This window comes from Bos indicus, chromosome 17, assembly GCF_029378745.1.
Source record: "Bos indicus isolate NIAB-ARS_2022 breed Sahiwal x Tharparkar chromosome 17, NIAB-ARS_B.indTharparkar_mat_pri_1.0, whole genome shotgun sequence".
Lineage (NCBI taxonomy): Eukaryota > Metazoa > Chordata > Mammalia > Artiodactyla > Bovidae > Bos > Bos indicus.
In genome coordinates this window covers 24,617,741-24,689,829 of record NC_091776.1, presented here as the reverse complement: position 1 = coordinate 24,689,829, position 72,089 = coordinate 24,617,741, and positions in this window count along the sequence as shown.

Below are 72,089 nucleotides of genomic sequence, written 5' to 3'. Positions count from 1 at the left end.
TACTGTTGAAGCCTAGCTTGGAGAATTTTCAGCATTACTTTGCTAGCCTATGAGATGAGTGCAATTGTGCGGTAGTTTGAACATTTATTTGGCATTGCTTTTCTTTAGGGGTTGGAATGAAAACTGACCTTTTCCAGTCCTGTGGTCACTGTTGAGTTTCCCAAATTTGTTGGCATATTGAGTGCAGCACATTAAGGGTATCATCTTTTAGGAATTGAAATAGCTCTGCTGAAACTCCATCACCTCCACTAGCTTTGTTCTTAGTGATGCTTCCTAAGGCCCACTGGACTTCACATACCAGGATGTCTGGCTCTAGGTGAGTGATCACACCATAGTGGTTATCTGGGTCTTAAAGATCTTTCCTGTATAGTTTTTCTGTGTATTCTTGCCACCTCCTCTTAATATCTTCATACAGTTTCTGTTCTTTATTGTGCTCATCTTTGAATGAAATGTTCCCTTGTTATCTCTAGTTTTCTTGAAAAAATCTCTAGTCTTTCTTATTCTATTGTTTTCCTTTATTTATTGCATTGATCACCTACGAAGGCTTTCTTATCTCTCTTTGTTGTCTTTGGAACTCTGCATTCAGATGAATACATATTTCCTTTAATCCTTTGCCTTTCACTTCTCTTCTTTCTTCAGCTATTTTTAAGGCCTCCTCAAACAATCATTTTGCCTTTTTGCATTTCTATTTCTTGGGGATGATTTTGATCACCGCCTCCTGTACAATGTTACAAACTTCTGTCCATAGTCCTTCGGGTCCTCTATCAGATCTAGTCCCTTGAATATGTTTGCCACTTCCACTGTATAATCATAAGGGATTTGATTTAGTTCATGCCTGAGAGTCCCATGGACTGCAAGGAATCCAACCAATTCATTCTAAAGGAGATCAGTCCTGGGTGTTCTTTGGAAGGAATGATGCTAAAGCTGAAACTCCAGTACTTTGGCCACCTCATGTGAAGAGTTGACTCACTGGAAAAGACTTTGATGCTGGGAGGGATTGGGGGCAGGAGGAGAAGGGGATGACAGAGGATGAGATGGCTGGATGGCATCACCGACTCGATGGACGTGAGTTTGAGTGAACTCTGGGAGTTGGTGATGGACAGGGAGGCCTGGCGTGCTGCAATTCATGGGGTCACAAAGTGTCGGACACAAGTGAGTGACTGAACTGAATGGTTGTTTCCCAACTTTCTTTAAGTCTGAATTTTGCTATAATGAGTTCATGATCTGAGCCACAGTCATCTGGTCTTATTTTGGCTGACTGTATAGAACTTCTCCAACTTCAACTGCAAAGAATATAATCTGATTTTGGTATTAACCGTCTGGTGATGTCCATGTGGAGACTCTGGAGAGTCATCTCTTGTGTTTTTGGAAGAGGGTTTTGCTATGACCAGTGCATTCTCTTGGCAAAACTCTGTTACCCTTCGCCCTGCTTCACTTTGTACTCCGAGGCCAAATTTGCCTGTTACTCAAGGTATCTACTGACTTCCTCCTTTTGTATTCCAGTCCCCTATTATGAAACAGACATTTATTTTTTGGTGTTAGTTCTAGAAGGTCTTGTAGGTCTTCATAGAACCATTCAATTTCCACTTCCTTGGCATTAGTGATTGGAGCATAGACTTGGATTACTATATTATTGAATGGTTTGCCTTGGAAATGAACAGGGATCATCCTCTTGTTTTTGAGATTGCACCCAAGTACTGCATTTCAGACTCTTTTGTTGACTAGGAGTGTATGAAATTATCCAGCCCTAAGAGCTAATCACACCACATTTCAAGGTTGTACTCACTCTCTACAATGGCCTACACTCTGTCTGTGGAGTGTGTCTCTCTGAGTAAATTCACTTCTCACCACTTTGACTATCATTGAATTTTTTCTGTGATGAGACATCAAGAGCCTGAGCTTCATTAGGTCCTGACACCAGGTGTGATCTCATTTGGAAGACCATGGGTTTTGGTGAGGTTTGATCTCCTGGAGTCAGTGACAGACAGGGAAGCCTGGCATGCTGTAGTCCATGGGGTCACAGAGTCGGACATTACTGAGCGACTGAACGGAACTGAGTCCTCGCCCTGTGGATTCCAGTCTGAAACTAGGTTTTGGCTGAGTTAAGTACTAGAATATGGATTCAACTCCCAATCTGAGGTAAATGGTTTCAATTTTACTGTATCATTCAGTTTTAAAATACTCATAGCTAACATTTATAGCTACTATGTGCTGGGCTTTGAGGAAAGTACATACTAGGTTTTATATAATTTATTTTAAATATTATAATAATGTTATGAGGAAGCAATTACACTTCTTTAAAATTTATTAGTTTTCTTTACTTTTGACTACTTAATTTTATTTATTTATATAGATTAGGCTCTTTTAAAATACTGGCTATATTTCCTGTGCTATAAAATATTTCCTTATAGCTTATTTATTTTATACATAGTAATTTGTACCTCTTAATCCTTGACCCTTATCTTGCCCTTCCCCACTTCCCTCTTCCCACTTGTAACCACTAGTTTGGTCTCTATATATGAGTCTGCTTCTGTTTTGTTTTATTCATTTATTTTACTTTTTAGATTTCACATATAGATGATAAATACAGTATTTGTCTTTATCTTTCTGACTTATTTCACTATTAAAGTTATTAATCTTATTGAGTGCACTTATTAATCAGATTGATTAATCAAGCTATCAAAATTAATGGATAGGTCTATAACCCACTTCCTCCATGCCTGTGAAACTAAATCTCTCCTCCTAATACACTAATGACATACCTCAGAATTCCTTGTAAATTTATTAGCTTTAAAATAGCAAAGTCCTATGTGTATATACCTGTAAATCAAGCTGGGATTTATAGACTTATGGGGCAAGGCTGGCTGGAAAATGGTCTTAGTCACGTAAGCATTTTTCCTGTCTGAATACTTAGGGAGTAAAAACGGAGACATTAAACAGCTTAAAAAGCTCTTTGTGATCAATGTTTCCACACATATTACTCCACAAAACCAAGGGCAGTGTAATATGGAAAATAAGAGACATGTTTTGAGAGCAGTATTCCCTGAGTTTCTAGTGCCTCAAAGAAAATAAAGGCTTCTGTGGTATCATTTCAATCAATGGCAAAGTTTGGTGGTAGGTAAGATCACATGGGTCTGCAGCGAATATCAGCCTTATATATTCATGTTAACACAACGGAACACTATATTCTTTATAGTGCTCACGAATAAAGAGAAACATAACCAACTATATGCTTAAACATGGATCAGAAGGTGTTAACTTATATCAACAAGTTATATTCAATAATCATTTATTTGTATATACACTAATTTATTGGTAATCTCCACAAGAAGTAAGATGGTTAAATGCATGTGGGTTTATTTGCTGTTTATCAGAGAACTATGGATGGAGGTTCATGACATTGTACAGGAGGCAGGGATCAAGACCATCCTCCAAAAGAGAAATGCAAAAAGGCAAAATGGTTGTCTCAGGAGGCCTTACAAGTAGCTCTGAAAAGAAGAGAAGCAAAAGGCAAAGGAGAAAAGGAAATATATACCCATTTGAATGAAGAATCCCAAAGAATAACAAGGACATATAAGAACGTCTTCCTCAGTGATCAATGCAAAGAAATAGATGAAAACAATAGAACAGGAAAGACTAGAGATCTCTTCAAGAAAGTTAGATATACCAAAAGAATATTTCATGCAAAAATGGGCTCAGTAAAGGACAGAAATGGTATGGACATAACAGAAGCAGAAGATATTAAGAAGAGGTGGCAAGAATACACAGAAGAACTATACAAAAAAAGATCTTCATGACCCAGATAATCATGAAGGTGTGATCACTCACCTAGAGTCAGATATCCCAGAAAGTGAAGTCAAGTGGGCCGTAGGAAGCATCACTCTGAACAAAGCTAGTGGAAGTGATGGAATTCCAGTTGAGCTATTTCAAATCCTAAAAGATGATGCTGTGAAAGCGCTACACTCAATATGCCAGTAAATTTGGAAACTTCAGCAGTGGCCACAGGACTGGAAAAGGTCTGTTTTCATTCCAATCCCAAAGAAAGGCAATGCCGAAGCATGCTCAAACTACAGCAAATTGCACTCATGTCACATGCTAGCAAAGTAATGCTGAAAACCCTCCAAGCCAGGCTTCAACAGTTAACTTCCAGATATTTAAGCTGGATTTAGAAAAGGCAGAGGAACCAGAGATCAAATTGCCAACATCTGCTGGATCATAAAAAAGTGAGAGAGTTCCAAAAGATCATCTACTTCTGCTTTATTGACTATGCCAAAGCCTTTGACTGTGTGGATCACAACAACATTCTTGAAATTTCTTCAAGATATGAAAATTCTTGAAAATTCTTCAAGAGATGGGAATACCAGACCACCTAACCTGCCTCCTGAGAAATCTGTATGCAGGTCAAGAAGCAACAGTTAGAACTGAACATGGAACAACAGATTGGTTCCAAATAGGGAAAGGAGTCAATCAAGGCTATATCTTGTCACCCTGCTTATTTAACTTATATGCAGAGTACATCCTGAGAAATGCTGGACTGGATGAAGCACAAGCTGGAATCAAGATTGTGGAGAGAAGTATCAATAATCTCAAATAGGCAGGTGACACCACACTTATGGCAGAAAGTGAAGAAGAACTAAAGAGACTCTTGATGAAAGTGAAAGAGGAGAGTGAAAAAGTTGGCTTAAAACTCAACATTCAGAAAACGAAGATCATGGCATATGGTCCCATCACTTCATGGCAAATAGATGGGGAAATAATGGAAACAGTAACAGACTTTATTTTTGGGGCTCCAAAATCACTGCAGATGGTGACTGCAGCCATGAAACCAAAAGACATTTGCTCCTTGGAAGAAAAGCTATGACCAACCTAGACAGCATACTAAAAAGCAGAGACATTAATTTGCCAACAGATCCATCTAGTCAAAGCTATAGTTTTTGCAGTAGTCATGTATGGATGTGAGAATTGGACTATAAAGAAAGCTGAGCACCAAAGAATCGATGCTTTTGAACTGTGGTTTTGGAGAAGACTCTTGAGAGTCCCTTGGGCTGCAAGTAGACCCAAATAGTCCATCCTAAAGGAAATCAGTCCTGAATAGTCATTGGAAGCACTGATGCTGAAGCTGAAGCTCCAATACTTTGGCCACCTCATGCGAAGATTTGACTCATTGGAAAAAACCCTGATGCTGGGAAAGACTGAAGGCAGGAGGAGAAGGGGATGACAGAGGATGAGATGGTTGGATGGCATCACCGACTCAATGGACATGAATTTGAGTAAACTCCTGGAGTTTGTGATGGACAGAGAAGCCTGGCGTGCTGCAGTCCATAGAGTCACAAAGAGTCAGACACGACTGAGCGACTGAACTGAACTGATCAGAGAAGTCAAATTCATCAATTTATATAGTTACCAAAAGGGCTGAATCTTGCCTCTTTTTTCACCTTTTTATCCCCAGAATTTAATACAGGTGTTTACTAAATCCACATTCAACAAATATTTATTAACTGAAGTACTGCAAATTTTAAAAATTATTTATATTTGAAATTAGACAATTTAATATAAAATCATGCTATGCATTGTTTACTTTTCAAAACTATTTCCAAAATAACAAGAATAAAGTTAATATCATACATATTACTTATGAAAGCAGCTCTTTTGCCCTTTTCTTGTTTGCTCTTTTCTGTTCCCAACTTACCTTGAAATAATCTGATTACAGAAATGAGATCTCTAGGCAGTTTAGCCTAATTCCTTACTTATGCTCTTCTGAATGCACACCTTGCCTTGCCTAACCCATTGGCTGTTTTCCCAGATAAAAAGAAATAAGAATTAAGTAGTTAAAGAATGACTAGTTCATTACCCCCAAAAGCCCATGTAGCAATCCTGCAGACAGAACACATGGGCAAGATAACATCTAAAGACAGAGTCAGCCAGTCTGCAGGCAGTGGAGAATGAGGCAGACCCCAACCTCCAGGCTTAATGATTCACTGAGATTCTTCCCCCAGCCCTTTTCCCTTTAAAAGTTGTCTTGATTGAGCAGAATCTTTGGAGTTGGTTTCAGGACATGAGTCCATCTTCTCTCCAGAGGTCCAGCATTTCTGATTACAGCGTCCTTCCTTTCTACTGACACTTGACTCTCAATTATTGGCTTCTGAGCAGTGGGCAGCCAAATGTGAGTTTGGTAACATTATGTCTAGGATACAATGATCCCTCCATATAAGGGCTTTAAAAAATTATAGAAAAATACATACTGAAGGGTGAATATTTGATTATAAATATTAACTTTATTAAATATATTAGAATAAAAAATCCTAAAGCATCAAATTACATACTTGTAGTTTAATATTAAGTATGTTAAAAATGGTAAAATTTTAGTGATCTGAGTAAGAAGATATTGCAACTGAAACTGCTTCTTAGAATGAATGAAACACAGTGTTATTTTCTGAGAAAAATATTAGCACTAGCAAAATTTTAAAAATTAGGTAATGAATATTTATTAGAATTAATGATTAAGAAGAAAGAAAATAATAATTCATAATTTTCCATTTTAAATGTCACAATTCACTTCTTGCATTTTTTCTCTTCTTAAATTCTTACTATGCGTCTTATTTCAACTCTGTGAACTTTAGAGACCATCACTCCTCTGTGAGAAAAACGTTGTCTAACAATTATAACTATTTATCTTCTTTTGTATAAACCTTTAAATATTAATTTTAAATTTTAATTAAAACTCATACATGGCCTCAATGGAAGAACAAAACATCTATCTAAAATCATTTAAGTGAAAGTTGTTCTTTTATTTGTATCTTACTTGTCTCTTTGCTGCCATTCCCTATTCATTACAGAATAGCTAATACTGGCCACATTCCAATATGTGAATAGTAGGAAGAAATTTTCTTTTCCTAAATTTGTTTTTGTCTTTCTTCTCTACGTTCCCAACAAATGAAGTGCCACAGATAAATTTATAGTAGTTATGTTCTATCTGGCTAAAACATAATTTGTTGACATTTATTATTTTTCTCCTCACATGGGCAAGTATCTCTTCTAGATAGAGAGCAGTCATTAATTTTTCATGTTGCCTCTACTAATCTAGATCTATTCTGGGCAACAGTTTTCTAACGGGCAGATTCTTTCAAATGTAATAAGAGAGGTCACTGTTTTTTTGCCACATCCAATCACCTTATTTACATTAGGAAACATTCATTCTTCCTTGAATCTGAAACTTGCTCTGTTCTTTTTTGTGCTACTCACATCAATCATTCAACCTAAATTCAGATGACTACTTCATGAAATGCATGTCTTTTAAACAGAATTGATATTAACTTTTGATATTATATATGTACCTGTGGGCTAAGTTGCTTCAGTCGTGTCTGACTCTTTGCAACACTATGGACTATAGCCCCCCAGGCTCCTCTGTCGATGGGATTCTCCAGGCAAGACTACTGGAGTGGGTTGCCGTGCCCTCCTCCAGGGGATTTTCCTGACCCAGGGATCCACCCATGTCTCTTATGTCTCTTGCATTGGGGTCTTACAGGCTTCCCAGATGGTGCTACTGGTAAAGAACCTGCCTGCTAATGGAGGAGGACATGGCAATCCACTCCAGTATTCTTGTCTTGAGAATCACATGGATAGAGAAACCTAGCATCAATATATGTATGTATGTATGTGTAAAAAAAAAAATAAAATATATATATATATATACACATGTATATGTGTGTGTGTGTGTATATATATATCAAAGTTCTTTGCTCTAAGTAAAATTTAAGATGTGTTCACTCTACTTATCTAATGTGGAACAAGGAGGGCCTGGAGACAACCAAATATATTTGACATGTGTAAATTACAACTGGGAAATAGCCACACAAAGAAGTATTTCTACTCTACTTTTGCTTCATTTTGTAACTGTGTGGGGGTCTTTAAAACAATGAAAGAGTGACATAGACTTCAAATAACAAAAAAGATTTATACTGTAAGGCAAGTACAACAAGAAACTGTGCTCCCCCCTCTCAGTATTGTTCACTCTGAGGGACCTGCAAGCATGCAAAGCCCTTCTCCCACAATGCATAGGGTCTAATGGCCAGCCCAGACTTTTGGAGAGGGGAGAGATTCTGGGGAGAGATCATAAGGGAAAAAAAGGAATTCTTGATGACCTTGTGAGGTGATATTATAACCAATGGTTGACGAAAAACTTGATGAAAAATAAAATAATTATTTATAACAATTGCTGGACTCAGTTTGTATATATATTTTGAAAGTGAATTATGAATTTTGATAATTAACTGTATCTTATATGGGAGCCCACTAATTCAGCAGTAAGAAATAGCTCCTAAACCTGGCTATCCATCAGGATTATCTAAAAAGCTTTTCAAAATGAAGATTAAAATTTGGCCCCAAATTATGTTGAATCAAAACCAGATAGGGTCCAAGAATATGAATTGTTAAACTGTTCCACAGATTATTCTCATACAATAGCTTAACTATAGTCCAAAGTTTAGTCCAAAAGGTTATTAAAAAACAATGTTAATGTTGTTGACATTCTTGAAAAGTAAATACCCAAAATATATTATAAAATATCAATATAAATAAAAGAATTGTTGTAAACACAAACACAACAACTAAAACACACCAACTGATATTAACACTATAAAGGAAGGAAATAAGAAGAGGTTAAATATAGTTTCTATTTGAACTAATAAGATGCTAGTGCTTAGTCACTTAGTCGTGTTCGAATCTTTCTGACCCGATGGACTATAGCCCGCCAAGGTCCTCTGCTCATGGAATTTTCCAGACAAGAATACTGGAGTGTGTGCCATTGCCAGCAGACATTCATTTTTAGTTCTTACAATAATTTGATAAATCCACATTTTAAAAAAGACATTTGATATGCTAATATAAACTTGCTGGTCTAGCATAACACATGGGGCCAAACTGATTTGGGATCAGATTTTCTTTTTTTTCCTCACAAAAATTTTTTCAGTACAAATATTCCTTGAACACACTTAGAAAAGCTGTACCTTGCTCTGATATCCAATAACTATTGTAATATATGCTGTCAGACTTCTAACCAAGTGCCTTTTTCCTACCTACTCTGCTTTCTTTTAGTTTTAGTTGAAGAATAGAATATGTCACACCAAAATATGCCATGTTGGTATATTGATTATTTTGAAATATAAGCACCTGAAGAACAGCAAGAGCAGGATGAAGCTTTCTCTTGTTAAAGTGATTGAACAAGGAGACCATTAGTCTCTAATGACCTGGCAGCCTGCGGGAGCAAATGGAAACCTTAGCCAGAGTAAATTTCTATAAATGCCTCAAGGTTAAGAATGGTCCTGTACACACTGTGTTTAAAATGGATCACCAACAAGGACCTATTGTGTAGCACGTGGAACTCCACTCAATGTTACGTGGCAGCCTGATGGGAGCAGTGTTGGGAGAGAATGGATACACATATATGCATGGCTGTGTTCCTTCTCTGTATACCCGAAACTATCACAACACTGTTAATTGGTTATACCCTAATACAAAATAAATAAGTTCAAAAGAAAAAAAAAAAGTCATACCTAAAAACAATCAATCATAGAGACAGCTAGGCATCCCCAAATAAGGCAACCACTTAAGCTATAGCCAATCAAATAATCTTTGTGCTTTTCTTCCACATCTTCTCTATAAAAGCCTTTTTTGAGCCCCTTATAGCATTCAGTTTGGTGTTTCCCTAGAGTAGCAGATGTTTACTGAAATAAGGTCTTGGAAAATTTTACTGTGCCTCAGTTTATCCTTTAACATCAACCTCCCTTAATCTGCCTAAATACAGACAGCTCTTTCAAAAGGAACTCAGCTGTCAAAGACCTCCTCTCCAGCAGTTTCATCAACCAGGGAAGGATTGACTTATCACAGGAAGAGATGAGAACTGGACCCACATCCAGACAGACTGTCACAATAATGCCTTCTATTCTTTTAAGGATCCATTCATTTTTCCTAAAGATAATTTACTCTCCCCTAAGAGGACTGCATCCCCTCTCTCCTTTCACTATTAAGATAGTATTTGATCACCAAGCTACAAGTAACATTTCAGAGAGTTGCTCATTTTTCCCTGAGTATATCCCATGTATTCATGAGATATACATGCTAATCTTCTGTGTCTTTCTCTTGTTAATTTATCTTACAGGGGTCTCAGTTAAGAATTCAGAAAGGTAGAGGGGAATTTACTTTTCCTTCCCTGTATACCTATAGAGGATTTACAACGTGGTTTATAATGAGACTCCCCTGGTGGCTCAGAGGGTAAAGCATCTACCTGCAATGTGGGAGACCCAGGTTCAATTCCTAGGTTGAGAAGATCCCCTGTAGAAGGAAATGGCAACCCACTCCAGTACCCTTGCCTGGAGAATCCCAGGACAGAGGAGCCTGGTGGGCTACAGTCCACAGGGTCTCATAGAGTCGGACGTGACTGAGCGACTTCACTTTTTTATAATGAGACTTGCTCATATCACATTACAAGAATTTCATTTTTCTGATTCTTTTTGTTGTACATTGCTCAATGGCTCTAGTACCACCCCCACTTAATATTATACACATTTGAAGGCAGTTTTTAAGTGTTAGACTATTTGGACCTCCTTTATATTGGATAAGATGTATAACATTCCATTCTCTATTGAAATATTATCAACTGTTTTCTATCAAGCTTCAATCATTGTGTATCATTCACACATCTAAACAACTCATCTTTGTCTTATTTAATACAAAATATCTTATCAACAGAATCAGTAAATGAAGTACTTTTGGTTTAAGAAAAAATTCACAATATTCATTTATATGTTTGAGCAGGATATAAATTTAAACACATTTTTCTCCAGCTATCTAATATTTTATACATTTCAAGTTTTGAAATGAACTAGTTTAATTTCCAATGTAACTTTTATGTCATGGTTTTATCTGATATATTTTGGCCACAAAGGACTTACAAATCATTTTCAGAACATTTTTAGTGGTTCAGTTGTTTCATTCCCCAAACTATTTATTTTCCTTATGGTGCATAATAATATTTTATTATGTTCTTTTGTGGCTTTTTATGACATATTCTGAAACAAAATCATTTTATTGTCATTCATTTTGTTGATATCAATATTGAACAATAAGAAGAATGTAATGACCTGTTTTAATAAGTCTATTATAAACATTCATGTATCATAATCTCTATTATGATTTGATATTTGTAAGTGGAACTAGATGGTTTATGAAGAGTAAATAACTGAGTAGTAGATATTTGAAACCTCAGAGATAAAATAAATGAATATGTATGAAACTAAGAAAGTGAACACACGGGTGGTCACACTAAGAAAGTGGTCACACTAAGTGGTCACACTAAGTGACCACACTAAGTGGTCACACTAAGAAAGTGTGAAACACACGGGTGGTCGCAGCTTCTTAGTTGCTGAGAGATGACTGCAAGTCCATTAGATTCTTTAAGGCACTGGATTTCATGAGCGGTTAGTGCTAATGGCTTTGTGCTGTAAGATATCTCTGGATACTTACAGTCATGGCAATAAAGTTTAGATAATAATAAGGCTACACTTGATAAATCTGACTGATGTCTGTGAAGAATATGGTGAAAGAATAATTGTAAGGTAATTATGGCTAATTCTATATAAGAAGTTATAATTGCTGGTATGAACCACCAAATGTGTTTAGAGTGAATGGGCAGATGACAAATATTAATGATCATTATATAGCTTTGAAAGAGGTGGTCAGAAGGAATTGAATGACACAGGCTACATAACATGCATATACAAGGCAGTCAAAATCAAGCTAAAAAATTCTTAAAGTGCCAAATGTATTAGTTTAAACATATGATGTATCATCAGTAAGGATTCCTACTTGTAGTAAAGCTCAAAAATTAGTAATAGCCCCAGAAAGTAATTTTGTCCTCGTTTTGCATCCTTCTTTTTCAAACAGAAAATGACACTAAGGGAATGTATGATAGAACCAAAATGAAGTTTTACTATCAAGTGTTATAAGGGAGAAGGCAGTGGCACCCCACTCCAGTACTCTTACCTGGAAAATCCTATGGACAGAGGAGCCTGGTAGGCTGCAGTCCATGGGGTCGCTAAGAGTTGGACACGACTGAGCGAAGTCACTTTCACTTTTCACTTTCATGTAATGGAGGAGGAAATGGCAACCCACTCCAGTGTTCTTGCCTGGAGAATCCCAGGGACAGCGGGGCCTGGTGGGCTGCCGTCTATGGGGTCGCACAGAGTCGGACACGACTGAAGCAACTCAGCAGCAGCAGCCAGTGTTAGAATGTATAATTGTATATCATCCTTCCAACAGAGAAGGAAATCGTATACAGCTACCTTCATGTGCAGAATATTTTGGTATTCTCTCTCTTCATTGGAACCTCATCTCTTTATGAGAGGATCACAAAGGTTCTGAACCTGAGTTACATTAACAGAACATAGAGAGTATTCAAACTCATAAAACTCCTTACAGCAATGTGTGTGTTGTATGTATAAAGATAGATGAATTTATTTATTTGCTTATTTTTGAAGAAGAGGCCAGCTTTTATTACTAAAGATTCTAAATCCAGGATCTAAAGGTGGACCTCAGAGGGTAACTGGGCCACAGAAATTCATTTGAAAGAGTGTGTGTGTGTGTGTATGTGTGTGTAGAGGAATTAATTTTTCTAAAGAAGAGACGCATCTTTCATTAAAGCCCCAGAGTGGATTTATGACATGACCACACAAGTGGAGAAAAATTTAATTATTAAGTGAGCACTTCTAATTTTATTGTGTAGTCATGACCTCTATCTAACTCCTAAAACATTTCATCATCCTCAATTAAAACTCTGTACCTATTAAACAGTAAGTCCCATTGTTCTCTCCTTACAGTCCACTGTAACCTCTACTACACTTTGTCTCTATAAATTTGGCTATCTTAGGTACCTCATAAATGAAATCATGTAATGTTTATCCTTCTATAAATGAAATTTCATAGAACATATTTTTTAATACCAATCTACTATAGCATATGTCAAAATTTCATTTCTTTTTGTGACTGAATAACATTTCATTTTAGGTGCATACTCCATTTTATTTCTAACTTTTGCTATTATGAATAATGCTCCTATGAACACTGGCTTACAAATGCCTATCTGAGTCCATGTTTTTAGCTATTTTGGCTATATATCTAGGAGCAGAATTTCTGCATCTTAGGGTGATTCTTTTTAACTTTTTGAAAAACCATCAAACTGTTTACCGCATCTGCTGCATTATATTAATTCCTACCAGCTGGAGAAGGCACTGGCACCCCACTCCAGTATTCTTGCCTGGGAAATCCCACGGACGGAGGAGCCTGGTAGGCTGCAGACCATGGGGTCGAGAAGAGTTGGACACGACTGAGTGCTTTCACTTTCACTTTTCCCTTTCATGCATTGGAGAAGGAAATGGCAACCCACTCCAGTGTTCTTGCCTGGAGAATCCCAGGGACGGGAGCCAGGTAGGCTGCCATCTATGGGGTCGCACAGAGTCAGACACGACTGAAGTGACTTAGCAGCAGCAGCAGCAATGCACTAGGGTTTCAGTGACTCTACATCTTCACCAACACTGTTATCTTCCTTTTTTCCCTTATTATATGAGGCTTAGTATGAAGTAGGCAATGGCATCCCACTCCAGAACTCTTGCCTGGAAAATCCCATGGATGGAGGAGCCTGGTGGGCTGCAGTCCATGGGGTCGCTAAGAATCAGACACAACTGAGCGACTTCACTTTCACTTTTCATTTTCATGCATTGGAGAAGGAAATGGCAACCCACTCCAGTGTTTTTGCCTGGAGAATCCCAGGGACAGAGGAGTCTGGTGGGCTTCCGTCTATGGGGTCGCACAGAATCGGACATGACTGAAGCGACTTAGCAGCAGCAGCAGCAGTATGAAGTAGTATCTCACTGCAGTTTTGATTTGCATTTCTCTAATGACAATATTTATTGACTATGCCAAAGCCTTTGACTGTGAGGATCACAATAAACTGTGTAAAATTTTGAAAAAGATAGGAATACCAGACCACCTGACCTGCCTCTTGAGAAATCTGTATGCAGGTCAGGAAGCAACAGTTAATACTGGACATGGAACAACAGACTGGTTCCAAATAGGAAAAGGAGTACGTCAAGGCTGTATATTATCCCCTGCTTATTTAACTTATATGCAGAATACATCATGAGAAACGCTGGACTGGAAGAAACACAAGCTGGAATCCAGATTGCTGGGAGAAATATCAATAACCTCAGATATGCAGATGACACCACTCTTATGGCAGAAAGTGAAGAGGAATTAAAGAACCTCTCGATGAAAGTGAAAGTGGAGAGTGAAAAAGTTGGGTTAAAGCTCAACATTCAGAAAACAAAGATCATGGCATCTGGTCCCATCTCTTCATGGGAAATAGATGGGGGGAAAGTGGAAACAGTGTCAGACTTTATTTTTTTGGGCTCCAAAGTCACTGCAGATGGTGACTGCAGCCATGAAATTAAAAGACACTTACTCCTTGGAAGGAAAGTTATGACCAACCTAGATAGCATATTCAAAAGCAGAGACATTACTTTGCCAACAAAGGTCCATCTAGTCCAGGCTATGGTTTTTCCTGTGGTCATGTATGGATGTGAGAGTTGGACTGTGAAGAAGGCTGAGTGCCAAAGAATTGATGCTTTTGAACTGTGGTGTTGGAGAAGACTCTTGAGAGTCCCTTGGACTGCAAGGAGATCCAACCAGTCCATTCTGAAGGAAATCAGCCCTGGGTGTTCTTTGGAAGGAATGATGCTGAAGCTGAAACTCCAGTATTTTGGCCACCTCATGCAAAGAGTTGACTCATTGGAAAAGACCCTGATGCTGGGAAATATTGAAGGCAGGAGGAGAAGGGGAGGACAGAGGATAAGATGGCTGGATGGCATCACTGACTCAGTGGATGTGAGTCTGGGTGAACTCCAGGAGTTAGTGATGGACAGGGAGGCCTGGCATGCTGCGATTCATGGGGTCACAAAGAGTCGGACACGACTGAGTGACTGAACTGAACTGAACTGAACTGAATGACAATATTAAGCATCTCTTCATGTACTTGGTGGGCATTTATATATCTTTTTGGTGAAATGTCTATTAGAGTTCTTCATCCATTTTTTTTCATTGTTAAGTTGTAGGAATCTTTATATATATATATATATATATCTGTAGATATTAATCCATTATCAGTAATATGACTGAAAATATTTCCTCCTATTGAGTTATCTTTCATTTCCTTGATCATATACTTTGATGTCAAGACATTCTTAATTTTAATGAAATCTAACTTATTTATTGTTTTCTTTCAGTGACTATGCTTTTGGTGCCATGTTCATGAAATTATCACCAAATTCAGTGTCATGAGGATATTCCATAATGTTTTCTTCTAAGAGTATTAAAATTTTAATTCTTAAATTTACACCTTTTTTTTGTATTTAAAGTTAATATTTACACATGATTTAAGGTGAAGATTTAAGGTGAAGATTTAATTTAATGTATGTGGATATCCAGTTATTGAAAGCAAGGTTTTGAAGTTTTCAACTATTATTGTAAAGCTCTTTCTCTCTTCCATTCTGTCAAACTTTCTATCATAAATTTTGAGGATCCATGACTAGAAGCATTAATATTCATGACTGTTTTGTCTTTTTGCAGTATAGAATACTTACTAATATATAATGTCTTTGTCTCATTACTTTCTTGAAATAAAAGTTAATTTTTTTTCAGATATTAGCATGGCTAACCTGGTCACTACCTATCTTTTTCCAATCTTTGACCATTAGTCTTTTTTTTTTTTTAATGTTAGATTATTTTCTGTTCCTTGTAATATACCATTCACTTTTAAAATTCATATATTTTTCTGTTTACACTCTATACGCATTGTATTTAAAATCACCACAGTTTCTAATTCGGAAGACTGGAATTAAGAATAATATCATTTCTTAACATAGAAACGTTTACATGTTTAGATTTAAAATTCAAGTGATTCCAATTATAAAATACATTATGTGAAATGTTTTATTCAAATTCAAGCTAGCTGTAGATGAATTATGAGACTCTTAGAAATAATTGTTAGAAGAGATTGAGAGTAACAATATAGTAACAGGTTGAAAGCACTGAAAAATAACAGGTATTAATATATGATTTGTTTCTGTGCTTACATTTTACATCTTGAAAATGATTAAATCATCTTGAAAATGACTATTTTAACATTTCAGGACTAAATACTGTAACTACCTAGTTTCTCCAAAGTTTTGTGTTAAGATAGCATTTTGTTATATTGTCTATTAAAACTAAAAAATGGAGACAATTTTCCTTTGAGTGTGTTACTCAAACTCTATTCTATTAGTGACTTTTGGTTTGGCCTTACTTGTCATCACTGAGGATGCCTGTGAAAACTAGTTTTATTCAGTTTTCTTTTCATCAGTGGCCGATTTACATCCATTATTGACTTTGAATTACTGAGAAACATGAAAAAATGGGAATAAGCTAATGTGATTCAGATATTATGGTGAATATACCTCTTGTACTAGACGTTTCAAACATACATACATGGGAAATACTGAACTGTTATTACACTACAACAGGTATCATAATTTTCTCATTAACATTTTCTTCCTTTTTTATCACACATATCACCAAATACATTATAGGAAATCTTCCTAAAGTTACATACACTGAAAAACAATCATAGTTCATTGGACTATTGCTCTTTCTGAAGGCTGCTAAAAAGGTCTTCCTTTAATGGCAAACAGCTTTTACTAACTTCCTGGGATTCCAGAAATGCTAATCAGCAGTTCTAGTCTGCAGCACATTTATTACACCCTGACATGCTGAAGACAGCCAGTTACAAATAGAACTGCCTCTTGAAAAATGCTGCTCCAGTGTTTTATAATAAAGTGCACCAATTACATGCATTCATTAGGACAAACTGCTTGTCTTTTCCCATATTAGAGCTTTTTAAAAAGCACAATGTATTTCATAGTTCACCCTGCCCTGTATTATTATTAATTGAACATAGCAGATTACAGAGCTTTAATCCAATAACTGTAAATACATAATGAATAATATTTCCTTGGAGACTGTCAGGTCTGCAAAAGCCTACTTGGTTTCATACCATAAGATAAATAAGACAGAAGTCTTATTATCTTCCAAATGTTGCCCAGATATTTGAGAGACAGCATTGCAATATATAACAACATTGCCTTACAATTTAAAGTTGTCATTTCATTAAAAAAATTTAGACACCTCTCCTAAAATAGACTCAAAATTATTAGGAATAAAGATTCATAATTTTACACATAATATTCTTAAAGTTATATTTATCTTATCTACTTTACTTCCACGTATAAGCTAATATTCTTTTCAATAAAGTTCTGAGGTTCTAAGTTTCCAAAATGGAAAACAGAATCAAATGTTGATTGTGGACAAGAATTGCTCTCAGGGTGCAGAGGTTATAAGATTATCATACAACACAGTGAATAGAATAGAGCAAGATTGATTGGGCTGCTTTTTCTGCTGGCAAGAACATTATTTCTCAGTTTCCTACTTACACATAAACACATGCACTAAATGGCAATACTCAATTCCCCTCTACAATGGATACAATTTGCATGAGGACCCTGACCTGTATTATAACCATTTAGACATCTCTTTGAATGCAAAAGCACTAGAGACGAAAATATTTTTGGCCACTCACTTTTATCTATTCATAATTTATACCATTTGTTTTCTTATTCATTACTGGAAAATGGAAACATTTAACTCCCATAACGTTTTTAGGTTGACTTCAAACTGAATGGAGAAAGAGTAGAGAAAGCACGATAGTTAATAGAAAGAATAATCTTACATAATTTTATATATTCTCCAGAACACACCATTTAGGTGTTCTGAGTGAAAGTCTGATTTTTTTAAGTACTATAATTATTTTAATTTATTTTGCAGAAAGATAACTTTCTGAGTTGCTATCATTGATTAAAGCAGTACTTTTCACAAATCCCAGTGGCACCATCCATTATCATAAAAATGTATTCACTGTCACAAGTCTGCTCTAACATTTTTATTATAAATAACAGTAAGAAATATATCTGGAATAAAAATGTAAAAATTATATAAATAATATCCCAGGTTGGTGTTAAAGACATTTTACCGTTGCCTATGTCATGGAAACCAGTATAAGAATGGTTGCATTGATCAACTCATATCAGTGCCAAAATTAACAATTTGTATGGGCACACTGGCTATGTTGACTAGATAGTAACAAATGCACATATAAAACAAGTAGCGATTTCACAAACTACGAAATGCAAAATATTAGTAGCTCAGTCACGTCCGACCCTTTGCTACCGCATTGACTACAGCCCCGCCAGGCTCATCTGTCCATGGAATTCTCCAGGCAAGAATACAGGAGTGGGTAGCCATTCCCTTCTTCAGGGGATCTTCTGGACCCAGGGATTGAATCTACGTCTCCTGCGTTGCAGGCAGATTCTTTACCATCTGAGCCACCAGGGAAGCCCCTCATGAACTATACTTATGTTTAATATTGGAAATATACCATTCTTCATTCTATCCACTTTCTCCTGAGTTTAACTTGTTTCATGTTGAAAGGTTAGGCACAAACCACTACATTAATTTCACAATCCACTGAGTCTAGATCTTCAATACAGCAAACACTGCATTAGACAATACCATCAGTAACATTTAGAAAAACCGCTTTTCCAAGGACCAGTGTTCCTTTTGTTCTCTTATTTTCATCTACACACAAAATAGTTTAAAAAGAATAGTCCACTAGTATTTATTGGGTCTGATCTACATACTATGTAAGTGATTTGCTATTGTAGCTGTCTTTGTCAGTAAGATTAAAAATGTGTTTTTCTGCATCTGTTTTGCATTATGGTGTATACAGTATTACAGTGTTTAGCTGTATGTATCAATGAAATATTCAAAATCATAATTTAGGCTCCAGAGTCTTTTTTAAAAAGTGATTTGGCATTTTCTTAAGTGATTAAGCGTATTTCTAAAAGGGAATTTTCAAGATCTTTTCACTCTTTAAATATATAAGATATTACATGTATTTTATATTTCTTTAGACAAGTCTACAAATGGAAAGATTGTTTTTGTTGCTGAGTCACTCACTCATGTCTGACTCTTTGCAATCCCATGGAAAGATAGAAGCAGAATTAACTGAGTAAAGATTTTCTTAAAAATTGTTTTCTATCTATGCATAAATATCTATCAATGCTCAGTTGGTAAGCCATGTCCGACTCTTTGACAGGCTATGGACTGCCAGGTTCCCCTGTCAATGGAATTTTCCAGGCAAGGATGACTTTCTTAATAATTGTTTTCTTACTACAGAATAAAATTTAATGTGATATCCTAAATTTAAAAGGCTAGAGATTTTATTTTTAACATCTCTGCTGAAGTTTACAGCATAAAATTATGATGATTTTTAAAACTTTATTGATTTGGAAGATAAATATTTCCTTTTATTTATGGTGTCTAGTAGAATTAGCATATGTACCTAATTATGATGAAAAAATAATATAATAGTGACTGATGAGGCATTGCATATCTTTATATTTGAACATATTGGAGAGAAACATTGAAAGTAAAACTAAGACATAATTGCTGTCATTTTGAATAATGGTGTCCCAAACAGAGAGCCAAGCAGCATCTCAATGTCCTTTTATTTTCCGTTATCCTTAACTTTGCTGTTCAGTTCAATTTTATGTCGTTCTTCCATGGTTTCTTGACAGAATTTGTTACCACTATTCATTAAACTTGCTTTGTCATTACACTTCAGATGTATGGTTTATTTACCATTGATGTGCAAATATCCTACGAAAGACTGTACATGAAATGCTAAAAATGTAAAGCCACTAGAGGTACTGTAGATCAGGATAATTATTTTAGTCTTTAAGAGGTTTACAATGTATTTCATGTGTTGAAGTAAAAAGGGAATCATTTTCACCCAATACCCAGACAGAAGCCAGAAGATATATTAACTAGCCCCCATTTACCTAAAGGAAGCCTTCACTTGACCGCATCTAACAGAATGGCAGCCCAACAATAGCCGTAAACAGAATCAACTTCCATGAAGTAGGGAGAGTGGAGGGGGTTCTAAGTGAAAGCAGTTCTTAAATAAGAAGAAAACACATGACAGAAAATAAGAGAGCAAAACCTTCTGATAAAGATCAGACTCTTACACATTTTGCAAGGACAGAAGCAGAACTTGAATATTTCCTATTAACATCAAAGAAGGTTTTAATACTGGGAAGTGACAGTGCAGAACAGAGAAACCAGGAAATTCATTATAGCCTGAACAGGCTATGGATAAATAAAGAAAAGAAATATGGAATGGTTAGAATAGAAACAATTCACTTAGCTGTAGTGATGCTGTAATGAAGAAAAATTGGAAATTTATATCATAAGAATTGTGTATCATGAATAATTTATCTTATACAAATTTGCTTAACTTGACTGACAGTAAATTGGAAATAATCCTCATGCGTTGGTGAGGGTTCAGTAACATGCTGCAAATCCTGTTGACATCTTAATACTGTGAGGCCTCCTTAGTTAAAGCCTCCTTTTGCCACTGCAAACAGATGAATCTCAGAGCTGTTCTATCCTGTTTCACTGCTACGATTTCATTGCAGATTCTGAACCCAGAGAAAGCCAGACTAGGTACAAGGCACTGCTGTCTGTAGAATTGTTACAGTCATATAAAAGATCTACATAGGTTAGGGGCAAATAAAAATAATACATATTAGTCATTTAAACCAATGATGCAGCTGCCTCAGTGACTGACATAAAGGCAAGTTGGTTTGAAAGAGTCTTTATTATTATAATTTTGAAAGTATACCTTTCTTGAGCTTGTTTTTGTCTACATTTGGTGTGGGTTAATGCAGTACTCAAAAAATACAAAGTAAGGATAACGATGACTAGAGAAATAGCTTTAATATTTGTTAAAAATGCCTTCTGTTCATATGAAGTTCTAAGTTTAGTGAAAATCCTTAGGATGGTTCACCTTGTTTATTAATAGTAATATCCTTGTACATATAATGTCTTTGCTAATAATGTTCTTCACTATTAATATTTCTCAAAAATACAAATTAAAACAAAGTCAATTATGGTTTCATTCTTGCAATCACTATATGCACATTGCCCTGTGACTCCCTAGAGATTGAACTCGTATCAGTGTCTTGATGAATCGTCTCAGCTATTTTAGAATCTCATCTGTAAGAATGGCCACATCCTGCTTTTGGCCACCCTTCACTGGAAAATATTTTCTAAATATCCCACTTTCTTCATTCATGCCTACATGCCTTAGCATGCATGTTGAATTTTCCTGAGTCCATTTTCCTCCTTTTCTTCTTAAGTGCTATCCTTCCTTTCATCAAAATTCTATATGAAACTGTCATTTATTATTGTATATATAATTATGCTGCTGCTGCTGCTGCTAAGTCACTTCAGTCGTGTCCAACTCTGTGCAACCCCATAGACGGCAGCCCACCAGGCTCCCCCGTCCCTGGGATTCTCCAGGCAAGAACACTGGAGTGGGTTGCCATTTCCTTCTTCAATGCATGAAAGTGAAAAGTGAAAGTGAAGCTGCTCAGTCGTGCGGATTCTTAGCGACCCCATGGACTGCAGCCCACTAGACTCCTCCGTCCATGGGATTTTCCAGGCAACAGTATTGGAGTGGGTTGCCATTGCCTTCTCCACATATAATTATAAATAATTATAATTCATATATAACTATAATTGATAATATCAATTAGCAGTAACATTTGTTTTCAACCATTAAATTATTCAAGAATGTGTTTAATTCATTTTTATGTTCTTATGCATACCAAAACATTCAGTAGCATTTGGTTCATTCTAAATTATGGATTGACTAAATTCTCATCACCTGCTTTTCTGAAAATCTTTAACATTTTAATTGTTCAGATGTGCAAGATGTGTTCATGCCAGCAATGTTAATCCTGAACCTTCAAGCAAACCAATAACCAACCAACCAACCATCCAAACAAACAAAACAAACAAAGACCTCTGAATGGTCTACACATTAAGGGTACAATTTGTTTTCCTGTGTTATTTGGAACTTTTCTTTCTTACCTTTCTTAGTTTGAAAATATATGCAGCTCCAAATACTTATTTCAAAGTCGTCTGGAAATAATGATAGCTCTGCATTTGAAAACACATTAATTTGCTTATCTCATCAGCAACTCAGCAGCTATATAAAGTTGATGCTGTTAGTATCCACTATATCAAATTTGAGTTAATTCTTTTAATTGATCATTTACTCAATTGCAAGGTAACCTCAGGTCTTAAAATTTTACTCAGATTCATTAAAGTTATTTAGTTCATTAAAAAGAGGCATATTGCTTCCTCAGTTCATTTCAGTTCAGTTCACTCAGTCGTGTCCGACTCTTTGCGACCCCATGAATCGCAGCACACCAGGCCTCCTTGTCCATCACCAACTCCTGGAGTTCACTCAAACTGACGTCCATTGAGTCGGTGATGCCATCCAGCCATCTCATCCTCTGTTATCCCCTTCTCTTCCTGCCCCCAATCCCTCCCAGCATCAGAGTCTTTTCCAACGAGTCAACTCTTCGCATGAGGTGGCCAAGGTATTGGAGTTTCAGCTTTAGCATCAGTCCTTCCAATGAACACCCAGGACTGATCTCCTTTAGCATGGACGATTGGATCTCCTTGCAGTCCAAGGGACTCTCAAGAGTCTTCTCCAACACCACAGTTCAAAAGCATCAATTCTTCAGCACTCAGCTTTCTTCACAGTCCAACTCTCACATCCATACATGACCACTGGAAAAACCATAGCCTTGACTTGACAGACCTTTGTTGGCAAAGTAACGTCTCTGCTTTTCAATATGCTATCCAGGTTGGTCATAACTTTCCATCCAAGAAGTAAGCGTCTTTTAATTTCATGGCTGCAATCACCATCTGCCGCTATTGCTCCTTAAATTCAGTCAAATCCTTTCAGCATGCATACCAATCAATTTGTTAATGCAGCACATTTTCAATAGGTAATTATGAGACTAGTCTCCTAACAATAGGAGAATAATAGGCCATCTAGAAGGATGGAGAACACATGTATACCTGTGGCGGATTCGTTTTGATATTTGGCAAAACTAATACAATTTGTAAAGTTTAAAAATAAAATAAAATTAAAAAAAAGAATAAAACCACAAAAAATAAAATAAAATAAAAAATAATCAGTTCTGAAGAAAGATATGCTTCTACTCCACAAGCATAATGTTTTCGACACTTTTAAAACTTGTTTTTTAATTGCAGAATAATTGCTTTACAATGTTGTGTTGGTTTCTGCTGTACAGTACATATACGGGATCTAGAAAAAGTTACTGATGAACCTATTTTCAGGGAAGGAATGGAGATGAAGATGCAGAGAATGGACTTGTGGACATGAGCATATTTTTTTGCACAAACATGTTAAGCTTATATATACATATTATAAGATAGAGTTATAAGGTATATTTGTTTCACATATGGCACATTCAGACTTGGACATTTTTATAACCTAATACATTTATCGTCTGTTATAAAAGTGAACTATCACTTACTTATTTTGCTTTTTATTAACTTTCCCTTTCTGATATTTCTATAACCTACAATATTAAAAAATAGCAACCAAATAAAATTTATTTTAAAATTACATATACTACAGCATTTATAAATATCATAAAAATTAAAGCAGAATGAATACACATATTTTAAGACTACATATGCAAATAATTCAACACAGAGAATTTAATTCTACATATAGAATCAAGAATGCCTTGAGCATTTAATTTATGAATTATTTATTGGTAAATTACTTACTCATGTTAAAAGCGTTAGTCACTCAGTCGTGTCTGACTCTTTGCGACCCCATCGACTGTAGCCTGCCAGGCTCCACTATCCCTGGGATTTTCCAGGCAGGAATACTTGCCTGGAGTGTGTTGCCAGTTCCTTCTCCAGAGAATCTTCCCGATTCAGGGATCTTCCTGACCAAGGGATTGAACCTGGGTCTCCGGCATTACAGGCAGATGCTTTACCATCTGAGTTACCAAGGAAGGGCCTTTCTTGTTCGTGTTGAAGTGTCCATCTTTATAAATAGCCTCATATTTTGTCCTAGCATTTCTCAAATTTGATAATTAATTTCTCTTTAAGACAAAAAAAATCATCCTTTCAACCCCAAATTCATCACAGTATACTTATATAACATGTAATATACATATATATTATATATCCAAGACACACTTTATCTATTAGTCATTTAATGGATGGTAGTGACTTTCATTTAGAGTGAAAATATAAGAGGAAGAGCAGGATAGGCCCAGCTGTAAAAATTATTAACTTTTTCTGTTTTATAAATACAGATTTTAACCTGCCTAAGGTACACATTGGATAAGGAAATGGCAACCCACTCCAGTATTCTTGCCTGGAAAATTCCATGGACGGAGAAGCCTGGTAGGCTACAGTCCGTGGGGTTGCAAGAGTCGGACACGACTGAGTGACTTCACTTTTAAGGTACACATAAATGAATAATTCTCAAAAAAAATTTTTATATATGTGTCAACATCTTTGTTGCTCAAGAATTTGGTTTGGGGTTAGATTAGAGCACATTTAAAAGCTTCAGAGAATGAACCACTAAACAGCCTGAGACTGAAGATATGGGGAAGACAAGAAATAAATGACCAAAGTGAGATTCTTGAAAAGGAAGCAAAGACAGAAATCAGAAGCTGGTTAGAAGAAATCAACCTGAGAAGCAAGAGAAGAATACTATACATTGTACTAAAGAATAGAGGAATGAATGTGTTGGTGTAAGTAAATTTCTTGGTTCAGAAGTGTAGTTTGAGGTGATTACTATGTTGTTGCTTATCGTTTCTTTTTGGAATGAAAAATGAAATTATTTTCTTAGAGTTTCAGGTAAATATAGATGATGTTTGAAATACTAACGAAAGGCAGGAAGGAAGGAGAGGAGGGAGAGAGAGTGTGGAAGGAAAGGAAATAAGGGAGGACAGAGGGAAAGGAGGAGGGAGTATTCTTGCTTGGGATTTTCCCAAATCCCATGGACAGAGGAGCCCGGCAGGCTACAGTCCTCAGGGTCACAAAGAGTTGGTCAAGACTGAAATGACTGAGCATGGCATATGGCATGTTTCCATCAATGAATGTTTTATTATGTTTAATGTTTACTTCAATTGAAAGTTTCAGTTTTTAAGCATCAATGTCTCATAACTTCACTATAATTTTGTTAACAAAATATCCAATAGCAGTAAACTTTAACTTTCCACCTGGTATCATTTCTCAAACTTGAGAAATTTCCAGGCATGACGTTTGTCCAGAGAGTGTCCAGACATGGTAATAGTGTCCCTGAGTACAGTCATTGAGAGTACTTGGCTCCTCTCTGTGTGTGTGTTTGTGTATTTAAAGTTTTCCTATCAATTATTTAATATAGGCTGCTGTTACTGTGAGGACATTAGGAGAGAAATAATTTCAAAGTTGGTATTTGGAAATTTTGTGAAATATGGTTGTCTAAAGTCATTTTTACTTCATCTAGCTCCCTTAAAACCCACAAAAAAAATGAGAGAAAAAAACCCCCAATATTTAAAAGAAAACTGTTCCGTGAAACAAAGAAACAACTAAAGAAACTAAAGCTATAGAGTATTCTTGTCAAATTTTGTGGTCGGTTCACTAAAGTAGCAAAAGATATGTCAAAAAACCCCAAAATTGAGTGTAATACAGAACAAAATGCACATTTTTCTAGAAATCAGTATTAGTCTTGAAAACCCCATCTAAAATTCCATTGATTAGAATAGAATGTCTTAGAAGTCTGATTAAATCATGAAATGAGACATTTCTCTAGAAGAGAGAATGGTGCAAGGGAAAATACTATGCTTAAATGAAATTTCTGTTTTCAGTTCAGCAGTCTAGCCAGGTGTGTATAAAAGTGGAAGGCAAGCAGAGATACAGAGGAAACACAAGTGTCCTGTGATTTTAATGGCTTTACTTTCTGCAGCGCCAATCTTTGAAACACCAATCAGGAAACACTAAGAAAAGTACAGATTTCATGGGAAAGAAAATAGATTTCTCTGCTTTATTTCTCTGCAATAAAACTTTTCAGTAAATTGATGACTATAGTTAAAAGTAAGTAATAGCCTCCAAGATCCAATTATAAAAATTTAAAGATTTATAGCACAGGATTATTCAAAGACATATTTCCAATTAATAACAACAAAATTAAGGACATATGGTATTACTAAACAAATCAAAATTGAAAACACACTGAACAGCTCAATGATGAGGCAATTTCAAAAAATTTAAAAACAAGTTGATAAAACATAAAAATGAAGAAGAAAAAAACTATGGAGATTGCTATAACATTAAAAGTCAAAAACAATACAAGCAGGAACAGTTGAAATACCTATTGAAAGCCATACCAAATGTTGGGGAAAAGTCAAAAGATATAAATATAAATAAATATTAAATTGCAGAACTGGAAGACAAACAAGTTCCAATGTGCACAAAATAGGGGTCTCAAATAAGAGAACAGAATATAATGCAAAAAATAAAAGAAAAAAAGAAGAAAATATGAGAAACTATCTTAAAAATAATATGAACATTTCAATACAAAGGCCAGTCTTTTACCTAAGTTAATATGAGAAAAACAATATTAAAATAAACTCATTAATTACTCAAGTTTCATATAGGAGATAAAAAAATCAGATTACCAACAAAGAAGAAGAAGTGTTATTAATCTGATCTCATATTTTTCCATTGTAGAAGTAAATAGTTCCATATTGAGAAGAGCAACATTTATAATGTTACGAAGGAAATGAATAAGGCCCCAAGACTTATCTGAATTCAAATTTTCCTTCAATATAAAGAGCATGTAAAATTAAAAGGTTTCAATAATAAAATACTTATCTAGGGTTTCTGCATGTATCCATATTTGATATTGTCTCCAAATTGCCTTTAATTTTGAGAAATACATTTGAAAATAAAGTGTATGTTCTTAGAATATATTCAGAAATCACACATTGCTTTCTCAGTATTTAGAAATATGTATATAACCTAAATCTCAAGAATTCTATTTCTGGGTATAAATCATAGAGAAACTCTTATGAAAGTGAATAATTATACCTGTTGAAGAATATTTATTGTATAATTTCTGAAAGAGGATAATATTCAAATGCCTAAGTAATCAGTCATGTTTAAAAGATAAAACTATCTATAATGCATGTAAATTTCCAAAGCATATGAATGGGAAAAAAGTTGTAGCATAATAAAAATATTATAAAAATGTTAGCAAAATAAAAGCCAAATTAAAAAGTGAGATAATTTTTAACAATTCAGAGAAGATATCAAATTGCATTATTTTGCATAATCATATAATCTTGCATATTCAGTACTTTAATATTATTTAAACCTCATTTTATCATGAAAAATGCATATACCACTTCAAGTCCTTCCATATATATGTGTGTATATATATACATAAAGTAAATATACAGAACGCTCAATATCTAAGCTTAAAAATAAATGGCCTATGGTATACTACAGCTGTATTTCTCCAGATTATTGTTGCTATTTAAATAGTCACTACTTTAGAAATTTATAATTTTTAATTTAGTTGTGTTGCTTCAGAATAAATCTATCTGTAACAATTAAGATAATCTATTAGGAAAACAGTATGAAAGTAAAAGTGAAGTCGCTCAGTCATGTTCAACTCTTATGACCCCATGGGCTGTAGACTACCAGGCTCCTCCATCCATGAAATTTTCTAGGGAAGAGTACTGGAGTGGGTTGCCATTTCCTTCGCCAGGGGATCTTCCCAACTCAGGGATTGAACCCGGGTCTCCTGCATTGCAGGCAGACGCTTTATGGTCTGAGCCACCAGGAAATCCCTGGAAAATAGTATATATAGTAACTGAATATACAATGATATATAAAAGGAGATATTTAAAGAAATTCTATTCATTAGACATTAATATAAAAAGGGTTTTACTCACAATTGGCATTTGATGTTAATATAACAATATTCAAACATAAAAATTAATGTCCCCTGAATTTTATTAACCATAGCAAATCACAAGAATTATGTAATTTCTTTTAAGTAAAAGATTAGGTCTATACTTTCTTTTATAACTGCTCTCTTTTGTACTGGTTCTTTCTTGTTAGTTGATTGGAATCAGTATCAGTACCATTGGTATTCACATATAAATACAACAAAACAGTAACATGTTTAAATACTAAGTAGTTTTTAAAGACCAGTACAGTTCAGTCACTCAGTCATATCTAACTCTTTGTGACTCCATGGACTGCAGCATGTCAGGCTTACCTGTCCATCACCAACTCCTGGAGCTTGCTCAAACTCATGTCCATTGAGTTGGTGATGCCATCCAACCATCTCGTCCACTGTTGTCCCCTTCCCCTCCTGCCCTCAATCTTTCCCAGCATCAGGGTCTTTTCCAATGAGTCAGTTATTCCCACCATGTGGCCAAAGTATTGGAGTTTCAGCTTCAGCATCAGTCCTTCCAATGAATATTCAGGACTGATTTCCTTTAGGATTGACTAGTTTGATATTCTTGAAATCAAAGAACTCTCAAGAGTCTTCTCCAACACTAAAATTCAAAAGCATCAATTCTTCGGTGTTCAGGTTTCTTTATAGACCAACTCTCACATCCATACATGACTACTGGAAAAACCACAGCTTTGACTAGATGACCTTTGTCAGCAAAGTAATGGTTCCACTTTTTAATATGCTGTCTAGGTTGGTCATAACTATTCTTCCAAGGAACAATGTCTTTTGATTTCATGGCTGCAGTCACCATCTGCAGTGATTTTGGAGCCCCAAAAATAAAATTTATCACTGTTTCCATTGTTTCCCCATCTATTTAAAATGGAGGGATGGAACTGGATACCATGATCATAGTTTTCTGAATGTTGAGCTTTAAGCCAGCTTTTGCACTCTCCTCTTTCACTTTCATCACGAGGTTCTTTAGTTCTTCTTCACTTTCTGCCATAAGGATGGTGTCATCTGCATTTCTGAGGTTATTGGTATTTCTCCTGGCAATCTTGATTCCAGCTTGTGCTTCATCCAGCCCAGCATTTCTCATGAAATACTCAGTATATAAGTTAAATAAGCAGGATGACAATGTACAGCCTTGACATAGTCCTTTCCCAATTTGGAACCAGTCCATTGTTTCATGTCCAGTTCTAACTGTTGCTTCCTGACCTGCATACAGATTTCTCAGCAGGCAGATCAGGTGGTCTGGTATTCCCATCTCTTTAAGAATTTTGCAGTTTGTTGTGATCAACACAGTCAAAGGCTTTGGCATAATCAATAAAGCAGAAGTAGACTTTTTTTTTTTTTTTTGGAACTCTCTTGCTTTTTTGATGACCCAACAGATGTTGGCAATTTGATCTCTGCTTCCTTTGCTTTTCTAAATCCATCTTGAACATCTGGAAGATCATGGTTCATGCACTGTTGAAGACCTGCTTGGAGAATTTTGAGCACTACTTTGCTGTGTATAAGATGAGAGCAATCGTGCGATAGTTTGAACGATCTTTGACATTGTCCTTCTTTGAGATTGGAATGAAAACTGACCTTTTCCAGACCTGTGGCCACTGCTGAGTTTCAAATTTATGGGCATATTGAGTGCAACACTTTAACAGCATCATCTTTAGGGATTTGAAATAGCTCAACTGGAATTCCATCCCCTCCACTAGCTTTGTTTGTAGTTATGCTTCCTAAAGCCCACTGGACTTCACATTCCAGGATGTCTGGCCTCTAAGTGAGTGATCACATCATCATGGTTATCTAGGTCATGAAGATCTTTTTTGTATAGTTCCTCTGTGTATCGCCACCTCTTCTTAATTATCTTCTGCTTCTGTTAGGTCCATACTATTTCTGTCCTTTATTGTGCCCATCTTTGCTCATTTTTAAAGATGGTTTTGAATAAAGAAGCAATACATAACAATTAAAAGCTGATTTAATGACATTTAAGCCTGCATTATAAAAGCCAGGTCATATATTACTATGTTCTAGTGACATAAATATAATATTGCCACAATTTTGGAAACTAAAATTTATTTTATGGTTAATAGAAGGAAACTCATCATTGATGATAAAAGTTCAACAAAACAAAATTTTTTACTTGTCACTCTTCAGGAAAATTACTAATTGTTTTTACCTTACATATGGTCTGATTTGCTCAAATCTATAAACATATTCTATAACACAAATACAAATGCATATGTAAGAAATATCAACTTAATTTTAAAAGAGTTGATTGTGAATATGTTAATTAAATGTCTTTATTAATAGATAAATATATTGCTGTGTAATAAAACACTAATGTGTAGGCTATGAAGTGTGGACACCAAAGTTAATCCTAACATTAGATAATTGAAATTTGCTTCTCAAATTATCAGAATTATCCAAATTTTTTTATTTCAGACTCACTAAAAAAAAATCTATTATTAGAAAAACCAAAGTCTTATTGCTGTTTTACTCTATTTTTCTATGACTAATGGAACATTTTTTCATGAGATAAGCAGTTGAGTTTTATATTTGTGTTCACATAATCTACTTATCATAATTTTTGTAATAAATGTTGGTTTGAAACAAATAAAATATCATTATTACTGTGGAAATCTAGACTAGAATCTGTAACTAAATAAATATTGGGATATTTGTTTTACTGTGGGATAAAGAGAATTCTACTTTCAGAAACTCTAAAGTACCAACTAAGAGTAATGGGGATAATGAATAATTCTGTCAGGATATGAAAATAGGCCACATTGACATATAAGCAATGTATTTGAAATTTACTGTGATGGGCTGTCAAATCAAGCTTTTCAGCCAGACATACAGCCTTTTCCTTGTCTCACTTTCTCCCTATCTTCTCATCTATCAAGCACAGTCCTTGGTTTCATTTTCTACCTAAAGACTTTGACAACTTTGAATTCCATTCCTCTTCTCTTCTCAGTTCATTATTTTATTTCTCAAATTTTTGGTACATAGTCACATGCAAGAGATAAACATTTACTAAATTTCCTTAGAAATAAATAATAATAAAGACAAGATAAGAGACTTTCAGCTACAAATACACTAAAAAAAATGGTTTTAAAATAAGTAGATTGCATTAACTCACAGAAAAAGAAGGCAGGGTAATTTGGAGGCTCTTTACCTCAAAGATATTATCAAGGATCCAAGTGTGTTTGTTATTTTTTCTACCTTTGTTGGCCCCTTGGCTGGAACTTCTCATTTATTCTAGACAGCTGCAAGAATTCAGGTGTCTTAAAACTTTTAAAGTCTTTTTTTCACAGTAAAATTTGTTTTCCCCTAGCACCTATAACCTGGAGGAAAACTATTGGTTCAGAGTAATCAGTAGTCATTTCTGGATATTTGGAAAACATCAACTAAAATGATTCTGAGGTAAAAACTAGATAAAATACATTGGCAAATAAATTGTGTTGCTGACTTTTTTCCTTTGTTTTGCTTCCCATTCCAAAGTTGAGAGAAAAATTTCTAACAGGAAGAAGCAAATTTGAAAAATAAATACCTATTAACTGCTGAAGTATATTGGACCCACCTCATTCAAGAAGACTGATTTGTTTGCAATCTGAGATTTCTTTTCTGTGCTCTTTTATTTATTTACTTTATTTTTAATTGGAGGATAATTGGTTTACAATATTGTGTCAGTTTCTGCCATACATCAACATGATTCAGCTATAGGTATGCACACATATATTCCTCCTCCCTCTTGAACCTCCCTCCCACCTCCCACCCAATCCCACCCCTCTAGGTTGTCACAGAGCACCATGTTTGAGCTCCTTATGTCATACAGCAAATTCCCATTGACTATTTTATAGGCTTCCCTGGTGGCTCAGATGGTGAAGAATCTGCCTGCAATGCAGGAGACCTGGGTTCAATCTCTGGCTTGGGAAGATCCCCTGGAGAAGGGAATGGCTACCCACTCTAGTATTCTTGCCTGGAGAATTCCATGGACAGAGGAGCCTGTCAGGCTACAAGTCCATGGGGTTGCAAAAAGTTGGACAAGACTGAGCGACTAAAATTTTATCTATTTTACATATAGTTATGTATGTGTTTCAGTGTTACTCTTTCAATTCATCCCACCCTCTGCTTCCCCTACTGTGTCCACAAATCTGTTCTCTATGTCTGCATCTCCATTGCGGGAGATGCAATTTGAGATTTAAAGCTTCCAAGCTTCCTAATATCTAACCATTAACATCAATAACTAAATTGTCATTTGTTAATAACACGTTGATTACTACCAGGGTAAGCAGTCTAGAGTTGCCAGTCTTTCATTTGTCAAAACAAGGTTCCTTAATCCTTCCTTACTTTACTTTTAAATCCAATGGACACCAGCACTCATACGAAGACTTTTGGGAATACCAGTTACTAGCATTGCCCACATTTTCCCCAGATCTCTATCCATGGTTCGTATTAAACTTTCATTTCTTGATGATTGTTGATCTTCATTAATGATTAAACTGAATGATTAAACTCAATTCCATAAGCAATCTGATTGATCAATAGATAAGATTTCTGATTGGTCATTAATATTTTTAATTTATATTAAATACAATCAATTTTTAATCAGTGAAATTGAAAGGATAGATATTTGTAAGAATGGTTCTGTTCAGTGCTTACCGATTACCCTTTAAGGAACTAGATCAAGATTATTTTAGCTCTGTTTTTTGTATGTTTTTGCTTTAGACCCAGATTTCTTGTATTCTAGAATGCTAGAAGAAGACAAAAAACTAAATTTTGATAAAATTTAGGTAAAATTCACCCTCATATTTGTTTTTTAAAATTGGTGCATATAATATTCCAGGAATCATAGTTTAATGCAAAGAAAAAGAATAGAGAATGAGACTAGCAGCTGTTAAGTTTTGATTTTTATCATTGACATTAAACATGGAAATGATAGTACCCATCTTCTAGACAGATGGAACAGAAGATAACTGTCAGGGAGAACATGACAACATTCATAGGTCCCATGTTTATGGTTAGATGTCTGATTTACTCCTTGACATCTCACTAACAAGGTGTTTATTGCCTCTTTCTTACTATTAGCTCATAGTCAATGATGCATCTTTACACAGAAATTTCATACCTCATTTTCTTTTTGGCTTATGCTTCTGACAAACAGTAGAGTGTTAATCAAAGGGAAAAAATTGTAATTCATCTTAGTTTTAGAATTAATTTTTAAACATTACATGCTTTACTCTCAGGCACTTAAGATTTACTTCCTTATTTACAGGTTTGAGTGTAGTGAAATTCCTTGATAACAAGAGCCAGGAATACAATTCACTCCAATTTCACTCCCATCCTCTCTATGAGTTACCATGAGCTTTGAGTACTCCGCCAATAAATAAAATACAAGAAATTGTAAATGACTTCTATTCCAGTTCTTTAGCTATTATCATATTAAAATCAATGCTGTACACAATGAGACACACTAAAAGAGTATATTATCCCCTGAAGTATATTTAGGGTATTATTTTGCATTTAATTATTTCATGTCATTCTTTGCTACTTCACTGAAGAATTCTGAACTCTTTGATGTCAGGCATCAGAGGATTTCAAAATTTTGGTATTTGCTTTAGCAGGATGCCCTCTAACACAAAATAGGCACTAATTTAATCTCATGAAACTCTCTTTTAAATAATGAAAATAATTATAAGAAGTATTTTTGATGGCAAGAGATAATAATTATGACAATTTCCATTTAATTAAAATCATGTAATTCACACACAATTTGCAATATGTTTATAAAAGACCATCCTTACAAGAGGAAGAAATATCACCCAGTTCTTTAAGTGGCTATAAGTTATTACTTCCAATATGACTCTTCAATCTATACCTATCTGTTAAAATTTTAGGATAAATGGTTAGAAGATGTTAAATATCAATATATTCTTAAAGAATATTGTATATTTTGTAAAAGTGACTGTAAAATAGATTAATCAGCTCTGGTTTGCAACTGAGACTTTGGATAATAAACCCTTGAATGATTTATAGGAATTATTCATGCAAAGTCTTCTTTTCAGCAAAGACTCAGTTGATTGGCCCAAACTAGCATTATTCTGAAAGAATTTTCAAATGAAATTAGATTGTCTATTCAGATACTGGCTGAACAGGCTTTTGTCCAAGCAGTCATTCAGCTTGGAAACTTGACAAAATTAGTTGGATCAGTCTTCACATTGTGTAAATTTCTCTGAACACAAAAAGCAGACATTCACTACATTAGAATTAAGCAAAAAAAAAAAAAAAAAGAGCAACTCCTGACATTGAGGCAATGGCTTGGCACTCACATCTAGGCTATGTTATTTTCCCACTAGACATAAACAATCTCACAGAGTGCCAGCCTCAGACAATGTTTTTCTGAGACCATAATGCTGCTGCTAAGTTGCTTCAGTCGTGTCCGACTCTGTGCGACCCCGTAGACGGCAGCTCACCAGGCTCCCCCGTCCCTGAGATTCTCCAGGCAAAATGAGACAAATAGAGGCTACTTCATAATTTTGTCTATGCACAGACAAAATCAATATTCTTGTAAAACCTCCAAAATATGAAGCACCTCCCCCACTTTCTGGGCAAAATAAATGAATACTCCTTAATTAATTACAGTGTAATTCTTATATTAGTCTCCACTTTCTGTAGGTAAATTTTATTGAGATAGACAATCACAGAAATGCCTCTACTTTCTGAAAGCATTCAGTCTAGAGAGAACACTTGCTTCCTGACATCCTGCCTTAAATTACCCAGCCAAAGCCCCCAATTTTATAATTTATATAATTTTATAATTAGGTCCTTTTCTAACACCTTCTTAAGGCGACACCCCATTGTTCACCATTGTCTGTTTTCCCCCTTGTGACACGAGTGAAAGGTTGAATATGTTTAACTATAGATGTGTTTCTGGAGATCTTTGGCTTAAGTATATTACATGAAGGTGATAGTATTTATCGTAATTTGACAAAGAGAAAACAGCCATGGTCATCAGATATCTAAGTTATGCTTGCTTCCTATTTTGAATTCTCTTATGACTGAAAACAAACAAATGCACACATGCACAAAATCCTCTTTAACATTCAAACCCAGAGGAAAACAGCAGAAAATGATATCGATTTACCATTATTATTAGAAATAATACCTTTAGCAAGGAATAATGAGCGGAATCGTGAATAGAGATATGTTTTTAAATTTTAACATTAAAATTAATTAATGGTGTTTTTTAGGTTTTTTTCTGCAAAGAACTTGGTGTGTGGGTGTGATAGGCTGAACAATGGTCCCCCAATATGTCCAGTTTCTAATCCCTGAAATCTGTGAATGTGTTACATATACTTTGCAAAGGATTTTGCAGACATAATTAAGGTTATGGATCTTAAAACAAGGAGATTATCCTGGATTATCTGAGTGATCTGAATTTAATCACATGAGCCTTTCAAAACAGAGTATTTTCTCTGGCTGGAGGCCAGGGGTATATTAGAAAGAGAAGGAGGAGTTACTGGAAGTAGGGAGACACCTAGCCCCCAGTTTCTGGACAGAGGCTATTGGAAAGCATGAGAAGGAATGTGGCAACCTCTAGGAGCCAAGACTATACTTAAACTGACAACTGAATCATAGTGGGGACTTCATTCTTACAACTACAAGAGGAATTAAACCACTTGAATGATTTTAGAAGTGGATCCAGAGACTCATGAAAGAAATGCAACCTTGCTGACACCTTGATTTCAACTCTAACCAGAGGACATGGTAGTGTGAAGCTATATCCGGACTCTGACCTACAGAACTGTGAGATAAGAAATGGGTGTTGCATCCAACTGCTATATTTGTAGTCATTTGTTATGCAGCAATAGAAAACTAAAAATTCCTTTTGAAGCTAAGGTTAACCAAAAGAGTTTGCTCTGCAACCTTTTGGGAATAATTCTTTTACTCAGGGTGATTCTCTAGATCAACATCGATTTCTGCTGTATATGTCAATTTCTTTTTCTCTGGAACAGGGGTCCACAAACTCCCAGATCTAATTCTGAGCTGGAACTGATGTAACAATAGAGTACACAACAAATGCAATGTGTTTGAATCATCCAAAAACTATCCCTCTCCCCCAGTTTGTGGAAAAGCTGTCTTCCACAAAACCAGTTCCCGGTGCCAGAAAGGTTGGGGACTGCTGCTCTAGAATCTATGATTCACTTTTATAACTGAAAAAAAAATACAGTATATTTTTATTTAAAGAAGAGGAGATAAGGAAGGCAGATATTACCCTGAGGAAGTATCTAGGAAATATGAAAGTATAGTAAAGGAATAGAGCATGAAAGAAATTTATCCAAGTATAAATTAATCTGAGGTATGAATACAGATACAAATTTTGTTACACTGAAGCAGTTGGGTATAAAAGAGAAAAGTCTCTGAATTATTGGAATAAGTTGATGAATTGAAATCTAGAAAGCTTTCAGGCATTTGAACATGATGAAAGCAAGAAAGTAGGAATAAAATACTGAATTTGGTATATGTGGTTAGAAGGTTATCAAATCGTTAAAGGAAGGAATTAATTTTGAAACTGGTAAGTCAAGGTTCATGTAATTAAGTGTATTAGCAAACATGCTTACATTTATATACATGCATTTTATACAAGCATCTATATAAAATATACACAAATCTGCATAATTTTCTATGGATTTATTTTTTATATTCATTTATTTTTATTTACTTATTTATTTGGTTGCACAAGATCTTAGTTGTGGTATGTGGAGTCTAGTTCTCTGACCAGGGCTCAAGTCTAGGCCCCGTGCATTAGAAGCTCGGAGTCTCAGCCACTGGACCACCAGGGAAGTCTTGGAGTTATGTTGATATTGTTAACTAGTTCACATTTTTCTAAATTACCAAGTCAGAAAAATATGTTTTATATACCGGAAATATTTGAATCTATGGAAACGTAAGAAAGCATTAGGAAAAGACAACAGTTGTGTCCAATAAGCCACAGCTTCCTACTTATTAGGGAATCATACAATTACTCCATAAACAAAATGTTTCTAATTGGATTTGGCAAGATTTACCTCTGATCCTTTCCTTAAGAATGGCTTTTGGATTCAATGTGTTTTCTTGTACTTTACATATGATAAAATTTTTATAAAACTTTTTCATTAATTATATTAAAATTTGTTAGATTTCTAATAAAATCTATAGGATCATATTCCTTGAGTCTATCTTCAAGTTATTTGAAAATTCCCGAAAGTGAGTTAATTTGGCTTATAGCATTTTGAAATTTAATTTATCTGCAGGTGTATGCAACACCTGACTAGAATGGTCTAATCAACAATAGATTTTATTTTTCACCTACAGTGTCTGAAAGTAGATGCCCCAAATCTAGTGTAATGACTCCACAATTTCTTAAATGTCTCTGTCACATACTATTATTTAGTTATGGTTCCTTTAGCAGCTGCTCACATGATTCTGATATGCTCACAAACACACCTCAACATTTTCATCTTCTTTTTTTCCTGTGTGCTACACAAGAAGATGAGGAAGTGACAAATTAGACATATTATAAAAGCAAAACTTTCCTAACCAGCTCCAGAAACCTTGTGCTTTTGTCTAGTTAGTTGGCATTTACTCTGTTGTTGTTCAGTTGATCAGGCATGGCTGACCTGCTTTGTGACCCCAAGAACTACAGCATGCCAGGCTTCCCTGTCCTTCATGGTCTCCTAGATTTTGTTCAAATTCATGCCCACTGAGTTGGTGATGGCATCCAACCATCTCATATTCTGCCATCTCTGTCTCATTTTGCCTTCGATCTTTCCCAGAATCAGGCTCTTTTCTAATTAAGCAGTTCTTCATATCAGGTGGCCAAAGCACTGGAGCTTCAGCATCAGTATTTCCAGTGAATATTCAGGACTGATTTCCTTTAGGATTGACTGGTTTGCTCTCCCTGCGGTCTAAGGGACTCGCAAATATTCTCCAACATCACAGTACAAAAGCATATATTATTTGGTGCTCAGCCTTCTTTATGGTCCAACTCTCACATTGGTACATGACTACTGGAAAAACTATAGCTTTGACTCTATGGACCTTTGCCAGCAAAGCAATGTCTCTGCTTTTTAGTATGCTGTCTAGGTTTGTCATAGCTTTTCTTCCAAAGAGCAAGAGTCTTTTAACTTCATGGACGTAGTCATTATCCAAAGTGATTTTGGAGCCCAAGAAAATAAAATCTGTCCCTGTTTCTAATTTGTCCCCTTCTATTTGCCATGAAGTGTTGGGACCTGATGCCATGATCTTAGTTTTTTGAATGTTGAGTTTTAAGCCAGCTTTTTCACTCTCCTCTTTCACCTTCATCAAGAGGCTCTTTAGTTTCTCTTCACTTGGATAGCTCTTATTGCAAGAAAGTTAAGGAAATGCAACTGATAATCTGAGCATGCTTGCATGTATGCTAAATCACTTCAGTTGTGTACTACTCTTTGTGACTGTATGAACTGTATCCCATCAGGCCCCTCTGTCCATAGGATTCTCCAGGCAAGAATACTAATATGGGTTTGCATGCCCTCCTCCAGGGGATCTTCCTGACCCCAGGATCGAACCCGCATCTCTTATATTTCCTGCTTTGGCAGTCGGGTTCTTTACCACTAGAGCCATCTGGGAAGATAGCCTAAGGCCAAGTCCCTGGGGGCAACTCTGGCTCCTTTTGAGCTTCGGTCTGGCTCTGAGCCATCAAAAGCATTTGTTTGTTCTAGCCAATACCTGAGGAAAGACCCCTGTCCTCCTTTTCTCAAAATATTTACTAAAAGAAAAAACAAAAGAAACTTAAATCATTAAATGTTCCTCTGTCCTTTAGAGATGCATGTGTATCTCTTCCAATTCAGGAGTATCTTTCTCAGTGATCCGAAAACAAGTTTTTGAAACATAATCATCAGGAAGTATAGGATCTTCAGTCTCCCAGGCTCTTTGGGAGGATAGAATCCTAATCTGATAATTGTCAACTAGCAGACACAGCTGGTGTAATGACATTTACACTAACCAGTTTGTATTTTTCTCTTCTCCAACTACCCAACTTGCTCTCCTCCCTGCTCTTTTATTCTCTTCAGTGCTCTCTTGATCTTCTTTTAAAATGCCCTGTCCTCTTACACAAATCAGAATGGAGCTCAGATTTTTCTGTAGTGTCTTAAGCATTGAGTAAAATCTGTGAAAACAGATATCCAGCTTTGTTTATCACTGACAGGATAAACTTAAAAGTGCATTGAGTTTAGAGTGCTATTAGGTGCTTTTTGTAATCAAGCCATGACAATCGAACAGCTTTAAGCAGTCTTCCTATTTGTTTTCAGAAGGCATTATTTTCAAATTTAAATACAAATCATTCTCATACTTATTCTCCATAGTTCAACACATTAAAATTATTTACATAGAAGAGTAATGAAGAGTTGGAAAGGTGTGCATTACTACTTTCTTAAACTGTGTAAATAGATTACTAGAGAATTTAACAGTAGAAACTTGAGGAGTTTTTATTCAAGATGGCAGAAAGTACAAAAGGACTAATTTAGTTCATGCAACTCTTTTAAACTTATGGTGAAAGAAGGGAAGTAGGGTAGCTGAAATCATGGCCTAAATTACTAGCAAAGAGGGTGACTTCATTAGAGGAAGGTTAAATACTCAAGAGATCCTGGGAGGATTGGACAGGATGGTGTGATATGGGCTGATTATAGGAAGAGGAGAAACAGAATCTCCCATCTCAACTCCTGTTTTACTCAGTGCCAAAATACTGGAATTTAGTTACCTAAACCCAGGATAAAAACAAACAAACAAGCTTACAAATAAATGAGTATTTATGATAAAATAATAAAAATAAAATCATAAAAGACAGGTTATTTTTTAATAATGTAAAACAATGGGGGAACCGAGGACTCTAATATTAGCTTTGGCACATTCTCCTGGTTGTTTTTAGTGTATTCTCAACTTAAAAGTACATTTCTTTCTCATGAATTCTAATAAAGACATTTGTTTCACAGTTCTGCACATGTACATAGATCTCCTACTCATATTTTAAAAGTTATTTTCTGTTCTTCTATATAGATGACAATATAAGAATTATACAATCTGCATAAAACATAAAGCACAGAGACTCTGAAAAAATATAGAAAAATAAACCCTGGAGGAGAGATAGTCAATGATGATAACAGAATGAAATAAAACATACAAAAATAGAAGTAAAAAATGATATCCAATAACATAATAAAAAGAATACACAGAATGCAAACGAAGTGGTTAGACAATAAAATAAGACATAAAAGGAACTTTTTAAAAATCAGTATAAGTTCATGTTGAGGTTTGACAGAAAACAGCAAAATTCTGCAAAGCAATTATCCTCAATAAAAAACAAATTAAAAAAATAAGTATAAGTTGAGGAGAGGATATCTGAGCTAGAAAATTTGTCAATAGAATTCTTGAATACTGAAAAAAAGAACAAAGACAAACAACAACAACAAAAATCCCAGAGTATCCAAGACCTGTGAGACAGCTATAAGAGAGGAAATATATATGTAATGGGAACAGCAAAAAAGAAAGAGAGAAGTACAAAGGAATAATAATGGCTAAGATTTCCTCAGATTAATTTCAGCCACTGAACCACAGATGCAGGAAGTTCAAAGAACATGAAACAGGATAAGGGTGCCCCCAAAACTACTCCTAGGCATATCATTTTTAAACTATAGAAAATCAAAAATAAACTCCTGAAACAAACCAGGGGAAATTAAAAAACCTTACCTGGAACAAATGAATAAGATTAGCATTCAGTTTCTCCTCAGAAGCCAAGCAAGAAAGAAGAGAGTGAACGAAATATTTTAAGTTTGTTTGAAAGAAAAATAACAACCAACCTAGAATTCTGTATTGATGAAATTATCTTTCAAAAGTGAAGGAAAAATAAAGCTGTTAAGGAATTTGTTGATAGTAAACTTGAAAGAAACCTTTAAAAAGTTCTTTAAAGAATGGAAATAATATAGGTCAGAAACAGATCTCTATGAAAGAAGGAGGAACATTAAAGAAATATTAAGTAAAGGTAAAATAAAAACTTTCTTTTTATTATTAATCTAACAGATAGTAACTTGTTCAAAATAATAATACAATATATTAGATTATGAATGCTAATATATCATACATATACTGCCTGGTTCCAACTATATGACATTCTGAAAAAAATTAAAACTGCAGAAATAGTAAAAAGAATAGTAATTTCCAGGAGTTGTGAAATGGGGAGGGATGAGTAGGCAAAACAGAGGATTTTTGCATGCTCAGTCACTCAGTCATGTCTGACTCTTTGTGACTCTATGGACTGTAGCCCTCCAGGCTCCTCTACCCACGGGATTTTTCAGGCAAGAATACTGCAGTGTGTTACCATTTTCTTCTCGAGGGTATCTCTCCAACCCAGGGATAGAACCCACATCTCCTCTGTCACCTGCATTTGTATGTGGATTCTTCACCACTGAGCTACCAGGAAAGACCTAGAGGATTTTTAGGACAATGAAGATTCTCTGTATGAAATCTGAAAAATGGATACATGTCATTAAACATTTGTTCCAACCTATAGAATGTACAATGCCAAGAATAACAGCAGTGTAACCTTAGACTTAGCATGATTGTAATATGTCAATGTAGGTTTATCACTTGTGACAAATGTAGCATCTGATAAGGATGTTGTTGATGGTGGAGTCTATGCATGTATAGGAGCAGAGGGCATATGGGGAATCTCTCATGTTCCCTCAATTTTCTTGTGAATCTAAAACTGTGACCCCAAAAGTCTTACTTGAAATAAAATAAGAAAAGAAGCATAGATTGGAAAAATAAATTATCTTAAGATCAAATATATAAAACTACATTTTTCATAATATTTTATTCACTATTTTGAGGATAGGTACCTATCACTTTTCTTTTATAAACTGTACTGTGGCATTCCTTTCACAATTTCCATTTTCAGTTTCTTTAAGGTGAGGTGAGAATTTAAAGACACTTGCAAAGACATCTAAATGCAGTCTTAATATTTTTTTTTATTTCTGATCTTTTACAGTTGTCTCACCCACACCTTTTCAGCAGGAAATATTTTTAGTGCCTCTGCTTTGTCAAATCTTTTAAAAACACTCTTACTTTTCATAAATGCAACACTCTCTCCGTTCACATTCAGTATGTTTTAAAAATGAAAGGGACAACAAACAGTCAAAAAATGCTATCTAATATTATCTAATGTTTAAACTTGTTTGTATTATTATAGTTTTATCTATGTGCATGTTTTAGTAAAATTTAAAATGAATAGAATATTTTTTTTTAAATAGAAGAAAATGCCTTATGTTGTGCCTTTATCTTATGTTACCCGGGAAACATTCACCTCGCTTCTATTTATTCACTGTGATGGTGACTTTGTTCTGGTTCTTTATTTCCTTGGTATTATTTATCTGATATTTCTTAGTACTTCATTCAATTTCTGAAGGACAGAGATTACCTACACAGCTTATATTTTAAGATAATTGTTTAACACAGTTCAGCAAGCAGTGAAGATTTTCAAGAGCCTAAACAAAAATGTATTCTATAATGAAAAATACAATCTTAGATTAAGCTCCAGTGAATTCCATTTCACTTAATTTGAAATTTAGGAGATTTAGTGTGTTTCACACAGATCTATTACTTACTAGGGGAATTATATTCATTTTTAAAATGACTTTTTTGTCCACTAAGAAATTAGCCCTGTAAAATCAATGCTTAATTGTTTTGCACTGAGTTTAATCCTGATGCCTCCCACAGGAGCAGCCCCCCACATTCCCTCTCTTTCTTCCTCTCCCGGCCGCAGCGAGTTTTCACCAACACCCTAATGGCAGCAAAGTTTGTAGTCATTTCTTCACAGACTGAGACGGTGGTGCTTTAGGATCAGAGCAGGTGTGAGATTTCTGAGATTTACCTCCTACTCTTCTGATATTTCCTTCTGTGTCTGAGCCACAAGGCACAGCTTTTAGTGTTCTTTCTAAACTTCTCTTCGAACACTTAGTGAGGTTTGTGGGGGAGAATCTGCAAGAAAATGCAGACACTACAGTTTCTGCAGCCCCTGTGGGTCTCACATGTTCTACCAGCCTGCAATTGGTCTTCTCCAAAGTGTCGACTCATTCAGTCGCTCAGTTGTGTCTGACTCTTCATGACCCCATAGACTGCAGCACTGTAGGCTTCCCTGTCCTTCACTATGAGAGAGTCAACTCCTAGGTAGGTTGATAAGTAGTCTGAGGTCCCCGAGGAAGAGAGAGGATTCTGGGGCTCTTGAGGAGGAGATAGGAGTCCGGAGTTCTCAAGGAGGAGAAAAGGACAAATGATTTTTTTTTCTGCATTGCTTTGTCTTAGCAAAATAACAATGTAGATTGCTCAAGGACACGTTTCTCCTTAACAAGAACTTTCTGACTAATCTTGCTATCTTAAGACATATATTGTGGGTTTGGGTCTGGTGAAGTGAAAGTGAAGTCGCTCAGTCGTGTCCGACTCTTTGGGACCCCATGGACTTGTAGCCCAGCGGGCTCCTCCATTCATGGGATTCTCCAGGCAAGAATATTGGAGTGGGTTGCCATTTCCTTCTCCAGGGGATCTTCCGGACCCAAGGATCAAACCCAGGTCTCCCACAATGCAGGCAGACGCTTTAACCTCTGAGCCACCAGGGAAGACCTTTCGACTGTTAGTTCTAATCCTGATAATTTATGATGTATGTTGTGGGAGTAGGTCTGGTAAAGGTATATAAGGCCTTGATAAGACTAGCCACTGGGGGCACTCTCTGTCCCCCTTCTGATGTCTGTGTCAGAAGGTTTCATTGTCCATTTTTATACTTTAATAAAACTCTGCTACACAAAATCTCTTGAGTGATCAAAGCTGATCCCCGATCCCAAAGCTAAATCTTCAGAGATCACGAAGCTGATTCCTTTCACTGTAAGCTATCAACTATCTTTGAGAGTTTTCTCAGACTCCTGTCCATTGAGTTGGTGATGCCATCCAACCATTGCATCCTCTGTTTCCCCCTTCTCCTCCTGCCCTCAATCTTTCCAAGCATCAGGGTCTTTTCCAATGAGTCAGCTCTTTGCATCAGTTGACCAAGGTATTGGAGCTTCAGCATCAGTACTTCCAATGAATATTCAGGGTTGATTTTCTTTAGGACTAGCTAGTTTGATCTCCTTGCTGTCCAAGGGACTCTCAAGAGTCTTCTCCAGCACCACAGTTGAAAAACAAATTTTCTTATTTTATCTTGTTGCATCTTTTCTAGGTAAGAATATGTTCTGTTATTCTTTCTCATGAAGGCCCAAATTTCCTCATATTTTTAACCTCCACTCTCTGATGGGTTTGAATAAAGCAGTGAATTTGAAGTTAGCCCAGATTGTTTCCACTGTGAGTTTGGGAAGGGAGCTAATTCCATTTTTATATCTTAGAGCAAAACCAGAAGTGGAAAAGCATAACTTAAAACATTATTTCTAGTGGTTAAACACATACACATTATTGCTAAAGATTTTAGAAGTGATGAACATGTTGTTTTTTTTTTTTTACAGTATTAACCTACTTTGTCTATCTCTACATTTTTAACTTGAAGCTGTAAAAAGTAACATATAGTCCTGTTTGCCTCCTAAAGAACTAGGAAGCTAACATATAGGAAGTTAACTGCTACTTGTTTATGTGGGAATATTTACAAGAAGTATACATTTTAAAAATGTTTCCACATTTGCTTTTATATTTTAAGTATAAAAGCAATTGAAGCATAAGCAACCATAAGATACTTCAGGTTGAAATAAAGACTTTTTATTTTATTCTAAGTAAAATATAAATCCATTTTTATATACATATAGCAGAGGAATGGTAATGTGATTCATATGTGGAAACTTCAGAGAATATAATCCAGAGAGGTAAGAACCAAGGTTTGAAGATCATTATGAAAAAGCTTTTAGTAGTCCAACTGAGAAAAAAAAAAATTCAAAAGTAGTTTAAATAGTGCACAAAATGAAAATGTGCACCATTTAGGGTATATTTTGAAATTAAAATTGATAGGTTTGCTAATGGGTTGGATATAGGTTGTGAAAAAAAGTGAGGAGTCAAAGGCTGATAAATTATTGGCCCGAAAGTTACATAAAGTGTCATTTACAAAAATTTATTAAAAAATGAAGATTAAGTGAAAATAGAATTTAGTCTCAAATTTAGCAGCTGTCACTTTAGGAGGAGTCTTGGTAGCCTACCTATATGCCTTTGTGTAATCTTGCATGTTAGAGAGAACTGTATTAGGTGGCAGTGTTGGGTATAGACACCTGGGCCCTGAGATGGGTTAACATTGTGACAAGAATATAGTATGATGTAGATATTCACATTCTATCCCAAAGACTCACACCTATATTTTATAGAGAGGGACTCTGGATAGAGAACAAAGAAATGCTTGCATTTGGTGAAATATCTTGTTATAAATAAAATTTGTCACAAAAGATAAAAGATGGGGAATGATGTGTTTAGAATTTCAGTTGTATTAAGTTACACTATGTTTTGTTTTGCTGTAGTAAGCAAACCAATTCTGTGAAATCTAGACCAACTATAAAAGTTTTAAGAAAAAAAGTTCATGAGTGAGTTTCATACAGCTATAATTACAGCTTAAAATTATAGAGACATGATCTTAAAGACTAAGTAAAACCCAGTGCAAGGACGCAAGCATTTGAAGTTTCTTTTCAACTAGGGTATCAACTAACTCCAGAAGAGATGAAATTGCAAGAGATATGCTAAGAAAGTATTTCAGCAGCTACAAAGGGCTACTAGGTTAGTCCACGTAATGTCTCATAGTTTTGTATCGGGGCCCAAAAAGTACAACAGAAGTGAAAAAAAGCTGGTCTTCCCAAGGACTGAAATTCAACTTTTCACAATATCCACGAACCAGGGCTGATAGTCCTCCAGAAACACTAAAAGAAAATAACATCATCTTAGATCTCACAGTGTTACCAAAATTTTTTAATACAATTTTTGGTACATACTAAAAACAACATCAGAGAAGGCAATGGCACCCCACTCCAGAACTCTTGCCTGGAAAATCCCATAGACAGAGGAGCCTGGTGGGCTGCAGTCCATGGGGTTGCCTAAGAGTCGGACACGACTGAGCGACTTCACTCTCACTTTTCACTTTCATGCATTGGAGAAGGAAATGGCAACCCACTCCAGTGTTCTTGCCCAGAGAAACCCAGGGACAGGGGAGCCTGGTGGGCTACCATCTATGGGATCGCACAGAGTCGGACACGACTGAAGCTACTTAGCAGCAGCAGCAGCAAAAACAACATGTTCATAAGGAGGCAGGAAAATGTAATTGAAAACTAAGAGAAACAATAGAAATAGAAGACTCATAGATGTGACAGATACTGGAGTTTTCAAGGACAAATTAAAATAAACATTCCTAATATGACTTAAATGATAAAAGATTAAAATATTGAAAAAAAATACTAGAAATCATAGAAAAATTCAGAAGGAAAATTTAGAACCAGTATTACAACAATAAAATCAACTCAAAAGTTGTTAGTGATGAAACTCATAGCAATCCAGGAATGGAAAAAGTCTCTTTATATTATAAAGATTATCTTTAAAAAATTTTACCTACAGCAGGCTTCATACTTACAAATTTCCTCTAACTACAAAATTGTAAAAAAGAAGCCTGCTACTAATACTTCTAATCAACATTATACAAGAATTGTTATAATGCAATAAATGTAACACAAGGAAATAAAAAGAATTAAATAAAATGGAAAATAAAAAATAAGTGTACTTGCTAATTAATATGATAGTATATATAAAATTTGAAAATATCCATTATAATTTTTATAACGTAAAATTCAGTTTGCTGCTGCTGCTAAGTCACTTCAGTTGTGTCCGACTCTGTGTGACCCCATAGACGGCAGCCCACCAGGCTCCCCCGTCCCTGGGATTCTCCAGGCAAGAACACTGGAGCGGGTTGCCATTTCCTTCTCCAAAGCATGAAAGTGAAAAATGAAAGTGAAGTTGCTCAGTCGTGTCCGAGTCTTAGCGACCCCATGGACTGCAGCCTACCAGGCTCCTCTGTCCACGGGGTTTTCCAGGCAAGAGTACTGGAGTGGGGTGCCATTGCCTTCTCCAAAAATTCAGTTTAGATGTTGGTTAATCAATATATAAAAATCTAAGTTCAAATTACAAAAATTGATAAATCATCCTTAACTTTGTAACTCAGAAATGAAGATAAAGAAAAATATATATTAATTATATAATTGAAAATATCAAATTCTTAAGAATAAATGTAACAAGAGTTATGTTAGATATGAAAAATACTATATTGAAAAATAAACTAAAGCCTATAGAAATAGGAAGCTCAATATTGTAAAGATCTCAGTTCTCCTCGTATTGCTTTGTAGGCTCATTGCAATCCCAATTAAAATGCAAATAAAAATCTAGGAAAATGCTTGTATTCTGAAAATCACATCTTTAAATTTCTATAAAATTGAAAATAGCCAAGAATAGCAAAATCAATTTTGAAAGAAAAAGTGGGAGCATTTTTCTACATTTATCAAGATTTTTTAGACTGCTGAAATCAGTTAAGAAATGTGGATTTTGATATTTGAAATAAAATGGTTGAAACAATGTTGTATGTCAATTACACATCAATGAAATTAAATAAATAAAAAGGTGATTAGATCTATGACTTCAAGCCTCAAATGGGTCTCTAGGTTTTTGAGAATACTCTGGACATGGATGAAAGTAGCTATCACAGCATTCTACAAGTACTGACATAGATGTTTGTCTTTTCAATATAATAACATTTTCTTTACCTTCCTAGATAGCATACTGTATATTTTTATTCATTTGCATTCAACTTAAAATTTGTTAAATAAACAGCCAATCAAAAATTCTACATTTGACCTCATATTTCACCTTGGATCTTGCTGATTCTTTCTCTACGTACTTGCGGAGCAATCTAAATTTAATGGCTCTCCTTTTAACCATTAATTAGACTCTTTTGGGAAAAATATGTTCAAGTTGTGGCATGCTGTAGTGAAATATAGAAAGTGTAAAATCAGCATTTTTCTTTAGCTTAAGCATCTTTAGACAGGAAGTAAATTAACTACACACAACACTATATTAATTCAAAAAGTACAAGAGGCTGCTCTATTTTGAAGCATTTCACCTTGATGGTTATCTATGCACATACAGCTCAGGCCAAACAGATCACTAATGTCAGCATCACAGTCATATGCTGGTAAATGGTCAATAATCAACTGGGTGGGATGGGGAGAAACCCTGATCTGTAGCATTTACTGATTTATGTACTGTAAATACTTCCTAAATAGCTTATTTGAAGCTATAACTGTGATGTCATGAAACATAGACTTGGAATAATATTGGCAAAATTACTCTTCCAAGGCAATCCTCGCCCAAATTGCCTATCGTTAAAACATCAATTATAGGCAGTGTAATTGACTAAATAAAGCTCTCTTAAATTATTCTACTTTAGATTTCACATTAAATGACAGTCAGAAATTTGTTGTCCTTTAAAAAAATTTTTGTGTGTGTGAAACTAACATTTAAAGTTCACTTCAGAAGGATTATCATACTAAATCATTTTAATTCCACCAACAATTTCAAGTATATTTGAAAAGGGACAGATGGCCTAAAGTGAAGAAAGGACCTCCAAATTACATAAGGACACATGCAAAGAGATAGAAAAATGACCTTAGAAAAGCCATGCATCATTAGTTTAGTCTTGCCTTTAACTACTCTTTTCATAGCTGTAACTTTGTTTCAGATATCATTCATGAGTGCCCTAGGTTAAGAATTGTAATAGAATTTAAATGACAAAAATTCTGTTTTAGTATGAACTGCGCCTAGGTTTAAATTCTTAACACATATATTTTAAAATATGTTTTTGGCCAAATGTGCTCAGTCACTTAGTTGTGTCTAACTCTTTGCAGCCTGGGCTCCTCTGTACGTGGAGTTTCCCAGGCAAGATACTATAGCAGATTGCCATTTCCCACTCTAGGGGATCTTCCTAACCTAGGGGTTGAACACATGTCTCCTGTGTCTCTTGCATCAGCAGGTGGATTCTTTACTACTAGTACCACCTGGAAAGCCATCTTTAGAGATATTTTGACATTTTAAAGTTTTGTATTTTAACTGAGAGCGTTATCTGTGGTCAAATAAAATATAGTTTATTACTAACAAATAGGAAATTTCCAATCTTGCTCCAATTACATAGTTTAGCAAATTCTCCAATTAATATGTATTCTCCAATGGGAAGACCCAATTTATTGTTGCCTTACTGTGTGCCTTCCAGGCTTTGGTCTATGTGCAATTTATTTGCACTGGAAAAACATGAATTATGAGGATGATAATCTAAGGTTAGCTGCAAACAGTAAGTTTAATTCTTAAATATTTAAAAACTCCCAAGCACTAATCAGATGACATGATCCCAAGTATTGAACACAAAATATTTCATTAGTTTGCACAAAAAGAGAGCATTTGGTAGATGCTATTAAAAGAATTATTCTGATATAATTGTGTAGACATTTCTTACTTCTGGTGATCTACATACACTATTTCAATGGATCTTCAAATTACTTAACAAAAATAGTTTTGGGGATTTAGTTTGTGCTACTATTGGGTTCAGTTCTAGGAACAGGTCCTTACAACAACAAGGGTTGGTGATTTCAGGTGATCAAAATAATTTCTTTTTCAAATGAGGCATGAAACAGCATGATGTGCAAAAAAAGAATTAGCACAGAAGTACACACTTCAATCTACCAACATTTAGAAAATTCCATCTCTATCATATTCATCACATGTTCTGAGGAAAATTGCACACAGGAGAATTAAATGATTATCTAAAGACAACAGGCCAAATTAATAATTGAGGTGCATAATTTGTGTAATAAAGTAAATTTATTTAAGCGACTTGATTACTCATATTCATTATCTGCACGGTGTGAAATGCTCTACTTTCAATTCTGCTTTAACTAATGAGAACATCTTTTTACCATAATTGACTGTGAAACAATCCTTATAGATTTTATTATTTTTTGTGAGTTGTTACATAATTTTTTTCCTAAGGCAAGCATTTTTAAACTTCCTAAATTTGAAAATGTATGATTTTATGATATTTTGAGACATTAACCTTAGAGTAGATTCATACTAATATTTCTATCTTCTCTATTATTTTCCCTGAATCTTCTCTTTCTCTGTTCATTTTCAAGTATCTGCTGCTGCTGCTGCTAAGTGGCTTCAGTCGTGTCTGACTCTCTGCGACCCCATAGACGGCAGCCCACCAGGTTCCCCCGTCCCTGGGATTCTCCAGGCAAGAACATGGGAGTGGGTTGCCATTTCCTTCTCCAATGCATGAAAGTGAAAAGTGAAAGTGAAAAGTGAAAAGTGAAAGTGAAGTCGCTCAGTCGTGTCCGACTCTAGGGACCCCATGGACTGCAGCCTACCAGGCTCCTCCATCCATGGGGTTTTCTAGGCAAAAGTACTGGAGTGGGGTGCCATTGCCTTCTCCGATTTTCAAGTAGAGGATATGATAAAAAAAAAAAAAAAATCACACATTGTAAATTTTTATGTTTGATTTCTAAACCCTAAATTCTAAGGAGTGTTGAAGTAGTTAGTTTGAAAAGAGGGTGGGGACTTCCCTGGCAGTCTGGTTAACATTTTAGCTGCCAGTGCAGGGGGGAGTGGATTTGATCCCTGGTTAGGGAGTTAAGATCCCACATGCCTCTCAGGCAAAAAAAACAGAACATAAGAAACACAACAATACTGTAAGAAATTCAATAAAGAATTTAAAAAAAATAACAAATGTAAAAAGGTAGACTTCAGATCGTAGATCATGCACAAAGCCAATTAGGGAGAATGATTAAGTTTGGGGTGAGGATTCCTTTAAGAATTTGTGAGAGCTGGTGAAAACATTATTGGTGGTTTCCAGCCCAGAGATTTGGTAGCAGAGTAAAGCTTCATCCCCAGCTGCCCTCTCAGTTTCCAGAATCTGTGACTGCAACTATGTTATCTATCAAAAGGCATTTTGCAGATATGGTTTTTCTAGTAATCACACACAAATGTAGGAGTTGGACCATAGAGAAGACTGAGCACCGAAGAATTAATGTTTTGGAATTGTGATGCTGGAGAAAACTCTTGAGAGTCCCTTGGACTGCAAGGAGATCAAACCAGTCAGTCATAAAAGAAATCAACTCTGAATATTCCTTAGAAGGACTGATGATAAAACTGAAGCTCCAATACTTTGGCCAACTGATGTAAGGACCTGACTCTTTGGAAAAGACTCTGATGCTGGGGAAGACTGAAGGCAAAAGGAGAAGTGGGTAGTAGAGGATGAGGCGGTTAGATAGCATCACCAACTCAATGGACATAAATTTGAGCAAACTCCAGGAGATAACTGAGGACAGAGGAGCCTGTCCTACTATAGTACATGGGGTCACAGAGAGTAAGACATGACTCAGTGACTGTGCACAGTTCATGACCTTATGTGTGATTTTGATATTATACTCATTTGAGAACTAATCAGATTCTTTAACTCATTTTATTAATAGGCAAGAATTTATAAACATTATTTGTTTGTAAATTCCTAGTTTTTTATTGGTAAATCTCAAAACACTGATTGATACTCCTTGATAATAAGCAATACCAAAATAAATGTGTCTATATTGCACTTAATTTTATTGCAACTCTATTTTAGATAGGAAACCAAATACAGTATTTTTTTTAATTTTTCCTATCTCATTCCATTTTGTTTTTCCTTTTTTTTGTCTTGTTTCCTATCTCATTAGGGTCTAAGTAAATTACTGACTACTTCTTTCAACATATCCATATGTTGAATTAGGATAATTCACAATATCATAGTGTTAGAGCTACTTAGAAACTCATTAAAAACAAAATACACTTAGTAAATGGAATGTGTTTAAAAGTAAACACTTAAAACATCAGAGTACTTACTGGAGGAGAATTTTACCAATTTTTAAAAAATTCTTTAGTTAATCACTAAGCTAAGACTTGGAGAAGGCAATGGCAACCCACTCCAGTACTCTTGCCTGGAAAATCCCATGGACGGAGGAGCCTGGTAGCCTGCAGTCCACGGGGTCACTAGGAGTCGGAGACGACTGAGCGACTTCACTTTCACTTTTCACTTTCATGTATTGGAGAAGGAAATGGCAACCCACTCCAGTGTTCTTGCCTGGAGAATCCCAGGGATGGGGGAGCCTGGTGGGCTGCCATCTCTGGGGTCGCACAGAGTCGGACACAACTGAAGCGACTTAGCAGCAGCAGCAGCAGCAAGCTAAGACTAATGTACATAACTATATGGGAAATAAGACTGAACTTTAAAAATATATCAGCTTAACTGGATTCATTTTTCTCTTAAATATATTCTATTTCAGGTTCTGGAATTTTTTTAAACAAAAAAGTAGATAAAACAAGGTCTTTGGCATTCAATTTGCTAAATCCTTAAAATTGGCAATTATACTAGAAGCATTAAAAATGTTTTATATGTACATACCAAGAGCTCTCTATTTAAATAGTTAAACTTTTAAAATTATTTTAGTTGTATAACTTTGCCCGTACCCTTCTTTTTAATTCTAATGAATTCTTAAATTGATTCAGCATTTATTTAGTGAGGATTTTAATATTAAAAGAAGAATCAATTCTGCTAATGTCAAAAGAATAACAAGATTTTTAAGATTATTTATAAGGGTTATGTGTGGACGGTGCAATTTGCTTCTACTATGCCATTTAGGATAACCCAAAATATTCTTTTCATTATAATTGCATTTTAGAATTCAGGCAATATTACCAATTTAATATAGTGGTAACATTTTCAAGCAAGAACACTGGAGTGAGTTGCCGTTCCCTTCTCCAGGGGACCTTCCTAACCCAGGGATCAAACTCCAGTCTCCTCCATTGCACGCAGATTCTTTACCATCTGAGGTACTAGAGAAGTCCTCTTAATTGGTAGGCATATAGTATTTTCAATTATCTCCACTAGAGAGAAAATGGAAAAAAGACTCAAAACATCATTTAGTGTATATTTATATTTATTATATAGTTATGTCAGCTAACTTTCAAATTATGTTGGTTATTGAAGAGATTCAGATCTTATTTTTTCATATCATAAAATATGAAGGAAATATTTTCACAGTAGGAATAAAGTTAATTTATGGAAAAAATAATAATTTTATATTGATAGGGTATTAGTGATCATCAGATCTAAATTTTCTTTTTTAATAGGAAAGGAAATTGAGAGTGAAAAGTTTATTGACTTGCTCAAGGTTTTTAACTACCTAGGAGCATTCAAAAGTATGAAATTTTACTCTCACTTTGGTTTTGTTTATTTTCTTTAGGTTATTGCAGTAAATACACTGATTTTTACATAAAATGCTATATGAATTTTATTGCACACAGTTTTGAATACTGTAATATATGTCATAACTGAGAAGTATGTGTTTTATTACAGTTGGTTAATACATTTTCCAGTCTGTCACCTTACACTTTGACTTTTTGAAGATTTTTGCTATAGATTACCAAAAAAAAAATACACCAAATATCTCTATCCTTTCCCCAGTCTCTCCTCCCACACTTAACACTGAAGAAGATAAATAGATGCAGAAGAAATAGAATGAGTGGGAAAGCAGAGCGAGTAGAAAGACATGCTCTGCTTCATCACTTGGGCTGCTGAATTTTAAGAATCAAGTGTGAACTGAGGAGGTGGATGATAATTCAATTAAATTTAACATTAAAGTTTTAAATGAATTAATGTAGGATAAGGGATGTATCCAGGAGAGAAAGCAAGAAATAACCTTGGAACTGCATTAAAGACACTAGTTTTAATGGCCCTGCAGGGAAAAGAATATGAGACCTTACACTCACTCATATGGCAGTGTTTGAATTGAAATGACTGTATAAAGCCACGTTTCTCAAAAGCCAGGTGGTTAAGCGAAATGATGAAATGAGAAAAAAAATTTTTTTTAATTGAGATAAAGGGTGATCAGAACGGGATTACTCTTATGTTGATTTCTATTAGAACTGGCTAAAATTTGAAAAAGAAAGGAAGGAAGGGAAAAATTTCTATCTTAATGTGAATCCATAGTGTTGCTGTCATGGAAGTTTGAGGTTCAAAAGTATACACATGTATGATACAGGAATCCTAGGAATCCTAAAGATTAGAGAATAAAATAAAGCAAATTCAAACTGGCAGTACTCAAGTGCATCCAAAGATGTAAATACAAATTCTTTCTAGAGGAACTAACCCTCATGATGTTTAAACATTTAGATCAATTGACTATCAGCTTGCAATCAATAAACAGAAGGAAAATATGAAAGAAAACCTATAATAAGGCATGATTGGAGACATTAGGAACTATTAGCAGAATTAAACTTTGATGTTTTCAAATACGATATTCTAAGATACAAGAACTGTAAAAAATAAACTATTTCAGGAAGAGATAAATTAAAATTAAGTTTCAGGTCACCAGAAAAAAAAAATACACTATATTCACCTTAAAAACACATCTCATTTGTTTATTTTTAATGACAAGAAAACATGTTCACTTTCTTAGTGGAGAAGTTAGATTTTATGTTCTCTAGTTTTATCTTCCAGTTGCAAAATTCTATTAAATGTATATGATTTTCTTGATGACAACTATACATGTATGACAAATACATGTTCATATCCAGTCTAAAGTTACTTGAGAGCTTCCAATACTGGGAAGGACCTTGGAAGTAAATGGACATTGCTTCTTCATCCACTCTGGTAAAGAATTGATTCACCTTGCTAGCCACATTCTCCCTATCAGCTGTTCATGGAGTAATAGCAACAAAGCCAGATCTGCTATTGTCACAATTTTTTTCAGCTGCAAGAAACCACATTTCAGAAAATTAAAAAAAAAAAGATGGAAATTTAAAAATACATTATTTCATGTATCAGAAAGTACAGAGGTATCATGACCTCTAGGTACAGAGCACTTGGATCTATGGCTCCATTTCTACGTGGTTCTCTTGACTCTGCCTCCTGCATGTGACTTCAGCCGTGGGATGGCTACTCACTGAGGCAAGAAAGGTATTTGTCCACATCCATAGGGAGAGAGGGAACGATATATGCCTAACAACGAAGTGCAGTTTTCCCTTGAATTTTAGCAGACTATTGCAGATTATCTTCTGACACCTAACCCACAAATCCAGGGATTCCATGCCAGACACTAATAAGATCACGCTTATGTTCCTGAACCAAACACAGATTCCAGGAGTTCTGATCATCAGGACTGACTCTAATCAGGATTCAGAACAGCTTGGGTTGCCTTCAGTTTCGCTGAGTCATCTGGAAAACATGAATTGAGTGGATACAAGAAGAAATTTGTGGTTCACTAAGCAAAATTGACCGGAGAAGGCAATGGCACCCCATTCCAGTACTCTTGCCTGGAAAATCCCATGGACAGAGGAGCCTGGTAGGCTGCAGTCCATGGGGTCGCTAAGAGTCGGACACGACTGAGTGACTTCCCTTTCACTTTTCACTTTCATGCATTGGAGAAGGAAATGGCAACCCACTCCAGTGTTCTTGCCTGGAGAATCCCAGGGACAGGGGAGCCTGGTGGCCTTCCATCTATGGGGTCACACAGAGTCAGACACGATTGAAGTGACTTAGCAGCAGCAGCAAGCAAAATTGACAGGAGGGATTGATAACCAAGTATATGTACACCTTATGGGTCAATGTGTGGTATAGAAAAGTATTTTCTCTCTGATGAACCTAATCAAGAATCTTAAAATTAAACCTGTAGCTTTGAAAGATAGGAAATTCAACAATACAAATGTATACGCCATGTTTACACTATTTTACAAATACTAGGCTGTTTAATAGCTTCCCAAGTGGCACTAGTGATATAGAACCTGCTTACCAATGCAGGAGACAGAAGAGATGCAAGCTCGATCCCTGTGTTGGGAAGATCCCCTGGGGGAGGACATGGCAGCATACTCCAGGATTCTTGCCTGGAAAATCCCTATGGACAGAGGAGCCTCACGGGGAGGAGGCGGGATGCGGGGGTTACAGTCCACAGGGTCACACGGAGTCAGACACAACTGAAGTGACTTAGCATGCACGCAGGTTGTTTAATGTAATTCAAACTGCAACTGCTGTTTTATCTTCAATGTAACAGAGATAATTCACCTTTTTAACAATTAAACCAGGGGCTGTCCTTATCTTTAATAGTTTGAATACTTTGAAATTTGGTTTTATCATGGTATGACTTCAGCAAATATGAACATATTCTCTCCACTGGAAGATCTATAGAATGAGCATTGTATTAAGTCTGGGTTCTCTCAAGAAACAAAACTATTAGGATATATGCATGTATATATCTTTATCTCTCTCTCTATATATATATATCTATAAAGAAAGAGAGAAAAGAAAGGACAAAAAAAGAAAGAAAGTTTTACTGTAAGAAATTGGTTTATGTAATTATGGAGGCTGATAAATCCAAACTGGAGTCCAAAGGCCTGAGAACCAGGATAACTGATGATGCAAGTTCCAGTCCAAGGCCATACCCAGAAACAGAGAAGGCTAATGTTCAGCTCAGACACGACCAGGCGGAAAAATGTCCCTTCCTCTGTCTTGTGTTTTATTCAAGGCTTCAATTCAAATGTTAATCTTGGGAGTTCCCTGGTGGTCCAGTGGTTCAGAATCTGCGTTCCAGTGTAAATGTTAATCATGTCTGAAAACAAACTCACGTAGAGACAGTTTGTCTGAAAATCTGGGCCCCTCATGGCCCAGTCCAGCTGACACTTAAAATTAACCATAACAAGACTTACACAGTCAAAGGAACAATGAGATAATGTTTTCAGAAAGGTGGCTTTTGAGAAGTATCTATTATCCATTCGATTGACTGTGGAAGTTTCTGTAGGTTTTCCTTTCATGTTTCTAAAGAAATTTGTGATCATTGCTAGCACTGCATATCAGTATTTTCATATGAACTTGAAATCTGTGTTGGTGACCTTCACAATTGCCTTAATTAGCCTAGTCTTACTAAGTGAAGGCAGTTACATTGGTTTACTACATTACTTAAATACATTCATAGCTTAACATCATTTCCTTCAAAAGAAAACTGCAAATATGCCCTTAGTTTGACCCATTGTATTAATTTAAATGTCTGGAAATCAAGCAAAATATTTAAATCAGGCTTTTGTATAATACTGGGGTTTAACTAAGAACACATTTAGGTAGCAATGCAATGAAGCAGTGAAACTCTGAGTTTTATGTTTGCTTTCATGAATCTGATATAAAAACTTCTGCCTGTGCATATCCCTGTATGATACACTGTATTTAAATATATACAAAATATTTATATAGTTAATTACTTGAACTTACATAAATTATGGGTTTTATCTTTAATAGTTTACTTAATCCTCTCTCATTAGGGAGAGGGAGTAAATTGTGATCACTCTAATTTATTTAGAAAAATACTTGTCTAATATTTCTACCTTCTCTAACAGGATGTTAGGAATGACATTTTGAACAACAGGCTTATTGTCATGCACCCCAGGAAAAAATATATGTTCATGAAGAGCCCTAAAAAAATTACCAAGGTCAGTTTTAAAGCACTTAAAGTTTCTATCCATCCTATCAGGATATTTTAAATTGAAAGTAAAAGTTGCTCAGTCATGTCTGACTCTGTGACTCCATGGACTATACAGTCCAGATCAGAATACTGGAATGGGTAGCCTTTCCCTTCTCCAGGGGATCTTCCCAACACAGGAATTAAAAATTTCTCTCAATACATTCAGGGAAACTTTTGTTCATAAACCTAATGTGTATATATACTGTATATACTGCATATGTTTAATGGATATTAGAGAAAAGATTACATATATATGGATATATATAATATGTACATAATATATGCATACTATATAGAGAGTATAGATGTAATATAGCATAGAATTATAGAACAGTATTCCTTTGCATAACATTCATTATGTTTCCACTCCTTAGGCCAGATACACTATTCTTCAAGTTCCTAGCATAATTATGAACTCCTAAAAATCATAATATACTCAGTAAATTTTTGACAGTAAATGAACAAATGTGTGAATGAATGCAGAAATATCAGGACTTGTAATTTTTGACACTCTAACCCAAACCCAAATATTTCCTGAAATATAATAATCACATATCATGGGTTAGATTTATTTTCTTTTTAACTTATACAAACAAGAAAAATATGATATTCACAAAAAAATAAAAATAATAAAAAATAAAATAAAACTATAAAACCCCAAAGTTTCCAAAGTTAATATTGAGTGAGTGGAAAAAAATCAATCTAAAACTTTCCCATATGTTCAGTAGTAAGGGGGGAAAAAAAAAAACCCTTAAATATGCCTTTGAAAACATGAAGAGAAGAGGAGGTCCTGAGAGCCCAAGATAGAGTGTTTCAAATGGCAGGGGGATAATATGAAAATGTGAAATGTGAAAATGAGTGAGGAACACAGTCCTTCACTCCATCAACACCCTCTGAGATGCTGTAAAAGGGACATATGGGAGCTCAGGCTTAACTAAGAAGTGGGAATTTCCTTGCCGTGATCATAATGATTTTATAACATTTCTTATACTTCTGAGGAGACAGCGTGTTTTAAGATAACAAAAAATGTCATATTTATTATAAGCTGTTTAAAATGTTTTCTTTTAAACATAACGTCATTTCCATAACATATATACATGAATATGAACATATACTTCCTATCATAATTAGTGCAGAGTAAACAATGCCACCTATCTCATTTAATGATGCCAAAAGAGAAAATAAATCACAATTCTTCATTAAAAAATCTGTTATGAGTCCATTTATTTTACATTTAAAAAATGCAGATGTTATCAGCATCTAGGGCCATCTTACATAAAAGACACTGTTGCATATTTAACTGTTAATGAGAAGTGAACAGAATTTTAACTATATTAAATAAACTTGGAAGCACATTGCTGACACATATATCTACAGGGAATGTGGCAGTAAAAGTTGAAATATTAGTATAGTAGATGATATAAACAGTTGATGCTAGAGAAGAAGGTGATGTGTATACACAGATTCCTACCACATCTGTTTTGAAAGGTGAATTTTGGACATATGAGATGTATTTGAAGTGGTTCTACACAGGAAAATATGGAATATACCATCTTAGTGATTTTACTCATGTCATTAATGTAAAAAAAAGGAGTGGCAAGTTTAAAAATTGTATGTATATAACCAAGTGGCACAGTGGTAAAGAATTTGCCAGCTAATGCAGGGGATGCAAGAGATGTGAATTTGATCCCTGGGTCAGGAAGATACCCTGAAGTGGAAATAGCAGCCTGTTCCAGTATTCTTGCCTGGAAAATCCTATGGACAGAGGAGCCTGGTGGGCTACAGTCCATGGGGTCTCAAAGAGTTCTGAGTGCATACACACAGGGTATATGCATGTACATCATTGTATACATATATAGAGATTTGTATTTATATTCTTTTGTCATCTCAAATGTATTTTGAAGAGATTACTAATTGGATAGTCTGAACTAGACTGAACACACCTGTACTTCTTATGGTTTCACTTTCTAACTATACAAAATGTTTTAGTTACTAAAAAGGTCACAGTTTTAAAAATCCAGGTTGTATCAAAACAAATTTTGTAAAACAAATCTATTTTCATAGTTCAGTTGGTGGATTCATTCATTCGAGATTATAGGGGACATATTCTTTTACACAGGTGAACATGGAAGTGAGGAAGAAACCTTTGAAATATTAAGTCGTTCTCTTTTATTGCATTTTTTTTTTACTTGAATTCCCAAGGCTGTGTCTTCCACCCAACTGCAGACAGCTAGACCTAAGACACTGACTTCCTCAAGGGAACTGTTGTTTCTGTGGAACCAGCAAAGATGTAAGATGAAATGCTTTATATTTTATGCAGTTAGAAAAAATTCACTGTGAACTACACAGTGAATACCAAACTCTGTCTGGAAAAAAGATCCCCTTGTCTGGGGACATGTATCAGTTTCTGGAATCATTTTTGGCTGCCATAACTGAGGTTGGAGGGGCACCCTTGGCCTCTAGTGGGTACAGGCTATATCTGCTGTGAATCCTAAAACACACATGATGGCTTCCACCACACAGAAAAACCCAATTCAAATGTCGATAGTGCCAGGTTGACAAACCCTGGGTTAGAGGACATGAGGAAAGAGGAACTTCATTAACATTGGAGGGGAGGTAAAAGCAAGAGATCACCAAGTTCTTTGCATCCTTCACCAGAATTAGGGAGGCCTGTAGAAACTCAGTCTGTTGGCAGAAAGTATGAACCTCCATTCCTGTGAGTGCTAAACATCCTCTATGCTAACAAAATAATTTAGCTGCCCTCTCTTTGCAAGCTAACAAGGATTTTCCTATTGACAAGCAGCAAGTATATTACCCACTAATCAAGGAGTTCTAATGCCTACTTTTGACCCCATGATTTGTTACCTTATCAAGCAGACTTCCTATAGACCACCCTTGTTTCCATGACTGAGGTCGTCAGGCACTCTAAAGGGAGATGCTGTAAAGGGAAAAGCTCTATATCTGGCCCCAGGAGGATCAGAGAACATCATCTGAAGACTGACCCTTGAGAAGTGTGGTGATTGAACACCCTCCACATTATCATGTACACATCTTCCTCTTAAAAAGTAAAGTTTTTGCATGAGGCTTCCCTTTTAGCTCAGCTGGTAAAGAATCTGCCTGCAATTCGGGAGATACTGGTTCAATTCCTGGGTCGGGAAGATCCTCTGGAGAAGGGATAGGCTACCCAATCCAGTATGCTCCAGCTTCCCTGGTGGCTCAGCTGGAAAAGAATCCACCCACAAAGAGGGAGACCTGGGTTCGATCCCTGGGTAGGGAAGATCCCCTGGAGAAGAGAAAGGCTACCCACTCCAATATTCTGGCCTGGAGAATTCCACGGACAAAAAGTTGGACACGACTGAACTGCTTTCACTTTTCACCCTTAAAAGATAATTTGAAAGTCTCTATCTTAGCAAACAACTAAAAAGAGATTGGAAAATTGTATTGAAAGGAAATAATATTTACTTATATTGTTGTTTGCCTTACATGCATATTTCCCTTGTAAGTCCATAGTAATTTTCAGGAGAAGTCATCGTGATGTAATTACTTTCATGAGATTGACAGCAACGGCCCATCTATTATAGATTTTTATGACATGCTAATTTCCCATCTGTCCGGGGCACTTCTTTTCATGTGCCAACATTTTAGAGAAAAGTTATAAGAATTGAAAGCATGCTCCTTTTCTAATTGCAGCTTGACAATTATTAATGCAATATACTTGCTAAAGGAGAAGGCACGCCTCTTCATTTTTTAAAAAGGTCATTTTTATTAAAAAAGAATGTTCATTATAAGGTCCAAATTGAAAATAATTTTCTCGTCATATAAGTAGGCTCTGTCCTTTTTTCACACTTATCCCTAATCCTAATTCACACGTTTATTCTTCCCAATATTCTCTGTGAAATTTCTTTTGCATTAAGAACCTCTGGAAGAAGTCCTCCTTGAAACATACCATGTAGAAGATTATAAAATTAGCATTAACTCTTTCATGAAAACATTGTGGATGCTGTAAGTGAATCAACCAGTGACAGGTTGAATGAATTTTTTTCTCGGTTATGAGAGAAAGCAAAAGAATATGCTAGAAGGCTTAAGAAATCTTAGAAGTATACATTTAAGCTATATCAGAAAACATTATGAAAGCTTGTTTTTACATCTTACTCGGTGTCATGTGCTCCAAGTAGATGATGTTTATGCCAACATATTACTTGCTTTGTCATTCTGAGTGGCTTCAGGGGCCTGGGCTCACAAGAGCTCTGGACAGATTGCTTCACATCGCAAAAAATTTCATACTCTTACTTGTGCGTGGGACAGAAGTTATTTGAGTGAAGAGAGGCATTATTTCATATTCCAATGTTTGTATATGTCATTTTATTAGTGATCAGTTAAATAAACACGAGATTGATGGCATTGCAAGGGAAGAGAACATACACGGAAAACTAGTTAGGGAGACCAGAGTGACATAGACAAAATAATACTGTAGAAATTGTTTTGATTATAGACTATAGAATGTTGTTTTAAACTAGTAAAGTTTTTTAAAATATTGTGTAAAATATAGATTTTAAACAAGATTCCTGGATAAAGAAGAAAGAAAAGAACTAATATTCATTAGTGCTTCGGAGGGATAGGACTTGACCTGAGAAGCATGTACTTTAAAATGACCCCACCATAGTTTCTCCCACTTAATAAAGCCCTCAACAAATAAGGACATTATTGTCTCCCTTCTCAACTGATGCAGGGGGAAATACTCAGTTGGACTATGATGCCACTAAAATGGAGTGAAAAAAAGCAATATAAGTGGGAAAGGTAAATTTAGCAGGGCTGATTAGATAAATACTCAGCTGATGTGACAATTATTGAAACCAGCATTTGCAAGTTGCGTTAGATCTGCACTTTTTTTCATTTATTTGAATGCTCTGAATACAGATTAACTCTCTTAGCCTAATATTTCTTGGTTCATTAGCGTTAAAATGAGAACTGCAAGTTCCTTGGAATAACCTTTAAATTGTTTCCTCTAACTTCAGCAGAACTTCTGACAGTATCTCTAAATCTCCTTGAACTATTATTTTGTCATGTTCAACTTTTCCTAAGTTGTTTTTAATTTTGTTTTTCTTTACCAAGGGCTACAGTTTTAAAATTGACTTTTAAAAGCAATCCACAAATTTTGTCTTGGAGACAGGGGGCACAAAGCAAAGAACTTCCAAGTCTTTATTTAGGTACACTAGCAAAACTTCAGGCCATATGGTGGTTTTGAGAATAAGTCCCTAAAATATAGCAAGGGGCATAGTGAGGGTGGTCAGACAAAATGTTTTATGCATGATGTTTTCCCCACATTTTCAGTAGCAGAAAAGAAAGTGTAAACAATAAAGTTCTTGTTACCATCTCCACTGCTTTTTTCTCAAGACTCGGGGAGGAAATTCGCTGAAGGCACTGCACGATATAGGTTATACCAGATATAGTGCACAGAAACCAAATCGTTTCATAGAAAAGCATTTTGAAAATGGAGTGAAAAATAAAAGGAATAAAAGGAAAGAAGGAAAGAAAAGCCCTAATGAAAAGACTGAAGAAAGATCTGCAGGCAAGGCTGGACAGAAAACAGTCTCAAGATTTTTAAGTTGATACGTAGCTTAAAAATGTCAATATTGAGTAAATCAACTGTACTTCAATAAAAGGAAAAAAAAGTATCATGGACCATTCTCATTTAAATGAAATGACAGTAATAATAAGTTCATATATGTAATATATATATAATACATATATAAATATGAATAAGTGTGGTAGTAAGGATATTGAGAAAAAAATCTGGCACATTTAATTCAAATATTAAAGTGCATTTCAAACAGGAAAGCAAGTCAGATTTTCTAGGTCAAAACAATCTCCAGAAAATAAAAATGAATTAAGTTTATGAATGCTTCAAGGTGAAATGGACCAATCTTAAACTCTATGATTTATAATTCTCTCTGAGAGTTTTTGAAGGCACTTCAGGAAGTTACAATTTTATGCTTCTTTTTCAAATGTTCTATATAAAACAATAATTTAAAATATATCAGAAAATCAAACATTTTGACTTATCAATAAAATTGAGAGGTAGTTATATAACTGATTTAAAATTATTATATTTTACTATTCTTATAATGTGTCTAGTACTTTAACAATATTAATTATGTCACCTAAAGAATATCTATAGTTTCCTTAGGTTTTCCTATTCCTATTTGCAATAGTTTCTGGATTTTATAGCAAAAGAAACAGAATTTTATATTTCTGTTTTTTTTCTTTTGTTAATGATAATCATCCTGATACATATGATTGATCCACTCCAAATTAACCACAATAAATAAAATTAAAGACTAACTTTTATACCAAATTAAGTTTTTATGTAAGTGAATACTTCAGTCTGTGTGACAATAATCATCAGTGTACACGTGTTTGTTTTGGTCACATATTCTTTTTAGAGTTTTATTGCTTAGTAAGAAATCCCAGTGAAATGAATGATTTTGTATTGTCACTTCTGGTTTCCCATTATGACTTTCACAGGGGTGTATTCTAGCCTAGCCTAGTGCTAAGTGCTCAGAAAAGTTAGACCACAGAGGACTATATCAACTGAGAAAGCACTTTTAAATAAATTTCAATTTCTACAGAAGGAAGCATTAATGAATGTGCATTTTTTTACTGATATCATTTTGAGGTAGAATTAACAATTTTTTTTCTTGTAGGAAAGAAGTATTTTTTCCATGCACTATACCATATATTCTACATTCCTGTGCATTACATTTCCATTTAGGAAAATAACTTCAAATTGATTTAAAACACAACAGCTTGACAAAAAATAAAGAAACTATGATTTTGTCTGTCCAGAGGCAATAAAATATTGCCTAAATTTTAACTTTTTTTTTTTTGGTTGACGTTACTCGGTCATTTAGTTGTCACATGTATTTGAAATCGTGCAACAGAATCAAACATATTTTAAATATTTCTAGATAATTATACTAATCATAGGACAACTTCTGTTTACTGAGTAACAAAATCTACTTCTTCTTAACAAACAGCAGCATGGTGCAAGGGTTTTAAGATCTGTGATTAGCAGCCCTTGTTCTACTTCTGGATATATCAACTTTTTCTCTTTGCAAGATCTTCAAACTCTTAGAAGCTGCGTATGTTTACCATAAAATTACATCTGCTGTACTTGTTAAGCAAAGGAGATGTTTATGAACTTTCAAATCCCTGTCGTCTTTTAAAGCAAGTGGGCTTTATTTTTTTTTTAGTAAAATCATCCTGGTTTCTTCATTCACGGCAGATTTGATGATGGATTCAAATGCCCTAGCTGAAAGCCACAAGTTTTAATTTTGGTTTATTTTTCTTTGTAAAGCATAAACTTTGATGATTATTATAGTGGTGTTCTGCAAGTGATAAACTCTTTTTCATATTAATAATTCAGCTATATTTTATTTTATCTTTAAAGGATGGTTCATTTAGATGTAAGATTCAAAACTGAGGGTTTTTTTTTCTTTTCAGTAGTCTGAAGCTATTACTGCTTGCGTATATAGATATACGCATCTATATTTGCTAATGAGAAACAGTATCTTGAAATCATACATTTGTAGGTAGTTTGTCTCTTCTTTCTGGCTCAAAAAGTTTGTTGAGATTACACTTTCACGTCAATGAGTCTATTTTTATATTTGTTTTTTAGTTTGTTTTTTTTTTTTAGTAATACAAAGCTTAAAATGGTACAGCATAAATTCTTCCAGGATAGATATAGCCCACACCCAGATAAATTACTTTGGGGGGTTATCTAAGTGCTAGCTTAAAAAAAAAAAAGGCCTGGTTATGAGGATGGAGATTGTTGTCCTGGACAATATGAAACTCATTTTCTAGCTTTCTAGAAAGCCCAGTGCTAGGTTCCCCAAAAGACTGGACTCTTGATGCTGGTAGCTAATTCACAATGATAGTTTAGGTGGATATATTTATTCAGATAAAAGATTATCTGTACATTTATTTTGTTTAAGAAACAAATAGATCTGCACATTTTTTAATCTAGTGCACAGAATCAATATAAAAGAAAAGTGGAAATATAATTTGTAATTTCACTCACAATTCTATTTGGAGTGTTTTATTCTGATTTTTCTATCAAGTCCTTTATATATAATTTGGTTTTTCCCAAGAACTAGATGTTAGAATTTAACAAGCGAAATGTTTATTTCTATATTTTAGTCATTTTCAGTTTCTCTATCAATTCTGGACTCTATCTCAATTAATTATTTTTCTATTTATTAATCATTGTTTGTTTCTATAGTTTGAAAATAATGAGCACAACCAATAGCCTGTCTATAGGCATAGAATTCTCTTCAGGTCTCATGGACATGGACCATTTTCACTCTTACGTGATCTCGACATCTCTCTCTGCACCTCCTCTCTTCTTTTCTCTTTATCAATCTTATCATTTTCCTTGCTCATAGGGCTGACTGTCAAGGCTTCTCTGACTTCTTGTGTATAATATCCATTTAGATTTGCCAATTTGTCAACCCTAAAAGTGGACTCAATCATTTAGAATTTCTTAGATAAAATTCCCAAAAGAGCCATTCTGGTTCATCCATTTTTTTTTCATGTCAGGCCATAGACAGTATTTTGGCCACATTGGGCTCAGCAATCTGGATTAGTCACCTGCAACCTAGGTGACTGGAGTGGTACAGTTGTCAAATGGCAATACCTTAAAGTAAGTTCAGGGAGGACAGAAGCACGTATGAGAAGGGGGTAAAAAAGGGGTTGATCTTAATTTTTTTTACAGATAAAATCCTTGAAATCAGGAGCCCAAGATCCTTGTGACCCTTGTAATCTCAAGTGGGAGGTGTCAGAAAAGGATAACTGGAATGTGGGGCCAAGTGTTCAAAGCAATTCTGCTTTTTAATCCTTAGATATTGTTCTTCACTGTGAAACAGACCTCATCCAGTGTTGGACTGTTCACTCACTAATTAAGAATGTGAGGTGGGATCAGGGCATTGTGAGATAAGACAGTTTTATCCAACTGATGATGTGTTTTTAACACAGTAATCCTGCACAGCACAAGTGGAACTGCAGGTTCAAGTATGTGAATAGCACAGATGGCCAGTACTAAATATAAATAAAATTCAAAGTTAAAATAATTATATTCAAAACAAATTAATGAAATAATCAAATGTCATATTTCTTAAAAAATGTATCTAACATATGTGTATGCATATACGCATGTCTAAATGGGTATGTCTACAGTAGAACATAGATGAAACAAGGGTGAGTGTGCAAAACTAATCCAGAGGGAAATATCAGTAGATCTTAAATGAGCAATATGTAAAGTTAAGATTGAAACAATTAACTAAAATAGAATAATTTTAATAAGTTGATGGCAAAAACTCTATATGTATGTGCACACAATATGTATTAAGACTACATAGAAATTACATTTAGAATGCAACATGACATCTTTTTTTACCGTATGAGCTCTACTCAATCTAACTCATACATATTAAAGGTTTTTATTATGTGCAAGTTACTTTGCTGCCTCCTGGGGATAAAATTGTAAATGTAATAAATATTCTTCAAAAAACACATACATTTAGAAAGGAGTACAAACAAGTATATAGACAGAGATACAGAGTATTACAAGCTATTTTGACAAAAAGAATAGAAATTTTTAAATGGAAAAGTCTCATTAAATGAAGTAGCATACCAACAAGACATAAAATACAAGTAAAAGATCTTCAGATGAAAAGCAGGTGTAAGGAAGAGTATTCAAGGAGAGGATGTGATTTGTGTCAATCTCTCAGAACAAGAAATATGATGAAATTATAAGCCACAAAATAATTTATCTACCCCAAATAAAAATCATGAAGGCTAGAAAGTAGATGGCAGTAGAGTGATAAGATATGAAGCTAGAGAGGCAACAGATGGCTAGTTCATGTGGACTCCACATAGGTCATGTATGGTTGTCTATATGTAAATGTATAATAATCTAAGGCCAATGGCAAGTCAAAACTTGGAAAGTAGTAGGGGGTGGAAGAAATGCATGATCATGTTTGCATGTTGAAAGCCTTTATTTCACCATGATGGATTGATAAGAAAGCATCTGGGAAAGGCAGTGATGCTAAGGGGGAGGTAATTGTAGCTTTCTACATGAGCAATGAACCAGGAGCTTCTGTGTTTTCTATGAACCATAAGCCAAAAAGCAATCTGCCATGTATATTAAGAAAAGGAAAGTAAGCAATTTAAAATCATGCTTTATAAGAGAAAAACCTTCAAAATTTATTCAAATATGACTATTTCAGGCCACAAATATTAGTTATTAAGCTGAATGAGCCTACCATGTTTTTATGTCTAAATTCAGAGCTGTTCATGTTCTTAGTATTAATAGATACATTGCATTAGTGCTGAACACCATTTAAAATACAATTGAAAAACTTTGTTTATTCTACTGACATCTAATCTAACAAAAATTTCATCTAAACAGTATTCAGGACTCTTAAGTCTATATGGGATATGTCTGCCCTTAGCATTGCCAGAGGCAAAATGTACTTTTGTTGATAGGATGAACATTATGCTTTCCTCTGAAATTCTCTGGTGATGGCTTGATCAGTAAGTCTTCAGTTTGTTCAAAGGACTCTTCTTATGTTTTGGACTTTTTGTGGTCTTTTTTGAATACTGGTGAGAGTCTGTATGATTTTGTTTTCTGGGAATGAAGTTGATAAAGTAGTCTTTTCAGAAATGAATTACATGGAATATAAATAGACCCATCTTTCCTCAGTGACAAAGTAAACAGTTACATGGAAACAATTTATGGGTAGAATTGTATTATACAATAAAAAATGTGTGTGTTCTATGACCTTAGAAAAATCGAAACTGTTGATTCATGAAATGACATTTATCTTACTTTAAACACAGTAATTAGACTAAATAGGTCTTGGTGGCCCTTCTTTCTTTCCCTCAAATCTTTTCCCTCCTTTTGTGTCATCTTTCATTATTATTCTGGAAATATTTTTAAATTATATAAGTGTAAATTTTGCCAAAGTACCAGCATATTAAGTACTTTTATATATTAAGAATATTAAGTAGTAACTGCTTAAATGTGCAGTGATTTTCAAGTTTACTAGCCTTCTGCTGCCATAATTTAGGATCTCCCTAAGAAAGTGAGGATATAGTTTAAGGTTATGCGGTAATTCAGTAATAAGATTTCAGGTTTATATTTGCTGTATGTGAAATAGGAAAACTACGTGTTTTCCCTTTAAAAAGAATGGTCAATAAATTTAAAATGATTAAAAATATGGAAAGTATGTTTCAGATCACATTAAATGCAAGTGAAATTAATAACAAGAGGAGATCACAGGAAATACCAATTATTTAGAAATTTAGCATCACGCATGTATATATAATTGTTGGGTCACATGAGAAAATTAGAAAAAATTCAAATCTTATGATAATGAAAAAAGTCATATGAAATTGATAACATACAGCTGTAGTAGGGTTTAGAGAATATCTTATAGCTTTTATTTGCTAACACTGGAGAAGAAAAAGAATTTCTACAGTATTAAAAATCAATCATCCCATATTTCACCTTAAAATACATAAAAAAGAAAAGTAAATTACAGTCCAACCACAGAAATAGAAGACTGAACACAAATAGAAAAATTACAAAATCACATGTTGATTCTTCGAGCAGATTTTTAAAAAATGGACCAATGGAAATAAAACAAAAATCCTTATAAGCACCTACTCAGACTGACCAAGAAAAAGGAAAAAGAGATCCCACAAATTAGAAAGAATAAGAGAGGAGTTATTGCTATAGAGCATATAGATACTAAAAGGGTAAAAGATATTATTTTGTACTGCTGCTGCTGCTAAGTCGCTTCAGTCGTGTCTGACTCTGTGCGACCCCATAGACGGCAGCCCACCAGGCTCCCCCATCACTGGGATTCTCCACGCAAGAACACTGGAGTGGCTTGCCATTTCCTTCTCCAATGCATGAAAGTGAAAAGTGAAAGTGAAGTCACTCAGTCGTGTCCGACTCCTAGCGACCCCAAGGACTGCAGCCCACCAGGCTCCTCTGCCCATGGGACTTTTCAGGCAAGAGTCGGGTGCCATTGCCTTCTCTGTATTTTTTTTGTACTACTTAACACCAACTACTTGGAAAACTGTTGAAATGGACACATTCCTTGGAAAATGCAAATAAGCAGAACTCACATTCCATGAAACAGGAAATTGTTATAGCCCTGTGTCTACTAAAGAAACAGAATTCATACTCAAAAGCTTTGCTACAAAGAAAATTTCACGCTCAGATATTTCACTGTTGAATTTTATCAAATACTTAAGAAAAAATGCTAATCTTATATGAACTCACCCAAGAAACAAAAGAAGAGGTGTCTCTTCCTACTTGCTTTATGAGGCTAGAAAAACCATAATCCCCCCACCTTCACAAAGACAATAAAAGTAATTTATGGACCAATATTGTTCCTGAATATAGATGCAAAAATGCTTTAAAATAGTGGTAATTGACTCCAACAACATATTAAAAGAATAATACATTACGACAGAGTATACACGACTGAGCAACTGATCTGATCTGAAATGTCATCTATATAATGCAAAGTACTTTAAACAAACCATTTCAACAGATGTTTGAAAAAATCAACTTTAATTTCTGTTAAAAATTATCAATAAACTAAAACTAGAGGAGAAATTCCTCAGTTTGATAAAAGACAAGTATGATAAGTCTATAGCCAATATCATAACTAATGGTGAAATACTGAACACAGGATACCCATTCTTAACAATTCACATTCTAAGGAGAGTAAAAAAAAAACTATGGGAAATAATAACTGCATTTAGTACACTTGCAGATTACAATTTTATTTTCAAACACTCAGTTCAGTTCAGTTCAGTCACTCAGTTGTGTCCAACTCTTTGAGACCCCATGAATCGCAGCACGCCAGGCCTCCCTGTCCCTCACCAACTCCCAGAGTTCACTCAGACTCACATCCATCGAGTCAGTGATGCCATCCAGCCATCTCATCCTCTGTCATCCCCTTCTCCTTCTGCCCCCAATCCCTCCCAGCATCAGAGTCTTTTCCAATGAGTCAACTCTTCGCATGAGGTGGCCAAAGTACTGGAGTTTCAGCTTTAGCATCATTCCTTCCAAAGAACACCCAGGACCGATCTCCTTAAGAATGGACTGGTTGGATCTCCTTGCAGTCCAAGGGACTCTCAAGAGTCTTCTCCAACACCACAGTTGAAAAGCATCAATTCTTCAGCGCTCAGCTTTCTTCACAGTCCAACTCTCACATCCATACATGATCACTGGAAAAACCATAGCTTTGACTAGACGGACCTTTGTTGGCAAAGTAATGTCTTTGCTTGCAATCAATAAGAAAATAAAATTTAAAACAGTATATTTTTGATAGCATTGAAATTCATATGAGTAAACCAAATATTTAGCAAAAGGTGAACAAAAACTGTATGCCCAAAAAACAAATTATAGATTTGAGAAAGTAAAGAAAATCTAAAGGAATGATGAGTTGTTTTATATTTGTGGTTTGGAAATACAATATTGTTAAGAAATCAAGTGTCCTCAAAATGGTAATAATCATAAAGTATTTCTTAGATTTACATGGAAATACAAAAGACCTACTGTCCAGATCTTGAAAGATATGAGAGGAAAAAGTCAAGAATTTATACCTGATTTCAAAATGTGCATAAATTTATATTAATCAAGAGAGAGTGGCATTTGAGTGACAAAAGACATACAGATCAATGGAACAAGGCAAGAAAGCTGAAGTGAAAAATAAAACAACAAAACATGTTTTTATTTTTTCAATTTTGCTATATAAAGTTCTTTATATTTTTACAATGTGAAATTTACCATGAGGAATATCAAATACTTCCATTGGTTTTATCTTTCCTTATTTTTTATCTCTTTTCCTTTTTTCTAAGTGTTTTGAGTTTTTAATCTATAAACATCAATTATGAGATTTTTTAATGAGTCATTATGTTGAGACCATATTCTAATTTTATTTCTCCTCTATTTCTCCTTTCACAGAACCTCCTGTTTAAATGGTGTCAGTCTAGGTATATATAACTTTGTCTTTTATAATCTTTTAGTTAATCACAAATGAGAAAACTAAAAGGGCAAAAATTTTATAAAAACATCATTAAGAAAGATCAGTTATTGTCAGAACTCATATCCAACAGCAAACAATGACAACTCTGAGGCAATATAAAATGGTGAAGTAATTTCTCCCCAACAAACCACTTTAAAGGAAAAAAGAAGAAGAACTTTCCATTTGAAATACAGTATTATTATTTCTTATCTTGTTTTGTAAAATGAACTTTAGAAAATTTAGGGGACACAACAGCTTTTATTAAAAAAAAAAAGATTA